The sequence below is a fragment of the Amphiprion ocellaris genome, chromosome 22, assembly GCF_022539595.1.
Source record: "Amphiprion ocellaris isolate individual 3 ecotype Okinawa chromosome 22, ASM2253959v1, whole genome shotgun sequence".
NCBI classification, from domain to species: Eukaryota; Metazoa; Chordata; class Actinopteri; family Pomacentridae; genus Amphiprion; species Amphiprion ocellaris.
The window spans coordinates 16,878,767-16,950,855 of record NC_072787.1 but is presented as its reverse complement, the minus strand read 5'-3'; the positions used below and the strand labels follow the sequence as shown (position 1 = coordinate 16,950,855).

Here is a 72,089-nt window from a genome sequence, read left to right as displayed (position 1 = left end):
ATGACTATAGCTTCCCTGGACACACAGAGTCCTGCAGTATAACCAGCCTGAGGAATTGACACTCCAAGTGTTTCTCCACACTTTTTCTAATGGCATTGTGAGCCCCCCGCCACTGCTGGGATGGAAGGTGTTTAGCACCTCACTGTTTTTACTTTGACAGAGGAGGGACACTAGCACTCCCCTGGCTATATAGGCCTAGACCAGTTCCACTGTTATCATTTCCACTGTGGGCATGCTTCCTCCCATTGAATCACAGGTATTTATGTGGGTGACAGTTTAGCTCGGCTACCTGTGCTAGCTCTGTCAGCCCTGGCTTGGTCTAAAGTTTCAGACAGATACAAATGCTTCTGACAATGGCAAGCCTAGGTGACAGCAAGGTGAAGGGCTCAATCTGTATATGGGCAAATGCCTTACACAGACAATTGTGTGATAGAGAGATAATGGTTGACCATGCACCATTACAGAAATAGAACTGTCCGTGAAGAATGAGACGACAATGAAGGGAACAGTGGAAATGAGAGAGCTCTTGCGTGGTGAATACATACACACTGAAGCCATCGAGTGAGAAGGAGGCGAGAACTGAACGGGTAGTTAGGTCAAGAAATGAAAGAAAATGGAGTCATAGAGGTTAGGCAGAATGACTTTTAAACAATAAAATTGACGACCCTTGTCTGGAGAGGCAAAGTGTGGACGTTGTGAGCCATGACCAAAAAGCTATTGTTGACTAACGTCAACGGAGTGCGTTATCTTTGACCCCTGTGGCTAGAAATGGAAAAAGAGGGTGAAAGGAGGAAGCAAATATGAATTACAGACAAACCTATGGTGGTATGACAATGGAAGGAAAAGAAATGAGTCTTTACACATTCCGAGTCAATTCTCTAAATGATCGCAGTAAGTAAGTATCCTCAGGTAATATATTTGTATTCATAAAGGAAGTGCAACAACATTTTTTTTTCTTTTCTTTATGAGCTGTGCTCTCCATGAAAGAACGGCATTCTGGGAGAAGACAGACTGCAAAGGTCATAATTATTTGCGGTCATGCTGCTCCTCACTTAACAGATGGAGACAACCTGAGTCAACATTTTCAATTAAAAAAGGAGAATACAAACAAACAGAGGGGAAGAGAAAACACACACCCACACATGCACGCAAACACGTACACACAAGCTGGAAAAACGGAAATGACCTTGAGGACCTGATACCTCATTAAAAGTGATGCTCCAAGCCTGCAAACAGGCTAATTAGACAAATCCTGCTCACACTTAGCAGTAGTACACATGGTGGGGGGTGCAAGAGATCGTATTGTGTTTGTGTGTCGGTTAAATGTTGTAAGGAAGCTTGTTTTAGTTCTTAGTGCAAATATCTGAAGTCAATTAGGTCTGTTAAACACAAGGGCAAACTGATACATGAAGCTAACACATGCACATGAACATATGGATGCATTATGTATTGGATATGGATGGATGATGACCTCTCTCACTGAAAAAAGAGCAAATCTAACTCCATATGTTGGAAGAATTCAAATTAAATTAGCATTAAGTGTTTCAAAGTTTTAAAGACTTCTAGTGATACAGGCACAAGACAACTATAAATGTTCAATGTTTACCCCAATAAATAAAACAAATATTTATACAACCTAATTTTTATCTAAAATATGAATAGATTTTTGATTTAACTCTAGTGGTACAGAATACTCTGTTCACTTTGTCCTTTGTGGTTATTCTGAAGAAAAATCCATAGAATAAAATGAATACATTGAAGTGAAAGTGCACTGACTTTACACATCACAGAATGTTTACATGTCATGGGGAGATCCACCAGATTATATGTTTCAAAAGGAAAAATATGTCTGGTTTTGGGGAGGTAGAAAGAGGTGAGCTTACCAGAACTTTATATGCTGCATCTCATCTGTGCTTGAGGCTTGAGACTTGACGCAATTCAGCCACTATTAGCATAATGCACTGGAATCTCTGACCAAAGTATTGACAGAGATCAACTGTTTGGTCTGTTAATTACGGGGTCATGTCATGTCACAGGAATGCAAGGAATAAAAAAAAGTTTTGCCATTTAGAATGACACTCAGCAGATTTCATTCCCTCTAGCTAAATAAGTTTATTAGTTCCATGAGTATCCTGTAAAAAAAAAAGAAGATGTTGATATCAACATCATAGCTACATACAAGACTGAGAGTAAGGCTACATCCACACTAAGGCCAGAGTCCCAACACAGGAGTATCAGGTTGGTTTCCAAAAAACTGAGGACAAATCTAGTGCAGAAACTTCAGAATCGTTTTCTAAACTGATGTTTGGCCCTGGTTATTTGGTAGTGTGAGGGGTTTGCAGATCCTGCCGTAAACCTTTCTAACTGCTTGTACACTTATTGAGTCCGCCCTGATTAATTTCAAACATGATTGAAATTTATCATTATTATCATAAACGCACCCAGATCTGTGGACTATTTATTACAAATGATTTGATGCAAAAATGAATACTGATAATCAAAACTTCACCTCCACTTCTTGCTGAAGAATAGACAAACCGTGTTGACATCTCCCCAACCATTTCCTTTCCAGATTCATTTAGCCTTCATGCTTTAATGAAGCATTATTAGCATTTGAACAAGTTACCACTGTAGTAACCAAAAGAATTAAGCGGCAGAAATTACTTTCTTTAATAGGATGGCTGGGCTCAGCCTCAAACATAGGAGACCTCAAAGTAGTAGAGTCACTGCTCCTGTGCATCAGAAGGAGCTCGCTGAAGTGGTTCATTGCATTTGATTAGGATGCCTCCTGGGCGTCTCCCTCTGGAGATATTTCCAGCCACATTCAACTAGGAGGAAACCCTAGGGTACTCATTGGAGGGATAATGTATCTCATCTGACCTGGGATTGCCTTGGGATCCCCCCAAAGGAGCTGGAAAGCATTGCTGGTAAGTGAAAAGTCTGGAATGATCTGCTTAACTTGCTGCCACCATGACCCAACCCCAAATCAGTGGAAGAAAACAGATGGATGGAAGTTTTTGCACCAAAGTCTTCATTTTGTTTAAATCTGTGTCCCTATAAGGTGGCGGACTGCTTCTTAACTGCTCCCTCTGGCACAATAATGTTAATAATATCTGGTAATGTGTGGTCATTATTTTCAAATCTTGCAGTGTGCAGACCATTCAAGATTCAAGAGGAGAAAGTTTCTCGTTATCTGTGTGGAATCTGATTTCAGCAGTCTTGTTGAAATCACATCTGTTAGGTTTTTAGGACTCCTGTAGTGTGAGCCCAGCCTAATACAATTTCATTTTAAAATGAATAACTTTTGTCATTTTTATGCCTTGCATCAGCGTTCACCCTACTGTGGAATTTGAAGACTGATAAAACGGAGACTTCTGGAAACACTTCTGACACAATTTTTGTTGGAAAACTTCACTGTTTCTGTCATGAGGTTCCTTCCTGAATCATCACACGACCATTTTTTGTAAGAGAACAAAGTCAATGTCTTAACTGTCAGTTAATTAAACGTGGATCACTGTAGGTGTTGCTGACCTTTTGGTCTATTTAAGTAGGTGTTGTACAATTAAGAAACATCTGTTCTTACTTGTTGCCATTGCTGCTCTTCCTCTGTAGTATTTTCCCTGCTTCATGTTGACACTGACACACCAGGTAGAATTATTTTTGTTTTAAAAACATTCAGTGAAAGTTCTGCAAAGTTCTACAACGTTCTAGTGTGTTATCAGTGTAAAGTTTTTTTTTTTTTTAGTACCCAGAACATTCTTTTAGAATGTTAGCTCTAGAAATGCTCTTGAAATGTTTCCCAAATGGTGCACTGAGAACATTGGTTCTTTGTTATTTTGTAACATTGTAGGACCGTTTTATGGAGGAACATTCTCAACAGCAACATCCCCAAAAACACCCTCAGAATATTGCAGACAAAGTGTTCTAACTTTATTATTATATGAAATTACAGGAACATAAAAAAGTCAGTTTTCTAAGGCCTTAGTAACATCCTAAAAATATGTTTTGAAAGTTGGTTCCAGAATGTTGTTCTTTTGTTATCATGTAACGTAATCTGACAACATCCTCCAAACATCCTCTGAAGGTTAAAATGTTTTGTCTTAGTTAACTTTTAACTTCATAAGAACATTATTTGAAACAATGAATATCCCTAAAATGTTCGATTTATTAGAATTTAGGTTATATTAGCCAGTGTTGTGGGGACGTTCCCTGCTTGTTGTGATGCCCAGTGTGTGTGAACGGTCACGAAATAAGCCTTTTCAGGTGTTTTAGTACTCTATGTATAGAGGTTATTTCTGAAACTGAGCTATTTCTTTTAAAATACTGTTTTAAAAGAAATACACTAGTGTTGATGTAGCAGAGAGCTGCATGGAAAACAAATCAAGATTTGACAGTCCACAATTATGACATGGAAATAAAGAAAAAGTACTGGTTTTGAACGATGTATTTTATGTAAGGCTCATGTATAAAAAGAAATATAAGTCTCCATCATGAAACTTTTGTCATATTAGAAAAAATATGGCTTTGTGGACAATGTTGATTCAGATAGTGTTTAAACACACTGAATAAAGCAATGATGTCTCTATATTTTAATTTGACAATGGAAGCGAGCAATCAACTGGATATTTAGTCAGCTTATCATTTTTATACTATAGGTCTAGGATAAATAGTTCTAAAATGGTCAAGACAATTTAAGTTGAAATTTAAAAAAACATATATTAGGTTAATTGTGTAAGATTCATTTAATTTAACTGATTTAAAGATTGTAAAGGGTGACAGTACGTAGTAATGCAGAGGTTTTCAGATATCTCTCTCTTTTTTTTTCATTTTTGTAATTTGGGCTGATCGAACCCTTGAACAGCCAAGACAGACTGCAGAACACTGTCAGCAATAGCAACTTTTTTTCTGATTGACAGCAGCATCCTGGTAAACATCATCTCAAGCTGACAGCCCCAGAGAACTTAGCCGAAATGTGACAGCCATCACAGACCCATATCCAAACATGAAAAGGCTTTGTGTTGAGAAGCCCCTCTACTGAGACAGAAGAGGACATGTTGTTCTCAGTTAGAAACAGGCATTCAGAGAGACTGGAAGAGAGAGAGGGAGAGTGTATGTGTGGGTGTGTATGTGTGTGTCTATACTGCGATAGGACAAGGAGTGCTGATTTAGACATAGCCAACCCAAACACAGATGCCCCGGTCCTTCCTTCCTGTGGGTAACAGAAGGAGACACAATGTGTTCAAGAGGCCAGAGCTGACAAAGGGATTAATCCGATGACAACAAATGCTGCAATCTCTGGCATAAGTCGCAGCAGAAAAATACATATCATATGGTCGCAACAGCACCGACACAGACAAACATGCAGAGTGAGCCAGGAACTTGCAAAAAAAAAAATGAAAGAAATCATGAAAGAAATTAGACAACTCAGTGGCATTCAGCTCTGCAGTAGATGTATGAATATCACGTATTTTAGCCTCAGTAAAAAACCTGCTATGAGACTGAATCTGTGGTTGATTTTTTTTTTTTATTATTGACTTATAGTATCTCCCACTGGTAATCTGTCAATCTCACTATTATCTCTTGCTTTCTCACCATTCTGGCTTTTCACATCTTTCTCCCTATCTCTTCCTGTGTCTGTCTTTTTCCCTTGCACCCTGTCTGAATGTTGTTTCGGGCGCTGATATGAACCTGCGAACATCTGCCGGCGATACAGTGGGAGGAGCGGACCAGAGAGACTGAGATGAGGTTGAGTTCATGTGAACCACCCATGGCGCCGGACTGTTACGGCCATCAGTAAATCTACCATCTCGCTGCTATCAAAGGTTCACTCTCTGCCTCTGAGTCTGCTTGTGTGTGTGTGTGTGTGTGTGTGTGTGTTTTCTCCCTGCATGTCCGCCTCAGCCTGTATGTGTGTGTTTTCTCCTCAAATAACATAATCCCATAAGAGGCGAGAGAGACATTTTTTGAGGATAAGGGGAGAAAAGAGGGAAAAAATGATGGCAGTGAAGAGAGAAAAGGCGATGAGGGGAGAGGAGGGGGGCAGAGTAGAGCAGGGAGAAAAGCATTAGTAGTTCCAGCCAGCTGCCAAATGATGCCCTTGATTGCCTCTCTTCTTGTGCAGAAACAGAAGGTGTGAGGGGTGATTAGGCCTGGGCCCGATCCCTGATGAACAGATGTTAATAACAAAGCCCATGTTCATTGTGGTTAATAGCCAAGCGCGCCAGGGCTGGCTGCTGAGGCTAGGGGAAAATCTGCCTCCATAGCTCTTCTCCTCTCCTCTCCCTTCATGGGAGAGAGATAGGCTCCCTCTACTAATGTTTTGGCTGTACACTAACATAATGAGCATGGTATTTGCAAGAAAAGGTAATGATAATCAGTCACGCGGGCAGAAAAAAAAACACAGCAAATGATGGTGCGTCGCATTCAGGAGATAGAGGAGCTCAGGGTTTATGCTGTTAACTTTTAGTTGATGATAGCCTTTTGATGATATCAGAGATAAAGGCGTCTTAATAAAGCAGGGCTGCATGGCTGAAATCATTGTTGCCTCATTTTTGATCCTATTAGGCTGTTGTCTTCAGGCTGTAATGACAACAACTATAATGCGCCAAGGAATTGTCATAATTCAGTTTCGTCAAAGCCAAAATCATTCAATATAGAGCAACACTCAGCATCTAAAGCAAAATCATCCAGTGCTAATCAATCGGAAATGACATTCTGAATGTAATTTCTCCCCAAAAAAACATAAATATGGGGTTAGGGGTCAAGCTGGAAAGGGTTAACAGTGTGGTGGCACACATGAAAGAAGTGGAAACAGCTCCCACTACATTTCCTTCCGTCTAAAGATTACACAGTTTACTTATAAAACATTCAAACGCATTGAATTATTGAAGCAGAGCAGATGTGGCAAATTGAATACTTTTGCTCTGTTTTTATTGGTGAGGAAAAAAACTTGCTATTCGTCCTAAGTATGCGTCTGCACCAATTCTCTTTTCTCTCTGTGTACTCAGCATGGAGGGAGACTCATCTTGCACTCAAATATCTCCGTGGGGAATGGAAAGATGGCAGAGATGCATGCCGAGGCCACTCCTTTTATCCGGGCCACGGAAAGAGAAACATTGGCTCCGTTGACAGGGAAAATGTGACATTTTCCGCACTGTGATACCTCACATCTTCAAATTGATGCCTTGTCTGAAATAGACAGAAGGAGGTGTAATGAATGTGCTTTGGTGACACAAAGATATGCCACCAGGGCATTGTGGGATTTCAGCTCTGGAGCATTCTGACTGGTGTGCTTTTCAAAGCACAGAGGGCCAGCTGTTTACGCTATTCAAATTAAGAGAGGTTGGAGAAAATTTGTGTCCATCTACTGAAGCGGGGGGATAATAGTTTGGACAAGAGCATCCATTTCTAAAACATCTCTTTATGCTATTTTAGTCAATCAAACAACACTGAAATGTATTGTATGCTGCGTGAATTTCTCTTTTCATAAAGTGGAAACATGGACAAAAGATTAAAGTGATTTCCCTCAGTATTCACGCTGTCATCTCCACATATCGACTGATTCATTTGTGCTTTATGTGAGATCTTTTACTGGTAGGAGACCACGTTACTGTATGTGCGGCTTACAAACAGACTCATAGGAGGTCATGGGAGTGCCGAGCTGACAATCAAGGAACCAGCTGTCACTCATGGCCCCATCACCAGGCGTGCAGCGTTGGATCTTGTGACGGCCGCATGACTACAATGGCACTTTTCTGTTCTTGCTTTTGACGGCTGTGTATCAGCTTGATGGATTGGCGTCATAGACAGTCTTTCATGGAGACCCAAATATCCTCCGTAATCACCCTCGTTGTGGGACATAAAGGCACATAAATGGTTTCTCGTGGGCTCGAGTGGCAGCGAGGACAGCTTTCACTTCAGAAAGTCATATACTGTATGAGCAATATGTATATGAGTGATTCCAGACCTTCTTTGTCTGATGGTGTTACACCTACAGCTTTGTCGAATGAATGAGAATTGCCCCTTCTTTGATACAACTCGTCCCATCATTTTCCAAACTCGTTCAATTTCGTTGACCGGATGCTATTTAACCCTATTCATTTTTTTATGAAAGGAATGTAAGTATTCCTTTCATACTATTGAATTGTGAGTGTTCAGGTCTGTGTCTAGTCTTTTAATAGCTGCTTAATGATTATTCATGATTTATCTTTTCGCCAACAGTATCAGCCATTTATTAAACTGTTTTGGCTAACCATGAAGCCATTATTTTTAGCAATTTTAACCTTTTGTTCATTGCTTTTAGCCTGCTATTTAACCGTATATCCATTAGTTTGAGATTTTCATCTATTTGCTCATTTATTTAACCATATATTCACTTTTTTAGCAATTTAATTATTTGTTCATTGCTTTTAGTTGACTATTAAACCATATATAGATTAGCTTAAGCAACTTAAGCATTTGTTCACTGTTCTTAGGTGACTATTTCACCATATATTTAGATTTTTTTAAATCAATTTTAACTACTTGTTCACTGCTTTTCGCTAACTATTTAACCATATACTCATAAGTTTTTTAGGAATTTAACCATTTGTTCACTGTTTTGGATAACTACTGAAACATGTATATCCTTTCTTACAATTTTAATCAATGGTTTCTCTACTTTTTGTGATTTAACCACATATTTATTAATTTTTAGCAATTATTTTACCATTTCTTACTGATTTTACCTAATGATTTCACCATTTGTCAATTATGTTTAGCAATTGTAACCATTTGTGTACTGGTTTTTACTACATATTTATCCATTTTTTAAATTTCATTTTAACCAATTGGACATTGCTTTTAGCTAACTGTTTAATCATGCATCCCTACTTTTGGCTATTTCCCAATCATTTAGTGAGTTATTTTAACTGTGTAAACTTCTCTACTCCTTGGTCTGCTAGATTTCTCGTACTCTCAGTTGCAACATTTCTAAATTAGATGAGCTGCTCAACAAATCTGCCTCTGTAACCACTGGCAACTACAGATTTAACCCTGGTTGTGAATCATTATATTATTCCTGAGGTTTAATCAAAAACAGCCTCTAATCTCTGATGTTTATCTTATGCCAATATTTCCTCCTACTTACAAGGCTTTGCTGATACCTTATGAAGTGCATTTCTTGTGAAATACATTACTGAGGCAATACAAAAAGACCTATAATGACTATAAGGGGCAATAATACGTACAGATGTGGCACCAGCTGAAATGTCCTGGGGCACAAAAAATAAATCTGAACACTGAAATTTAGTGATTAGCGTTATAATGTATAGTACTGAATGCTGCTATACACCTTTAAAAAGACAGAATTATATAGATGACAGCCCTTGTTCTTCCTTTAAATTGAAAGGAGACAATACTAGTTAAGAGTTATATTCCCAGCGGTATGCTTCCTCTCGCAGGCGTCAAGCACCGCTGTTTAATGTACACTCATGCCCCATCTACCTTCTCTTCCATTATTCCACTCTCCAAACCTCCGTCTCATGCACACTTTCCCCAGGCCCCATGCTGTCCCTCTCTATTTATTGAATACATCTTTTACTCTGCAACATTTTTCCACCTGAGCTGGCAGTTGCAACTTTTATGGGGGTGGTGCACACGGGGCCACGGAGAGAAGAGGACCCTCGTATTTTCATTGCACGCATCATGCTCCAGCGAACGAAGGCCATCTACGCTGAAATGAACTAACAGGGAAGATGACTTAGACTTTACCTTTTTTGTTGTTCTCTTGTTTATATTATTTAAGAAGGAGTGATAGCAGCACTTGGTATTGCCCTCACTTCACTTCATGAAAAAATAACAAGAAGTCAATTGAAGGCCACCAGCTGAGAGGAGACAGAATAGGGATTTAAAAGGGTAAGTAAACAGCAACCTGATCAACAAAACAATCTATTATTCAATGCCATTTTTGGCAAGCTCAGTTTTTACATGGCCCCAATTTATCAGGCAAGTCAAGCAGATAAAACACGTCAAGAAGCTTTCAGTGTGGTGTAAAAAACATCATTGAAGCATCTTTGATGGTGTCATGTCACTTGTAACCATCAGAAACTACTTAATGCCCAACAGAAATGTTTTTAGACTGTTTCCAAAAAGATAATATTAGCTCTTACACTGTCTACATGCACGGTTCGGAGCATCACAGTGTCACCACTTTGCGCATATGCATCTGCACGTCAAAGTGTGTCTACGTTTAAGAAGACAATGTGTAAGTTCTGTCCCATGATGTAACCCTATCAGCCGCAGGTCAAAACAGGACGAGTGCTGATGTGAAATTCACTCCATTAGAGTGAAGCCCGGCTTTGTATTCATGGCAAAAGGCGAGGCTTTCCAGCAGAATTACACCAGCTTTGTGTAAATAATCAAGGGCTGACCTGTGGGGTTAAACCCCGTAATTGAAGTGATACTTCAAAGAGACGACTAGCACCTTCTCTAGGCGGCAAAACGCTGCATGGAGCAAGCAAGGCAGACAGGGGGGGCCGGTTCACACACATGCATAGACACAGACACTCGCACACAGACACACACAGGGCAAGAGAAGGAGGTAATGGGGTGCCCAGATTGGATGACACTGTGGGAGTGCCTATTCTGTCATACAAGTGCTCTCTCTGTCTCTTCCCTCTCTGGTAAACAGATGACTAAAATGCCAAACTGTATCCCTGCCGCCAATGAATAAATGAAATGAACATGTGATGTCTGCACTGTTTCATGTTGGAGGCAAGTGTAACATTATAGCTGTCCAGCGATAATGAGGTGAAAAGGGGAGATGTTTTGAATGTGTTTTCTGGCTAGGTTTCCACTAACATTAACTTTTGAGGAGATTTAGTACATTTATTGTGTTCAGTGTCTGAAAGGGGTCAAAATCTAAAAACGTAAAATGCAAAAATCAAAAAATGCTGCATCAGTTTTCTCTCTCTTGACAGCATTCACTCAGCCATTTCTATTATTCATGAGCCTTTGTTTCCACCAACAAATGGGGTCACATAGGTTGACCTAAGATGCATCCATTTATCATTTTTGACACCAATATCATTTCATTCATATATTCTGATTATCTATTGATTTAAATGGGCTGTAAATTTCTATGTCCCTGTTTTGGCAGCACTGAAATCTCAAAAGTCCAGGAAAACAATAAAAACCTGACTCAGAAATATTCATATTAATGTAATAAACCTTGAACATTGAATCAGTGAGTAATATCCTGTCTACTTGTGTCAATAGCATGGACCCTCAATGATTCAGACAGAATATTATTGACCCAAGGGAGTCCAGAAAAATAAATCTGCAATGTAATAACCCATTAAATGTTGCTCTTCTGATGTGAGTCAAAACCTTTGTAATCCAGAAAAACAACAGAATTGAGAGATAGATCCAAAAAAATGATGTAACATAATAACAAATAAATCTGCCATGTATTAAATATTTCAAAATTTGTAAGGAGGGAAGAAAAAAAAACATCTGATCAGAAAAAATCCCCAGCGACCCGGAAAAATCTAGAGGAATCTACAATGTAAAACATCCTAATGGTGGGTGTTTGCAAATTCCCCGCTTCCTGTTTTGACAGCATCAAAAACCCCTCTAACCCCTAGCCATCCCCATGGCGACAGGAACCACATGCAGCCCCCGATGCTGAGCCATTCGCGCTGAACTAGCCCCGTTCTGCCACAGCACATCGTCACTTTACTGCCGGCGCTCCACGCCAGCGAGCTCAAAGACATTTGCCCCACTGCAATTCAATTAGAGGCTGTAAACAAGTGACAAAGGCAAAGATAGACAGACGGGCAACCACAACTGAAAATTAATCAGTAGGGCGGTGGTGGGTAGGGAACTGTGCTGTCTGTCAGGGCTGCGAGGAGTGACTGGCACTGCTGTAATCACTCATTTACAGTAGTGATCACCGTAGTGCATTGTGGGTGACGGATGCCCACGCTATACAAGTGCACAACCCACTATCTCCCTCATCTCACCCGCCTCCCATCCCACCCACCCCCCAGCCTCACGCACACCTCCAGCAAAGAGTAGCAACCAGCGGAGAGAGGCAGATTGATCCCTGGATTCTGCGTAGCTACGGGCCTCCTTCCCTCATTAATTCTGCTGATTCCACCAGATGGGAAACAAAATATTAATTTTATTCAGCCCTAGGCATGGGCTCTCTGTTAAGGTGTTCACTAAATCACCAGGGTTTCATCAGGATGCTCTGATATTGCAGCTCGGTTGTAAAATTGCTGGGCCGGTGGGTGGGACAAAGGTTCAAATTGTCATAAATGTAATTAATTGTATGGCAAGAATGATTAATTTATCAGAAATGGAGGAGCTGACGTGACTAGCCAAGATGCCTAGCCATGCCTTCAAAGTGGCAGTACATGCTCGTTTGAATTATGCAAATTAATTGACTCTTTCAATGTGGCATAAAATGCTAGTGCAACTACATTGCATGGTACATTAGTCTGTTCATCCAATAAAACTGCATTCTTTACAAGTGAATCCTTGACTCAGAGGGCTCTGGGATACAATTCATTTTCGGCACAGATGTGAGAGTCTGGCAGCATTTGGCAGAAGGTTTCAGGCAGAAAGTGAGGGGAGGATGGAGGAGGCAGGGAGGTGGGGGGAGCTCAGAGAGAGATGTACAGTGGGGATGTATATGTGGATGTTTGGTGTTTGTCTGCTGACCCCACTGAGATCTGCACTGGCATGAAACCCTGCACATTTTGCGATGTAATCTTAGTGGCTTTGGTGTACTTGTGTTTTTTTTTTTTTCTCAGTTTTTTCCCCATCACCCCTTTTGTTTCAGAATGAGATGACAACTTTGTTGGTCACATCTAAAGAACCATGGATCATTGATTTCATTGCAATGTTTCAGCGCTGCCCTCCCACCCGCCGAGCCATAGTGGAAACTGGCAATGACAAGGCATGTGCTCACGCACAATGCACAATACACATACATGCACGCACACACACACACACACACACACACACACGCACAAACAAACACACGCCTAATTATGAGCCCCGCTTTGCCACACAGTCAAACTCCAGTGAAGGATGATGATATCCTAAAAGGCACAAAATTACGGACAAATAAACAATATGAAGATTTTCATTCCAAAATTAAGCATCCACCATGTGAAAACGTGTCATTACGTGCAAAACAATCACCATCAGGGGCACATTTTCAGAACAATAAATCAAGGCTGTGCAGTTTCTTTGCATCATTATTCTTCCTCCTTTCTTGGCCAGATAGTTTCCTTCATCTACCAGCATCTACATCAGCACTAAACCAGGCTTTTTAATCCCTGTTGGCATTTTGCGTAGCCCTCTTGCTTCATGCCCCCTTATGAGATCAAATGACACTACACCTGCCGTTCACTGAGCGGTGAAGAGACGGAGAGAGGGGGAGCGGCGCTACCTTGCCACCTAATGAAAGCTCAGGATACCACTCTCTCACCACTGCCCTCCACTTCCCACTCCTCCTCCACCCCTCCGAAGCCACCTCTTCACCCCTCCAGCCCGCTCTCCCCACCCCCACTTTGATATACATGTGTCAAGGCAAAGTGACAAATAGCACATATTAATTAGGCACTAGGTCGGGCGAGATTGCTGTTATTAACGGTGGAAAGGGGCAAGGTTGGATTTAATTGCCTGTGACATCAAAGTCAAGTGACTGGTATTTCAAGCATCATTTAAAATGTTTGATATTGAGGCCATTGTACTCACATAAAGAACATCTAAAAATATAAAAGGAGACTGATGGGGAGGAAAATACCTACATGCTTTTGCTGCAGCTATCTGGAAGCTAATAACATCTCTCCGCTGATAAATTGACTAGATCCTGATGGAAAGTACATTGTGGTTGCCCCTGACTGACTATCACTCCCTCGCTCCGATTTGCCATATCCTCTCACACTCTTCATTCGCTTTTTATATCACTTGTACACTCGGAGCGGAGGGAAAAAAATATAATTTCAACATCAAGTACAGACGTGGAGAGAGTAAATTTGCCTGGCTGGTTTGGAAAGCAGTTGTAATGGTGTTTTTATTACAGAGTGCATCTGCTAAAAAATAAATGAGAAAAGACAAATGGATAAAGCTATTGTCCTTGTGTTATTACTTTTTGATAGTGTGGTAATGCTAAATAATAGGAGCTTTGGTGCAAAATCTGAAGATGGAAACAAATCCAAGCTTGAACATAAAGGGATTTAAAATGTATTAAATGTGCTGCAGATGCCACTGCATTCACTTTTTTCCCCTGAATGCAACAGAAAAACACAGATTTAGGTGTCGCTGAAATTTTCCATGTTGAGAAAGACTGCTATAATCGGCTGTGTGTCATGATGACTGATTATTTGGGGCCCCTATCAGATTGTAGACAGTGCTTTTAGCTGTTAACTGTTGCCATGGCAATGTCGTTCTCCTGTTGGGCGTTCTGCTAACCCTGAAATTAGTGCCGAGGTGTGGCGCCACCCCAAACTGTGCTCTACTCCTTGGCTGAGCCTGTCCTGATTTGCTGTCCACAGCAACGCAAAAAAAAACCTGTTGAAAAGATAAGCCCCTGACGCTCCCCTGGAAGCAGCTGCTGGCCAAGACGTCCCAGCACTCCAAGCAAGGCAGGTGAAAGTGATAAACAGCATATATACTTCAATAGTCAGAGCCATAACCATCACCCACTGTAGTCCTTTTAAAGGTTTTAGAGCTTTTCTTGGATGTGGGACGGTTCTAGATGCCTCTAACATCTGCATGCCACAGCCATTTCACTTTTACCATCAGGCATGCTCTGTCTGAAACAAGCCCCAATGGGTTCCCTACAGCAGTCCATTCAGACCACTGCTGTCACGCTCCTGTCTACATTAATCTGAAGCCCTGCTCAGAGGAGGGCTTATAAAAAGCTAAAACGTTGGTCATTACAGGACATGGTGGCCATGTTGAAAGCTCCACTTCCTCTTTACCTCATCCCACTTTTGGCGTCTCATTTAGCAAGGTGCAGCAACTTTTATTCTTTCTTTCTTTTTTCGTTGCAATGACTTCATCCCTCTTCATTTTAATGGGCCGTTAATGCTAACATCGTCAGTATCTCCGCTCTGCATGGAAATAACCAAACCCAGTAGATAGAGTGCCATTTCTCGGCACTTGTGCACCGCAATAAGACACACCAGGTGCGCTCCTTCTCAAATTAGGCGATCAACAGGGAGGCAAAACTGGCATCCTGATGATCCCAGGCACCAGCATGGCACATCATTTAGGAAATGGCCTATTATTTTTGTGCAAGCATTAAAAATAATTTACTGTCTTTAAAAGTCTTTGATTTCCCCAAAGACATAAGAAAATGTACAACTACTTGACATAGGTTTATTGTGTGGCACAAAAAAAAAAACATAAACTAAAGAAAACACTGGGGAGGGAAGTTAAAAACACTTCTAGTTATGCGACTTAAGATGGATTTTTGACACTGCATGTGGTGTTAGGTAAGTTTTCAGTGGATGGATTACAGTCAAAACAGTGCAGATTTGATGATACATTTTAAAATAATAACACAGTTTTCAACTTGCCACCTTATGACTATTTGTATAACCAGCCTTGTTTACTTCACCTGCTGCTATCTACCTTCCACATAGTCGCCATCTCATACAGTTAAAGCAGGTGTTCGCTCCATGGATACACTATGTAGTATGAAAGGTCAATTCCTACATTAGTAACGCGCCATATGTTGCATTTATCCACGGCGTCATAGTTTACGCCTTCTTTTTACTCCAAGGGCATCAGAAACTAACCCTGCGAGTGAAACGAAATGAAAAATCCACATCAAAAACATGGAAAATATTCTAATATGTTGCTAAATGTTGGTATTTATATCGAGAATTTTATGTCTAGTTATGTTCAGTACTCATCACTTTTTGTCACAGGTTCTTCCAGTGATGAAATATATCATATACTGACAGACAGACAAAGAGATAGAGCCAGAAACAGCAACAGTGCAGTTATGGGCCACTCTGAGAGGTGAAAAAGGAGAAATCCATATTGATAAGATGCAGCGGTAGGCCTCTGTAGCCCCTTTCCCAAGACAGGCCACAGACTGGAATTATAATGAGTGGGATTAACACCCCCTACCACTGCTGTTTCTAACCCCTCAGCCCCCCTACCCACCCCTCAACACACACACACATACATTTGTTCCCCACAAGCACTTCTACTCCAGGATCTGCCCTGCACGAAGGACAGGAAGCCAAGTGCCAGCGAGGAACATACTGACGTTAATTAACAACATCTGACACAGATGCCACGCTTGTACTCGCTCTAGAGGTGGTCCAGCACATTATTTCATTTTGGTTATTTCCTTTCATTTTTTCCCCTCTTTCCTCCCCCCTTTTCTCTCTCTCTCTATTGCCTGATTCACTTCTTAATCTCCTTGACACGCTGTCCTCTCTTTGCGTTGGAGATGCGAGGGTTGAACTGGCTTTGAATCCAATTAACTTTCCACTTGTCAGGCACTTTTGTTTAATTTTGAATAACCCCCGTCCTCGTAATGGAGAAGCGACGAAATCTCCGAGCAGAGATACACACGGTGAGATTCAATGACATTCACACCTTGCTTTTGCTCTAATCTATTTGCTCTCCCTGATACCCCAAATATTGTGACACCAGACACAACACCGAGGGCCCCCGTGTTGGCGGCCGGTCGCTCGGTGCGCCACCCACAAGCGCGTTCACAAAGAAGAGCCGTTTCACAACACGAGTTAGGAGGCAAAAGTCAAGCTTTCAATCAAAGGTAGTGAAAGAAAAAAGAAAGGGCCGTCAGACGTTTGGTAATTAGTCCAAGCTTCTACTGTGCTGGAGCTGCACCGTGCCAATGTGAAGAGTGCAAGTGACACGTGCTCGATCCCCGTATCTACTCCGCTAATCAGCCGACCTCAAACTAAAATAGATGTGTGACTTGCCAACTTGTCTGCAGACGTGTTGATAAGTGGCACATATGTCAAACCATTATTTGTGATGCAACTCCGGGAGAAAGAGCATTGCCATGTGCATCAGCCGCAGACAGTACAAGAACAAAGAGCAGAGGTGAGGATGGGTAATAATCCCTTGCTGTCTTGAGGGACCGTTCACCCATCAGGGGCCCTGCATGCCTTCCTGGAGAAGAGTCTGAAGAGATGTGGCATTTTCTAAACTGGCCAGACACTTTCTGCCTCCTCTGCTGTTTCTCTTTGGTGGCAAGAATGACCCGGACTCCCTCCTGACCTGCCTCCGGTAATGACCGTCGTACATCATGTCTTAAGTGCTGCAGCGCTCGTTGGCTGATGTCGCTGGCCTGTCCACTGCTCATTTCCATCTGACCCACCGAGTCCTGGACGAGGGCCACGGCAGGGAAATTAAAAATGCATCGTGTGATTCATCTTCCGAATGACTCCCAGCAACAAAAGGAGCACTGAGGATAAGTCATCACAAAGGACCTTGATGGTTATCCTGTCTGTCCAGGTGTCTGCGTGCTGCTTTTCATATGATTTGTTCAACGAGCAAAAAAACGTATTCCTGTCAAATTAGACAAGTCTGCAATTCAGATATGGTCATTACTGACCAAAGGCAGTGCTTTTTTCCCTCTTTATATTTATATATATATAAGCTCCCAGACAACATGTAACAACAGCTTTGAATTTCACTCATCAGTGATCAATAATATCACATTTGCTGACATGTTGACAGTTTTAATTTCTCTTGAGCTGGAGGATAAAACACCTGTCAATATAACCAGAAAGTCCACAACCCAGAAGCTGAAGGGGTGGGGCTGCTCAAACGTTATGCTGCCGCCACCTGCTGGTAAGCAGCTTTTGAAGCCTTTCCTCCCCCCTCCTCCCCCTTTTCTGCCATTCAAACTCACCAACCCCCCCAAGTAACCAAAAAAATAATAAATCTCTCTCTTGCCTCAGCTTCACTCCATCCACAACCTTTTTTTTTTTTTTTTTTTAAATAAATCCCAAAAGCTGGAAATGTGTTTATTTTTTTAGGTTGTTAAAAATATTTCCTTTCACCTTTTAAAAAGCTGCCCACGTATAATTTGAGCAGAAATATGGGGCCTGTGTAATTCTATCATGCGCAAAGGAGGTTCTGGAGGCAGAGGGTGGGGCTGCGGGAATGAAGGTCACATAGACAAATGGTCGCCAGCTTAAACTTGTATAATGTTAATTATAATAAAAGTAAAAACTGTCTCTTTTGCTTAAGAGTCACCAGATGAGGAGGCCGGTGTTCCTGCACAAAGGCCACGTGTTTTCTTACTCCAGCACTCCTGAGGCACATCTTCAGGCCAAGCAACAGACAAAGACACTTCTCAGCCATTTGTCTCAGACGTCTCTGCCACATTACTCTAAACACCGCGTTTTCAATGGAATAAATAAATTCTAGCGCTCTCACTAATGGTCACATCGAACACTGACCACGGGAGGTAAGTCTAACAAAATTAGTATGCAAAAGACCTGCCCTCGCGAGGCCTATAATTTCCTCGCAAATGATTTCAGTATTTGAGGATGAAACGAAAAAAAAAGAAAAAAGAAAGACAATGGCATTTTTTTTCTTCTTTTTTTTTCCTGAGCGTGCATGCGTGTGCAGCCTCCCAATAGAAAACTGCATTTAAATAACTTAACCCCGCGACAGCAGGTGGGATTGGATGAAATAAGGTAAAAATGCAGAGTGGAAAGATCCGACACTCTGCGTCTTTGATATTTAGTTGATGGGCTTTGGCATGACGCCCCGACGGTGTGAGCTGAGGACAAAAACAAGTGCCTCAGAGACCGTCAGCTATAAGAAAAGCCATGCATTTGCTCTTTAGCCTACATTATTGTGCAGCGGGCAGGCTGCTTGCTGCATGCTGTGACATCTTTTTCACGAGTTAACTTAATTAAACGTATATCCGCCTTATATTGTTTTGCCCAGACAGACCTTTGACTTTGAAACATTGGACTCTCAAGGGAAAAAATAACTTTCCACCTCTAATAATAATAATAATAATAATAATAATAATAATAATAATAATAATAATAATAATAATAATAATAATAATAATAATAATAATAATAATAATAACTTTAAGTAACATTAATGCAGTCATTTTGCAGGCCTACCTCTATATTCTTCATGCAATGCAGCATTTATTCAAACCATGAGTCTATGAATGTTAATTGCACCGTTTTCCGAATCATAAATACCAACATAAATCACCGGACTATACAATATTCTGCTCTACTTTTTTTTTTTTTTTTTTTATGTCCCCTACGTGGTCTGCAGGAGTACATCCCCATCACAATAAATCACATCCCTGCAGCTTCCAGGACTGTTGCAGGGACCGAGCCCTGCACCGCACCACTTTCCGCAGCTTAGAGACCATTCCATGGTATTAATTTTAATGTACATAAAAGATGGAGCTGCACTTCCCATGCTCGATGTCTATTCAGTAATCAATTATGATTAAAAATGCACATCGCGTTATATTAAAAAATCCGGCCTGAGCAATTTCTGGGGGAAGTCACTGAAATGAACGATGGCAAAGAAGTTCATTAGAACTGCAATAGAAAAAGAATGATGATGATTATTATTATTATTATTATTATTATTATTATTATTATTATTATTATTATTATTATTATTATTATTATTATTATTATTATTAGATTGCTGAATAAAAATGCTATTTTAGTATTTATGTCAGGAATCACTGCTTGACTATTTGATATAAAAGTTTTTGCAAATAGTCCAGTTATTTAACAAGTGTTAAATGTCTAAAGTGTTAAATGTCTAGACACTAACATTAACAGTATAACATCCTTCTGCAATTTTTGCAAGCTTAAAAAATTACTAATATTATAGTTCAGGTCCAAACTTCTTTTTTTCTTCTTCTTCTCCAGCTCCCTGGATTTTATTTTAAAAATAATATGCATTAAATGAGATTTAAGTAGAGTTTCAATCTTTTAAAATTAATTTGCCCTCATAATTTAATAATGTTTCATAAAATTAGACTCACACTGACAAGAATAGAGAAACAAAAAGAAAATGTAGCCTGCTTTTCCTTCTTAAATACACAGTCAGTGGTTATATTATGTGTCCAATAGTATCAGTTCAAATTTCTGATATTTAAATCACTTATAATAACAAGAAACTACTTTTAAAGGTGTCACCAATACAGCAATTTGGAATCTGAGACAAAACATTTATTATTTCATCCTGATGTGTAAATGTAAAACACTTCAGAGTACAAAGAGAACCATTTCTTCCACCAAACTACATGCAAGTTTTGTCTGTTTTCTGTTTTTCCTGCATTCAGCAGCAGTGAATACAGAAGAGTGGGCGCCTCAGCCCTCCAGTGTACACGTCTCTCTATGCGTCTGTGTCATAACCTCCATCAGGGTTTCATATTTCCCTCTTCCCTCATCTGTCCCAGCATGGAAGCCTTAATATGCATGTCTCCGTACCGACACGCTCTGACTAAATGGCCACATTTGCACATCTTTTTTGCAGCCTATGTCCAATCCCCTCGCTCCGTTAATGTGAGTTAATTTCTTCCTCCAAAATAATACTTTGGCAAATCATTCTTACAAAGTGCTACATCATTTATTGTGAGGACTTCAGTGAACTTCTTTGAAAAATTAATGCCTTTAATTTTGGTTGATGGCAACATCAGTGCAGCTCTGTAAATTGCACTTTAATGAGATTTTGCTACAGGGGATAATCTGCAACTGACAGAAAAAACATCTTGAAAACATCTGTAGACCTATGATTTCACTCTGACGATTCTACCCCCCGTAAATCTCAGAGCTGAGGGATGAGCAGAAAAATGGTCACTTCATAAGTACAACTTTATGATCCGAAGTGTTCAAAGTTAAACTATAAGAAGTAAACTTGGAGTATGTTTTATCACTAGTGTGAGTGGCTAAATAGGGCAGAAAGCAGAGGGGGGACATGAGCTTCCTGTAAGGGGCTTACAGGAACCTGAGGAAAATGAAAATAGTCTTCATTAACAGCTTGTGTCCACTAAAACATGCTTGAATAACCATAACAAACACATCTTCAGGCTTCAGACATCCGATCCAGCTTCCACTCTGAAAAAGTGAAAAAAATTTACCGTCTGATATTGAGATCAAAAGATGGTCTGCTCTGATCAAGAGTAAGAGCAGCCAGCCAACTTTTGCATTTGATGATAAAAGATTTTTTTAAAAAAAGAAACAAATTCCACGCAGATATTTAACATCTGATCATAAAAAATTTAGCACAGCACTTCCACGCTTGCAACCAATCACAACCGAGCCCATCTGAAAGCGCTGTGGGTTCGCCTTCCTTGGAGTGTCTGGACAAAGTCCCATGGCCCAGTAACTCTTCCAAGGAGACAGATTGGACACCGGCCAGCAAAAGTATACAGCAGATCATCTGCAGCCTGAGCTAAGCCAAAGTCCCCCCAAATTAAAGCTGACACATTCAATCTCGTCAACATGGTGTTTTTAATGTGTCTTTCTCACACTGTCACCTGATCTCTTTACAGCACCATGAGACTATGTTAATCTCATCTCTTTTAAAGGCACTTTTCATCCCCCTCTGCTTTCTTTCTGCAGCTTTAACCCCACTGGTCTCCATTCAGCGTAGAGAGGAGTGGCACTGAGAATCAGCAAGGTGAACTGTGAATGTCTCATTACTGTTTTACAGATGTGTCCAAAAATTTCCACCTGGTCTATATTTTCCTCATTCTCTCTTTATTTCCCTGTCTATGTTTTGTCTGCCTCCTGGTTGCTCTTGCTGTCATGGAAACAATATCTTGCCTGAACTAATTACAGAGCAAACAGCAAACTGCAAGGTGGGATGTGGTGAAGAATGCCTGGTCTCTTATTGAATTCAGCACCGGATTGGAGGCAACTGATGAGTCCCACCCTGTTTGATTTGGTCCTGCTTTGTGAAATTCCTGACATTTATTGCCCCATCCTTATTCAATCGGTAAAGAGCTTAATGTTTTCCATGTGCACCCTCACAATTCTTCAGGGGAGGAAGACATGTTTCCAAATGTTTCACGGTGAGAGTTTGTCTCCAGTGAAAGCGGGTCCCTCGCTCAGTGTCCCTGTCTACCTCTGGGAACAAATATCATTACACCTATTGGAGTGTACACCCCGCTTTGGCAATTTGATGAAAGAAAAACGCCCAATTGGAGGTTGAGGAGAGTTGCATTGTTTAAAAAAAACTGCTAAAATGAATGTTTTGTCGAGTGGCAACGTGGTAGAGCGACCATGCCTTCCACTTCGATTTCCACCAACTTATTTTCCCCCAAGAGTGACACAATTAAATCGGCTCCAGTGATTGGTGCCGTGGTCAGTGCCAAGTTGGGATCACGCTCCCAGCACGGTTCTGGGTCTTCCGCGGTTTGAGCAGACAACTCTTGTCTGGTTGGTGGCCGAGCTGCGCTGTCGGGATGGCAGCACCTGTCAGAGCCGGCCCCATCATGCCAGCATCTCACTAGGAGCCCCTGAACCCAAAAGAAATGACGGCCTTGTGCTGCATAAATGTGGCATCTCTCCTCACAGCAAACACTTCAACCAAAGAGCCCGGCCACTGAGAGCACCGTGGAAATACAGCACAGTGTGTGTGTGTGTGTGTGTGTGTGTGTGTGTGTGTGTGTGTGTGTGTGTGTGTGTGTGTGTGTGTGTGTGTGTGTGTGTGATTGTGTTGCTGTGTGAGCTGGTCTTGGTCTCTTGCTCTCCCCTCTCTGTCTCTCTCCATCTCTCGCATGATTTCCCTGACTCGGCCTCCCCAGGGGTTAGTCATCTTGGTCATCAGCTCCACTTGCAGGTCAATTGTAGCAGCAAGTGGTCGGCCAAACAATGCAGAAAGAAAGGGGGAAAAAGAAGAAACACCACCTTGCTCGCATCACCGGTGCATGACAAGATCAGACCGGCAAGCTGGCAATAAACAAGCCAATGAGTGGTGTGAGAGATTTGCTGGAGCACTTAAAATGGATGAGGAGAATGCATTAAAAAATGGAGAAACAGAAACCCGCTATATATATTTGCATCAAGTGTGCCTCTATGAATCTTTGAGTGACTGAGACAGGCTTTTTTTTTTTCTTCTCTCTCGCTGATCTCCAGTAGGGGAAACAGTCCTGCCAGGGCAAATTAACTGGAGAGCCTTTGCACACAGGCCCCATAGACTAATGAAGAGGCCCAGAGGATATTTGCAGGGTCACACAAAGGAGCTGGTACAGATGCTGCTGAATGAAAATTGGGCATTAAGCAGGATGCCATGGGTAGCCTCAAACTACTGCAGGCCTTGCTTCCAGGGGACCATCACGGAAAGAGGATTGCCATACCATTTTTTATGTATTACGTTTAAAAAAAAAAAATGAGATGATTATTCACAGAATATCTGCATGTTTAGCTGAGAAACTGTCATCATTTCTCTTACCCTGCAGACCCACAAAAAGAAAAATTAGCATTTATTCAGGGCCACGGGACTTTTATTGGCTCCATATGCAGGCTGCAAACCCACAGGAAATTTCAATTTGAAGCCACTTAACTTCAGCTCTATTGCAGTCGTCTCCAACAATGGGGCATTTAGGTTTTAAGTATTAAGAGTGTATCCCAGAATGCCAGTGTCAGACACTGTGTACCACTCAAGTGCAGTGGCCACAAGGCATCACTGTGAATGCTGGGATCCATTGATGTTTTAGCACAGTGCTAGTTGGGATTCCAGCTGTTTTCCCAATATGAGATCAAATGAAATTCACACCACTGACCATACATTTTCTCCTAAGTCCCACAACCTATTGTGATTCAGAAGCCTGTGGTGCGATATTACAGCAATTGTTGAGTTACTGCATTTGAAATTTATAAGATTTTAATCCTCTTTTCATTTCTTTTTATATCCACATGTGATCAACACCAGCATCATATGTAGTCATATATCATTGTGGCTACAATATTCTTGGCATTTTTGCCCTTCAGCTTTTATCATGGATACGCTGTATTGAGATATAACTCAGCTGCTCGTCAGATTTTGTGCCCTTGTTTTATTTTTTTCTCAGCTAAAATGAAGCTGCAATTACAGAATCTAACTATCCGTTTACTTGATGAATTCTACTCCGCTGTGTTGTTTGATAAATCAGGAACTACGTCAAAGCTTGCACCACGTACAGTAATTAAAGTGAAAAATACTGTCACAATGTAAATCCTTAATTGGACTCCCAGAGAGATATTGAAAATTTGTCTTTAATAATAGGTGATGACTGGGGACAGAAAAACAAAGCGTGTTGAATGTGTCTTTGGAAGTTTCAATTTATCACAACACAGAAAACAACTAATTTAGCATAGCTCATTCAGGAAGGCACCAGGCTCAGGTAATGTACTTTTAATCATCTTACTTCTCAGTACAACAATAAAACAGAAAGAAGTCTCACACTCTGGGAGCATAATGCTTCTCTGGGTGTTGCAAAATGGTACATTGTAATGGGAAACTATTAATAAGGAGGCCTGTCATCCGTGAACTGTACTCGTGACATTTGCGTTATGTGTTGTGCAGTTAAAAAGCTGCTAAGTTGGGGATGTAAACACTGTAAATGCCTCCACTAAATTGTATGTCAGCCAGCCCATAAACAGTGCGCTTAAATATCTTGGCATGACCTTATTAGCGTGGGTCAATCGAATCATATGTGCGAATTGACCTCGCATTCCACTGCTTGGACAAGTTAGAGCCGTGCACTTGGTAAAACAATCTCACATCAAAGATAAAAGTTTTCTGGTGTTTACTATTCTCTCATTAACAACGCTCCCAGCCATCTGTGAAGTGCCGCAAACACACCTGCTTCACCCTGGGCTTGTAATGGCTTTTCTCAATGTGCATGTGGGTCTCCAACTATCTCAAGGAGAGAGGGCTGTTATAGACCTGTCATTCCAGGATCATCAGCCAGACGCACAGCACCTTGTATTCCACTCGCATAATTATGGATATTGTAAAGCGTTCAAAATGATCAATTTAGCCGGCTCTGTCACCAGAGGAGTTATTAAGCCACTTTGTGTTGATTTCAATGTTCATAATGTGGTGTATTAAAGCACTCCCAACTGTGTGAATTTTAGAGCTCAGTTGCAGAGCATGGACTTGTACAGCTCGAGGCAGGAGATGCAAGTATATTTGTTAGCGGAGTCATTTAGCAAATTTAGCAATATCCATTTGCTTTGGGTTGAGACCAAAACCAACAAAATGTCCAATAACATTACCATGCAGCCACCCGAAATTGTTGCAGTATTCTTTTATTTTTCTGCTAGTCACCTACTCAGTGATTAACCCAGAAAAAAAGTGTAATATCTGAAAAGAGATTCAATATTAACAGTCAATTGTGCAATCTTATTTGGATGTAAAGTTTTGAGTTTCTAACTGTATGCATCCCAGACTCATTTTTAATAAGAACCCCTAATAATCTTTCCACCTTTGAAGTCTCACATTTAAACTGAAATGCCTGACAAAACAAGAAGCAGTGAACCACATCAGGTGCTGAGATGAATGAACTCCAGCAAATGAACTTTGGCAAGACCTTTTTGGATCCTTTGAACTTGCTATAGGGTCTGTTTCTGTTCTGTCAGGGGAGGGTGCAGTGTTGTGGTCACTCTGTGGTATGGTCATCAGGCTTTGGCCCCTTCACTCCTCTCTGCCAATGTATCTGTTTCCAAATGGGACTGAGACAGGCCTTAGATGTACCCTGCTGAGGTCCTCTGAAACCAGAGACCCTTGAAGTGGACGTCTGCCTGTGTCCAGTCTGCTCCCAGGAACCCTTTCAGATCCAAGGACTCCAAATGTGGCGTGCTGCATGAAGACATTTTGGACGCAGCCTGGTCGGTAGGGTACCTCCCTGCCCCCGACACACCACCACCACCACCACCTCTACCATGCTAACCACCAGCAGCTCCTTGCAGACCAGGGAGCAGACCACCCTGGGCTGGTCAGCAACCCCTGCTTACACCTGCCATAAAACTTAAAAGCTACAGTCTCATCCCCCAGCTTTGAAGTGTTCAAAGCATAGCTTAGTGACCTTTGATGCGACTTTGGCTGCAACACATGTTTTGCACCCATGTATAAATGCAGGCCTCTCAGTAGACAAGGCGGGATTGTTTACCTACATGTGCGAAACGTAAGGGCCAATGCATGGCAACCATGCATGGAGCCTCCATTTCCACACGTCAAGTTCCCCGTGGTGGGAAACAGACGAGTCGAACCGGACACTGCTTTGAGCAAACATCTTCAACCACCATGTGTTCAGCATTACTTAAAAACACTTTCTCTGTGCTCTCAGACTGTTCATTAGGCCGCAGGCTTTCAGAGAGACACAGATGCAGCAGTTGGGTCACTTGCGTTTGACATATATCTGACTTATATTGCATATTCAGAGGCGAAAACTACCAAAACACATTTACTTCTGTGCAGTTTCAGATACTAAAATGTGTCCATAGCACCAGATATCAAAAACATTACATGCTTTGACAAGGCAGCAATTGCCTGGTCAGAGTCAGACTCGGTCTTGTGAATTGATTTTTCAGTCTGATATGAACTGTCTCAAATAACCATTTCAGCTATTTTGAAGGACTGTTTATTGACATTCTCATATAAAAGCTTATATTTGGACAGTGTTTTTTCACAATGGTACAATTCCACACTGTAAAAAATAAGGGTTGTTCTTAAAAGTAAAATTGCATTGCAAATGTTACTTAAAGGTATGTTAGAATGATCTGCAATATATATAAATGTCAAAAGCAAAATTATGCTTTGTGAGTTGTATGCCATTACATAATGGAGTCATACAAAAATTGCATTTTATGGGTGTAATTGTTTAGGTGGGACTTATTTGATTGATTTTCGATAGTGTTAAGTAGTTTAATCTATAAGCTTCATAGGCTTATCATGTGGAATTTCCATTGTAAAATTGTATATGTGTAATTTGTGAATATAGCTGTTAAATATATGTAGTGGAGTAAAAAGTAAAGCGTATCCTTCTGACCTGTGGTTTATAAAGTGGCACAGCATGGAAACACTCAAGTTTATACTTAAGTGCAATAATTTAGTAAATGTACTTAGTTACACTGCACCATTGAATTTAACATCTAAAAACTTTTTGTTAAACAGAAAACATTTCATATTTTGCAGTGTCATTTATGTAAAAAGCAAGGAATTTTTGGTATCAGTACTGAACATCAGGTCTTGTATTGGTTTTGTAGCTAAACGAATAATCAAAAAACTGTACACACTGTACAATATTGATATATTTGTATTTTGTTGAGCTATATAATGAGTAGCTTTATACTTCTATACCACTTTAATTGTAATTTTAAATTAACATCTGCACAGGAAAGCCTTTCACTTCACAGATTTATACAATTGTACATTAAATCACATGATAAGCTATGAAATATAATGCAAAAGTATCCAGTTGTGCATAAACTATCAGTAGCTCAACCCTGAATCAGATCTGATGCTAAAATTATCCTCATATGTACATGAAAATGTAGCATAAATCTCTGAAACAACCATGCTGCATAATGTGTTCTTCTGCTTTTACCTTCAAAATGTAATGTAAATTGTACTGGTACTACTAAAGCTCTTCAAGTTGAAAATGAATACTTTCACATTTTTTTGCAATGCTGCTTTCTCTGAACTAAAGAGAGGCACAGCATTTCTCCCTCCACTGTGTATATCATTTCAGGGCTCAATCACAGCAGCACCAGGCTACAATTGCATGTAAATTACGCAAAATAGCATTCTTTACTTCTGTGAAGTGCAGCATGCTTTGTTCCGCTGAGTTCCGTAATATATGGGTGTTGTTTTTTAGAGTCCAAACTAAAGTGTGGTGAGTTATTGGCTGGCATCTTAAACTCGTGCACATTTATGACGCTAATCGTGTTTACTGTGCACATGTCAAGGATTATATTTTACTCTCTGCCTCTTCCACTCTTACATATAGCATGGCACTGCTCACTGTACATTATAAATAGCTGGCTGTTTTACAAGGCATTAAATATTTGACAGAACAGTAAGCTCATAATTACACTAGACCATTGCGGTGTATAAATGTCAAACAAAGCAAGCTGATATATAGCTGGCCATGGGGTTTACATGCTTCACATGCTAGTGTCTGAATGACAAGGCTCAAGATGATGTAATTATAACACAAGAGGCTGTGCACCGTCACAGTATGCACACAGAGCTAAAATAGCATACGCTCAAGTCGGGAATAACCTGGTAGCAAAACATAGGTTCCCTTTTATTTACACACTGTGTGCGAGACCTGCTGTGTGTAGTTTAAGTACACCATCAATGGATCTCAGTAACAGCTTAAATACAGCACATGGAGGAAGCTGAAACATCAGGCACTAGTGCTTTTTCTGATTTTTCTGTCCATATTATTCACCGGGGCCGGACTAATCGGAGAGCTGGCTGGCTGTGCTGATGTCAGTTGTGTCCCTGCTCAGTGGAGCCAGAGGAGCTGGCCTTTTGCTAACTATAGACTGAGAAATCCCGAGCGCATTTCTTTTGGCCTGAGGGCGGCTGTGCGGCCCACACAAATGTTGATGAGGATGAAACGGCCCGACTGTGCGGTGTCTGCTCTGTGACCTATGGAATGTGCCTTCAAAGAGGATTCTCAGGCCGCGTGAATTTCTCAGAGGAATTCAGTCCCATGGCACTATGTTAAAGCAGCTTTTATTCATGTTTTTTTTTCTTTACCCTGCAATTTGTAGCGGGCTCTGACATGGGTAGTGTGATGTGACATGTCATAGTTCTGCTGTTTCCTTCGCATAAGAAAGAAGTTGCTTGAATTCAAAGTTGGTCCACCCAGTGTGTCCCAATCTGAGGCCTGAAATTGTAACTCTCTGGGAAACTTTCACACACATGATGCAGACAGTAACGTAGCCAACACGTAATCCATAATGCCTGGACACCGTGAGCATACAGTACAGCGCATAGGACAGCAATGCCATAACATTAAAACAGTATGAGCCCGAAGCTGTCAAGTGTGGCTGTCAACACCTCTATTTCAGCAGACATGACAGGCCCCTTAAACCTTGATGGGTATAAATCAGGAGGCCATTTTGAAACAACAGGGTCATATTCAATCCTTGTTGAAAGTGTGTGTAGTCCACATAAACCCTGCCAGCATGGGATTCCCCCGAGGGCACACCGGCCTCCCCTTCCCTTCTCTGCCAGGCGACACGTTCAACATCTAATTCTTCTAATTGTTATCCAACAATACTTTGTTGGAGTTCATTAAAATGTGTGGCCTTTAAAGTAATTTCAGCTGTTTTTGGTGAACACTGGGAAATCGCTTTCCTTTTGGGGCATCCATAAACAGAAATTTGAGTTATGAGGGACAAATGAAGGAATGCAGGAAGCATAATCTGTTTTGTATCTTGGTCAGAAATTGTTGTGCGGATTGTAAACAGCAGATTTAAGACTGATATGATTTTCTGTTTAAAATGACAGCAAACAAATGACTATTTCCATTGTTGATTTATCTGCCAATTACTTCATCCATTTATCTCTGAGTTGTTATAAATATCAGATGTCAGAAAGTAGTGAACAATGTCCATCAGTGTTTCCTAAAGCCCAAGATGACGTCCTCAGATGTCTTGTTTTGTCCATAACTCAGTTTACTGTCATATAGGAGGAAAGAAAGCAGAAAATACTCACATTTCCTTTAAAAATTACTCTGAATCATTAATCAATCATTGAAATTGTTGTTGATTAATTTAATAGTTGACAACTAATTGATTATACTCAAAAAATATGTTTGAGTTGAACAACAACAACAAAAAATAACGGAATAGTTTGCATGAGTTTTTGAGTTCAGACAACTGCTAAAATTAAATTCAACCAGCAAACTACATTGTGTTCAAGGAATTATCTTTTGAAGATATATTCGAATGTCAATTTTAAAACTGTGAAATTGTCCAGGTATGTTAAGACAAGGGAGGGAACTTTAAATCCTAAATGCAAGGAGAAACAAAATTAAGCTATAAAGCTAATTTAATGTAGTTATCTCAACTCAAAATTAGTTTTAAATCAACTAATGCAAATATTTCTGTTTAAATTACATACAATATTAAGCTGATGCAATTACTAACATTATTATTTCAGCTCAAGCCTTCAAAATTATGTTTGTAACTTAAAAAGCGTGATCAAATTCAGTAAATCAGATTTTTTTTTAATCTTGCAAAACTGTCTTTAATTATGTGGTGGTCCTGTTGAGAGTGTGGAGAAAAAAAAGCAGAAACCTTCCTCCTCAACTCTTTTCAAAGTTCCCCAACGGCAAGGACACTAACTCATATAAAATATCATATTCTTCATAAAACTAGAGCCTTTATTTCCCCGTGCCAGACTAAACAGGTGAGCCAGTTGTTTTTCCAGCTTATTAAAAGGTGAGTAAACTGACTTTAAGTGGGTTTATCCGTCCACTCCATCCCTAGTTAGTGGAGGAAATCAAGCACAACAACAAAACTTCCGCTCTTTCTCTAAATCTTCCGACCCTCTTTCAGAAATTTCCAGCCCCTTCATTCCTTTCACTCCAATGGGACTCTACGGAGCGCCTTTGTACTCGGCAGATCAGGCTGTGTCCACTACTCCCACTCCTTTCAATGGAGTGTAAGAGGACTGCTAAGGGCTGGAACGACAGTGTTACCCATGCAAGCAGAACATCCCTCTCTTTTTGTGCAGTGGGTTGGTGAGGGGGCAGTGGGAAGGATGCGGTCAGTCTGCTCCGCGATAATAGAGGGCTGGGCAGCTGCCTTTGGCGCAACAAAGGGACTAGTCTCCTGTTAGTCCTGTTTATTTTAGTGATTTTTTTCTATGCCGCCTGCATGTCAGGGTACCTGAAAGGGCGTATGGATCAAATGTGCGTGGGCCTTCCAATTGAGACGTTTCAGCCACCAGCTTCCCGGGTCCTGTCGCGTTTTTATAGGCAGAAGAAAATACAACTGTAGGAAGTTTAACATGACTTTATTTCTGTTCCTGGTGTGCTGCGACTATTATCAAACCACTGAGTGAGAGTTTAGAAAAGGAAAAAAAATCTATTTTAAAAAGAAAATATTAAAGTCATCGACTCTTTCTCCATTAATGTGTGATTACTCAGTTTGGAACGTTTTCTTTTCTTGTTTATATTTAAATTAGGTGACGAAAATAATTAGATATTCCACTTTAAAAGCATGTATATTTGCTGCAAAAGATATAGTTAACCGAGATTTATAAATGCAGAAAATATTCAATCAGCGACTTTCGGTGCAAATAGCTTTTAAGGCTACTTTCTAAGGCTGCTTCCAAAATCTTGCCAACACTAAAAAGTCAACATCGTCTATCTTTTCTGCGCGTAAAAACCCCTCCTCAGCCGAGCCTTTGATCCCTTTGATTTCCCCCCTTTTCCCCCTTACGCCAGATCTGTTCTGCGCAAAAATTTCTTTAGTTTCCCATAGAAACGCGTCCTTTCCGCGAGGATATTGATGTTTTTTTCCTCGCAGGGGTTATGATATGGTGAATCAGAATTTCAAAGCCAGGGACAATGCTCGCATTCATGCTTGTTTTTTCTGTGCGCCTTTGTCGGAGTTTTGTCTCCCCTGTTGAAATCCTCATTTCTCAAATGAATACAAATATTTATTCTGTGTATGTCTGAGCTCCAGTCACTTCGGATGCTTTTCAACTCTTTAAAGTCTTTGTTGGAGCAGCAGGTTGCAACGCCGAGACGCTCCGAATGTGTGGAAAGCAAAAAAAAAAAAAAAGACAGGTTTCCTCCCTGTGCCTCCTCACATTCACGCTCAGATTTGACTTAGCGCTGCTTTTGGGCCACTTTTGGGCGCTCACTTCAGGGCAAAGTTTCTAAATGTAATAGTGAGTATTAATGTGGCAAATTTCTCCCCGATGCGCGCACAAATGCGCACATGGGACTTTGGGATACGTCCTCATAAATACCAATTTAAAAATAATTCCTCTTTACAAAAATAATAAATTGGCTGTCACAGTGTCAAAATGTGATTCCCTTATCTACATTATCACCCTATTGTCACCCCTGTTTTGCAAATATTCCCCTCCAAAGACGAGGATCACAGATGCTTCCCTGAAAGAATACTGAGAAGAAACTGACTTGGCCACAGCTAAAAGCTTCAAATTCCTCCAGTTGTGTTATTAAATCGATACCCAGGCCCTTCTCAGCCTCTCCTCCCTCTTCTTTTCTCCGGGCTGACATGTCTGATAGACCAGGCTTTCTCTCTGCATTGTATCCCTGTCATCATCAACAATGTACATCTTCGGGACACCAATTTTGTTTGCCTTTGATCTGCAGACCGAAAGGAACAAAGTTGTGGAAAGAAGAAGAAGATGCTAGAAAAGGACTTTTTTTCCCTCTCCTGTAGTTCCATTTTGAAACAGCAGAAAGGCATAAAAATTAATTTCAATATTACTTCAAAAGCATTTTGCATGTTAAATAAATATTAAACTACTGCATGAGCAAAGAAATATATCAGTAAAGTTCTGCAGGAGATGCATCTCTGTACAATGAAGTCACTATTAAGTTCAACAACAAGTTATGTCCACTGTTTCCATATCTGTAAGGAGTTATAACAAGCTGCAAAGCCTGTAATTATTGTACAAAGAGCAAAAAAATAGAACGAACATGTTACTGAGAAAGTGTGGAGCTGCAGTAGTAACTCAATTTGCAGGTCTTTTCTGCAGGCTAAACGGTATGAAATTCCATACATTCCCTCTGTGTCCTGAAGGCCGCCAGAGTCTACATTTCATATCTGCCTTAAACATTAATTATGATATTCTGCAGGTCTCGTGAGAGCTTTAACATTTGACACAGTCAAGTGGGTAATCCTTGTTTTCACCCTCTGGTCTTCACCTCTGAGCAACACTAAGGAGATACAGAAGTGAACACTGTAAAGAGAGAAAAAAAAGGGTGCAACAGCTCCTCTTTGGGGAAACACTCCCACTCTGAAATGTGTTTCTTTGGCTGCAGTTGTAAGGAGTGGATGTATTAGTAGCAGTATACTGGTGCCAAAAACATTCCCAGGTAACTGTTTTTGGAGGCGAGAAAATGCAGAAGATGGGATCATTTCATGCATGTGGCACATTTAAGTTCATTAAGATGTAACAGTATTAGATCAAGGGTTGCAAGAAGATACCTTTAAAGTTGAAAAAATGTGGATATTTGTATTTGTATTTTACAGACATTTTCTCCTTGGGTCATTTAATCTGTGAATCCGTGACTGTATATTATCATAAGAACAAGGATTATAAGGGCAAGAATTACATATAATATGAGGAATTACCCATGAAATAAGTAAGCATGCAGCTTTTAAAATCGATCCAGCTGTTCATTTTCCACCCAAAAAATGCCTCAGCTTCATTCTTGTGCACTTCCACCTCCTAGAATCACACAAATACAAAAGCATCACATATGTACTTAACACGATTCATTCCATTATGCAAATGTATGTATGTATGAGAAAAATCCCCCCCCCCCCGCCCCCCCCCGCCCCCCCCTCCGAAAAATGGCACACAGCAGTGCAATCATCATCATATAGACTAATCTAGTGTGGCTTCATGCTAAAGAAAAGGGCTCTTTTTGCTGTCTCTATTCTCCGTGCCATCTCACACGCTGCCACTCATGATAAATGAACACATTCCTGCTCCCCTATAGGCTCCGAGCGACGCCAACCACGTCCCTCTTCCCCTGCCATAAACAGCAGCCGTTTACTGACTGCCGTTAGTATTTTTCTATCGCTCCCAAAGCAACTGTCCCGCAGCTCGCTGAGAGTAACAGGCTGAACGCGGAAAATAAAGATACTGTGAAAACTGACAAGTAGAGTGTTACAACGTGTCAAAAGCCTGTTGGAAGGGAGGGTCAGAGACATTATGCTGTTAGTGGGTGGGTGTTGTTGGGGGAGTGTTTGCGTCAAAATAACTCCTTTAGGGATGCTATACACATTGCTGCGTGCATGAGTTTCTCCCCTTCTTTGGGCTGCTTTTTATTGACCCATATTTTCTGGATCACAGTTGGTTTGCATTGCAGTGCGACCACTGATATTCTAAACATCTGCACGGATTTGGGATGACTGACAAGCCTTGCAAGGACTAAATAAATCAAAGTTGTTGATACATTTTTTTGGTGTGTTTTGCATTAGTAAGCGATTTAAGCAAAAATACGAACATTTACGCTTTTTACGCACGGGATGGGTATTAAAGAAAATCACTGTGCGCCTTTAAAGTGAACATAAACCTTGGAAAAAGACAATCTTAATTCATAAAAATGTGAATGAAGGTAGGTTTTTTTTTGGTATTTTGTTGAATGAAATGGTAAAGCTGACATTTTAAATAGTCAACTTTACGCATGAGACAACACTGACAGAGACCTGGAGGAATCCCACCTCCGAGAGCTCCACTGACCCGTGTGTCCATCCAGCAGAGATGGAGGTAGACCTATGTGGTGACATGAATGGTAACAAGTTTATCCCTCCTGCAGTATGAAGCATGTGCGCACGGACGCGTCACGGGGGTCCTTACATGCGCCCTGAACAGCAGACAGGAGCGAGAAATTAATCACCTTTGGTTACTGGCTTATTCTTACATCTCCAGTGCGATTTTGCGCATTCTTTAAAACGGCTTCGAGTGTTTTTGAGCAACGTGTGCAAGGATTTCTTTTCATTCTGTTCCATTACTGTGCCTTTTTATGTGTGTGTGTGTGTGTGTGTGTGTGTGTGTGTGTGTGTGTGTGTGTGTGTGTGTGTGTGTGTGTGTGTGTGTGTGTGTGTGTGTGTGTGTGTGAGCGCATCACTAAGAGAAAAAAAAACGAAGTTTACAAACACCTACAATCCATTGACGTCCCCTCCACTTTGTCTGACTGCGGAACATCCATCCAGCTCAACAGGACGCGTCACGGCAGCGCATGTCCCCGCACAAAAGACAATTGTGATTTAGACAAACATTGGGGGGAAAACATAAAGGCAAAGGTCAAGTCCTCCTTTCAGTTCAAGTGTGCTCCGATTCACCTACAACACAACGGGGACAAAGAGTTGCAGCTATACCTCCGTCTCCAAAAAAAAAGGAGGGAGGGGGGACGTGATTATCTGCCTTGTGCTAGAAGGATGCTGCTTCCCTACCTGAAAATAATAAAGAGGAACATCTCACAAATCAGCCTCCTCACCAGCACATAAAGGAAGGAGGAAACCTGAATTCCTGAAAGAATAAACTTATTATTATAATTATCTTGGCCGAAAAAAATATCAATTTTCTACAATTTAGGCATTTTTGCTCTTGTTTTTTTTTCTCTCTCTCCCCTTTTTGTATTATTATTGCAAGTTCAATTATTCGTAGAACAGAGGGATTAGAAGAATAAGTAGTGTTAATTGCGCGGCAGGTATAACGAGCAGGTCTAATCCTTCTTCCCCCCTCTTTGTATTGAGTTTTTGTGGGCTTAATGAGTGGCAGGTAGGGCTGCTTCCTGCTTTCTCACATGCTCAAATAGGCCTCTCACTGCTTGCAGTCCTGGACCCTGGCTGTGTACAGGAAACAATTGATTTTGAGCATAAAGTTAATTATGCCTAGAAATTAGACAGCCTTAACGTTGGGTAAGGACTCAGAGGTTGATTTTCTGACAGCTCTTAACACACTCTCACATATCATTCATGCATTTCCTTTTTTTTTTTTTTAACCCTAGACAATAACGTGAGGGAAAACGCCACTTACCTTGCCTGCTTATTTTGGCCTTTATATTCCTTAAAATCAAAATAAATCAGTTAATCATTCTACGTGTAGTCATGTTTTAAAAATCCAGCCTTAATGATGATTTTTGAAGAAATAATAATAATTTAAAAAATCCTTTGGGCTTGGTTCTGCTCTGGTCTGACTAGTTTCCTAGGCTACTCAAATCAGTATATGAAGATAGCTTAAGCTCAAAGAATGTCGCAGTGGTTGGCTTATTATTGAAACCAAGAAAAAAAAGTCTTATTGAAACTTTTTTTCCCCCCTTCTTTTGATGAATTGACTCATGGACAAGGAGGATAAGCCTCGCAGAGCGTCTTCTGAGCTGAAGTAGGAATAATAATACAAGGAGGGAAAAGTGGTGCTTTGGGTTTCTTTGGACAGAATCAAGTGCCCTTAATTCTTCTGGGTGTGTAAGATTCTACAAATTTGGGAAGAAAAATATTAAAGTTATGAGTATTATTGTGCGTAAAAATGAACAGTATCAATAAAGTTTCCACGGACACATAAAGCCTCCCTGACCTCTTCTGAGAGCGACTTTAACGCGTCAAAACTGGAACTGTCTGCCGCTGAAAGGGACTTTTCCCCCCTTTAATTCTATTACCGGACGTGGGCTCGCTTTGTTTCAATACTGTCGTCTCCGAATGATTGACAAAGTAATAAACGCGTCATGCTGCTGCATCTGATTATGCTCGCGGCATTTGCATTGGACATTGAGGGGGAATATGACAACCTTGACACACTGGGGATTTGCTCTGTCAAATAAACACGTCTCCAAGGATGCATATTGTTGCGTTTGACAATACCTCTCCATTCAGTGGGATTTCAAAGTGTTTCAAGTTATCGTTTCTTTTTTCATTTATATATATATATTTTTTGATCAGTTTTTTGGGGGACATGTGGAGCAAAGGTTGGGTTAAAGAAAGAAATAAAATAACAATAATACGATCGAATGAATAAATAAACGCTTGGCCTGAGTGGAAATTAACTCTACACTCACTGTGGCGACACTCTTCCATAATTAATATCTTCCCCTCCTCCTCCTCCTCCTCTTTCTCCCTCCTTTTCTCTTCCTCTGCTTCTTCGTTTTCACAGGTTCAGTCCTCCAAGTGCCTCTTGACGTTGTAGTGGTCACACAAGCTGCGTGCGCACTGCAAAAAAATAAAAAAAATAGCCATTTTAACCAATCGTGCATGACGCAGCGCTTTATTTTTCTTAAAGCAAAGTGGAAAAACATCATCGTGGGATGATTTTTACATCTGGAAAAGTTGTTCCAAAAAATTTTCCTAGCACTAAAAACGCAAATAAAACAAACAAATGCACCTTTTCAAAACTACTTTTAAAGGAAAGTATAATATTTTCAGATGTAAATTCTAAAGGTTTTTGTGCAGTGTGATGATTTACACGCCCAAAATGCTCCTTTTAAAACATAATCTCTGGCATTTAACACTTTTTATACAGGCTATTGGCGTTATAGATGGAGGCCATTATATCCCATGGCGTGCCCACCTACAGCAGGTGATCCTCATGTCGTAACGTGTCAGCGGTGGCCTGACATAAGTATAATAATAGTTAATAGAGCGTGATAGAGAGAATGGTCTTAAACCTAACAAAGATGTGTCAAAAGCAGAAAAAGTCTATGTCTTCATTAGCTCCATCTCCAAGGACCGTCGAACATTTCATTAGTGCGTAATTTATGAATGTTTGACAAATATTAAAGAGTATGTAAATATGAGAGGCATAATGTGTTTCCTGCGGGAGATGGCGAAATGACCCAAAGTCTTCGATACTGCTACAGTGATCACATGCATTAGGTTTCCTTCTCAAACTGTGCATTTGCTTGTCTGTTTAGAACATATTTCCCCGTCTGACGTGTGAAATAGTGCAGATAAACCAATGATTCATAATGCTGGCAGCATTTGCATCTCCTAATACTCGCTGTTATTTTGATATATGATGATATACTGTCGCTTTTATCGAGTGTAGAAACGCACTTTTGCCATTATGGCTTTGGCTCAATCAGTAGGAGGGGATTTTTTTTTGTCCTAAAACGGTCCATTTCCTTGTTTGTGAACCACTTCCAGTGCAGAAGCGCGAAAATGTCTTATTTTGTTTTTATTTTGACCGCACTGGCTATTCTCAACTTCTGGATCCTCCTCAAGCTGGAAAACTTTAAGGTATAAGGCCTCACGGGGCCTTAAAATGTTAAAAAAAAAATTTAATTTATTGTTTTTTATTTTATTTATCGAACACACCTGTTCGCCATTGCTGTTCTGTATTAGTGTCACCAAACACTAGGATCACAGAGGATGATAAATGCAAGAAATCATAATTTACTGTACATGAGATCGATTTATTCGCCAAAGGGCAAGTGCGCAAATTCATTTATGCAGCGTGACGCATGGCTTTCTTTCAGGAATCTGAAGTGTGAGAGTGCTGAACTCTCACGAAAAATATTTAATTGTCTTTAGATTGAAAAAGGGGGAAATTATTTTATTTTTTTAAAGAAAATGAGCCATGCATCTCTGCAAAAATAAAAGAGCAGGAAGCAATCCAGTGCGCCATCAGATTACTGTTTATACTGTGGCAGCTGCGTAAAATACGCACGTCTTCATGTGCACACAAAAACGCCTGAATAGCCTCCAACAATATTTAGATCTATATGTTTGCAGCAACAAGTCCTTTTGCTTATATGAAATTACTCGCACATTAATAACAGAAGTCATCATAGCTCTTGCTAACTAGATAGTCTTGCAGGCTGCGAGATCAAATGAGAGAATGAGATCTCACATCAAAAGAGACCAAATAAGCGGGTCGCTGATTCATTCATGCAGCTGCATTGAGACCAAGGCCAACAGGCGTATCATACACTGAAAGGGAGCTGCTATTCAGAGCGCAGGTGTGAAGTATGTGGCACATTCTGCCATATAATGTGGAGGTTGTTAGAAATCCGTGTTCGGGCCTATAGGGCTACTAGGGGGCTGATTCGCATTGGAGGGAGCCCGCTCATCTATGAAGTAAAATAACTTAGTTTCCTGAAAATCTGTGGATGACGGTAATCCGAAAACCTGGGGAGAGTGTTGGAGGGTAGAGGAGGAGGAGGAGGAGGAGGAGAGGGGCCGGGCTATAAGGTCTTACTGGCACACATTTTTTCTTTCTTTCCTTTCCTTTCAGGTTTCTCCTGGATTGTGACTTATGTGCAGTTTGCCTGCTATATACAAAAGCTACCGCAGGGGTGTAGCCTTAAACCTGCCTTAAACTCTGCTTGCGCACCTTTTTATATGCGGAATACAGTTAATTTGGCTTTAAAGGCTGTCATAAATCTTTATGACGGAAGCTCGTGGTAGCCTATATATCACAGCCACGTGATCGTGTAAATCCCCGCGGAAACTAACCTTGGACGGTATCAGAATAGAATATTCAATATTAATGACAAGCTTTACGCTCGTAGTTAACTTGTGGGTGCGCACGGTTTGCCTTTTGACCTCTGTGCTGCACACTCGATCAAAGTCTAAGGAATAAAGTGGAATGCTCCTTTACGAGGAAGTGACTGTAAACACCCACACTGCATTTACTATATTACTATACATGTTGGAGGTTCATACATCTTGCATGCTTATATTTTATTGCATCTTAAAGCTGTTCCATTTACATTTAACTGAATGAACAAGTTGAACTGAATCCAATAACAGCAGAATAATTTTCCTCTAATTATAACTAGATGAGGACAAAAAATAAAACTCTAAAATGAATTTTAGATGTCAAGAAATTAGATTTCTGTTAATTATATGGCCTCACTTACATGCTCTACTTATCCTGCTCATACTGTACAGAGCTCAGCACATTCTTGTTGCCCTTAAAAATGTTCCGCATCTCATATTTTACTGCACTTTGATTCTTTTGCATTTTGCACTTGTAAAGCATTACATAAATGCATTGTTAGTACTATTTCTATTGTCAGTGCTGCTCATACTGAAAATATTCTAGCAGTCAAGCTGGCCTTAAAACTTTTTTAAATTTTATTTTGTTGTTTTAGCACTTGTAGTCTGTGCAATGACATCTAATCTAATCTAATATTCTTATAATAACATTTAAAGATGACCAAATCTGTAAAGTTGTGATATTTTGAGTGATTTTTGCTAATTACTGTACACAGCCCTACTATCACTGCTTATCCTGTTAATACTGTTCATGCTGCTCTTAAAGCTATTCCACTTACATTTCAAATTGCACTGCACTTTTACGTTGCACTGGGATGTTAAACTGCAGTTCATTGTCTCAACACATGTAATCAATGTACTCAACTTGTGCAATCAGAGTCAAGTTGAACTGAATCAAAAATCAGAGGGGGACAAATTAATGAAGCTGTAAAATGGTGACGTTTTCAGAGATGTTTGCTAATTCAATACCCTTACATGTACTGTTTATACTACTCACACTGTATGTCTTAGCACATACATAATGTCCTAATGACCGTTTCACTTAGACATTTCATTTTGCACGACACTTTTACTGCTTCTTTTGCACTTAGATGCTAAAGTGCACTTCAATGACAATAAAGTAGAATCTAATCTAAAAAAAAAGCCACTGCAATATTCCTATAATATTATTTAGATGAGGACAGAACTGTAAAATGTACTATACAATGCTGCTCATATATAGCACATTCATGCTGCCTTTAGATGTTCCACATTGCACTGCACCTTTCCTCTTTTTTTTGCACTTAGATACTAAACTACACTTTGTTGTCTGTGTACTTTCACTGAAGTATAATCTGATCTAAAAGCAGTAAAATTTCCTGACAACAATATTTAGATGGGTACAGAATGGTAAAACTCTAAAAGGGAGACATTTTTCAAAGATTTTTTTCTAATTATCCAGCCTTAATTACATGCACTGTTTACACTGTAAATATCTTAGCACATTCATGCTGCCCCTGAAGCTATTCCAGTTAGACATTTTGTAATGCACAGCACCTTTTCCTGCTTCTTTTGCACTCGGATGCTAAACATTGTTATCTTACTGCTTGCAAAGACAATAAAGCTGAATGTAATCTAATATAAAAGCAGTGCAATATTTTTATAATAAGACTTCTATGGGGAATAGATAACTGTAAAATGATGATGTTTTGAGGGACTTCTGCTTCACAGAATGTATACAGTCTTATTAACACATGAAAGAATCTATTTATCTGTAATAAAAAGTCAAATGAATCCATTTTATTCTCTGATCAGTGTTTCCTGTCCCATTATAAAAGCTCTGTCCAGCCTCCCTGCTCTGCTCCTTGTGCCTCTGTATTGCACCTGTCTCTCTCTTTATTTGCCACGCCAATTTCGGCCACTTCATTCCTGATAATTATGACCTGGTTGGTGTTGGAGGTGCTGATGGTGGAGCTGGAGCGTGATGGTGGGCGTGGAGGAAAAAGACAAGGGGGTGAGGGGGTGAGGGAGGGAGTGAGGGTGGGTGGGAAGGAGGGTGAGTGAGCCTTTTACTCCAAGACTGCTAATCCCCCTATTAAAGGGGCTTTGTTCAATAATGCCGGACAGTTTCCGGAAGTAGGATTACCTCCTCCATTATTTTACAAAGAAATGATATTTCACACTCAAATAAGCCTCAGGACGCAGGCGAGGTCCTGCAAGAAATGAAATAGATTCTTTTTTTGTTGTTGTTGTTGCTCTTTGGGAAGTTCAAACCTCCTCTTTCTTTTATTTTATTTAATTTAACCTAACGCCATCTATTGTGTCAATTAATGTGAAAATGTCATTTGTGTGTGAAGCTGCGTTGTCGCCACCGGTTTGCTGTGTTGCTCCTTGAGTGGACTTCCATTCCTCCAAGTCTCTCCCTTGTGCGCAAACACACACTCTCTCTCTCTCCCCCCACCACACACACGCACGCAAACACACACCTGTTCTTGATTCTTGACCCTAGAGCTGATATCAGATCAGAGGTTGTCACTCAGCTGAAGGTGGGAAGCCCCCGATGAGTGAACCCAACGGGATCAGTTGTTAAAGATCCTCTCTCGCAGCTCTAAACCGCCTCTGGTATCCAGTGTCTGCACGCCGGGAATTTAATTTTTACAGTAATAAGAAAAACACTCGCGGTATTTTATCTCTGCTGCGCCTTTTACGCACAACACTTCACACTTTAGTCAACGATTCAAGCTGCTTTGCAACCAAACAGATTTCTGACTGAAGACAGGATGTTTATATTTGGTCCAAGTCGTAAATTATTGCGCGTAAAAGGTCACTGAACTATTGTAGCAGCAGACAGCAGAGTCTTGCAGCACTGAGTTTTATTTGTGGTTTCCTAATGAATTCAACGCATTTTTCTTTCATCTGCAGTTACGAACAAATCCAGAGAAAAATGGCTTAAAAAATGTGTTTAACTGACACACGGACCTCGTGTTTTATTACTTTCTAATCAAACAAGCTTTTAAATGTTGCTTATCCTCCACTTTCAGCGCTGAATGGAGCGTGTTTTTACGCGACTCAGTTAGTTCTTGTCCATTTTGACGACTGGAACTAAAAGCTTTAGACGGCCCAATAGAGAGGAGCCCAACAAATCGGTGACAAAAGGCTTTCCGTGTCATCAACGTCGTTCAGACGACCCAGAAGAATCCCTCTGATATTAACTTCCACTTCAAAGACTCTCTCTTTCAATTGAGATCCAACTATCTTCTTCTTGTTGTTTTTTTCTTTCTTTCCTTTTACGCAGAGAGCTGGTGCCAAAAGAGGCATCATCATCTCCTTCTATTTGGTTTGTTTCTTCCACAGAGCATGAACTTAACCAAACTCTGTAAACGTTTTAAGAGCTGTAGCTGCATTGTTTCCACCCACTTCTGCTTTAATCGAGGCCAGAGTAAAACATTTACCCCCTCGGCCAGAAGTTTTCCCAGTACAGCAGCGGTCTTTAGGCTTTTTTCCCCCCCTTCTTTTTTACTTCGCTGCATGTTTTCACTCGTCTTCGGGCGACTTTTACATGTTCCATTTCAATTTACACTCCTAAAACCTCTCTGAAAACGGCGTTAAAGACAAACAATTAATTTGCACGTCTACTATTGAATCGTGCAGTTATCATTAAAAGCAGTCGAGCGCTTATGGGTTCATGCATTTCATCTATAAAAGCATAAAATATGATTATGGTTAAATTTATCCATTGAGCAGTCCGGACTTCTTGCAATGCAAGTCTATTATGGTGTGGGACAACTGCGTTTTAGCGGCTTCTCCTTTGATTGTCGTGAAGTAGGCCTGAAGCAAAAGAATATATTTTTCTTCTTTATACTGCCCTAGTCTGCAGTATAAAGGACATAGATTACCGTTTCCTACCCCATGGGAAGCAAATATTACATTCTTTAGAGCGGGCTTTTGAGTCCACGGACTTGGCCCCATATCATTTGAGTTTGACTTGGCTATTGCTATTGAAATCTTAATTCACCATGAGGATTCACCGTCGTGAAAAAAATGGGTCTTTGTACGAAATGCTCTTTGAAGTCTGGATCCGAATATTGTAGCCTTTCATCAGACTCTGCCCACGTCTGCATCAAGCCACTGCTCAGCTGAGTAAGTAAGATTTAACACAAGTGGAGTACAATTTAAACCGCGAAACACTTTGGAAAAAAAAAACTAGAAATGCCATGTGTGGGACCTTTCGTTAGCTTGTATTTCATTCTCATTTGAAACTTAATGTCGGAGCTGAAGCTGTGCGTAAAAGAAGCAACAGATTTTTGTTTTATGTTGGAATTATTTTTAAGGAGTGCAGACAGAAAGTTAAAAATGTTGCACGTATCCCTTCAAAAAAAGTGATCATTTTCAAGATTATATCCCATTTTCACTTTTGTCATACAAGATTTATTCAAAATACTCACAAATTACAAGGCAATTCGGTACGCATTTTGAGTGCCGCTCGATTTCAGATATTCAAAAAGAAAAAGAAAAAAATATTGACGACAATGATACAAAAAATCACAAAATGCCCACTTTGATAAAACATTTAGAATTTCACGGTCGTATATCAAATACTGCAGACTTATGAAACAGCTGACCCTCTGCACAAATGGGGGGAAGAAGAAGAGGAGGATGTAAACATAAAAACGTTTGTACAAATAACTGCAGTATTCGGTAAGAAACTGCTCGGAGACAGATCCTTACAAAAACTATCAACATCAACACATCGAAACTTACAAAATTTACAAATGTACACTTTTGTTGTTCTAATTGAAACATGCACTTTGGTTCGATAATACAAAAATCCTTCGATATCAGATTGAAAAATAAATAAAAACGTATTGAAGTCGAAACTCGAATTTACAAAATAATCATTTTACACCAACATGCCTAGCCTACGATAATGTACCACATAGTCTAACAGATTTACACGACTCTCTCCACAAGTGGACCAGTGGGCCGTCAGGGCGTGTAGGCACTGAGCCAAACATTTAGAATAACTGAGGTTTGAAAATATATTCTTTTATTGTGCCTGGAAATTCGCACGTCTTTAAGGTTTTGCACGTTTTCCTTACAATGTGGTTAAATGCGTCTCTTGGCTCTGGTTGTCTGTTTGGTGGCTCATCCAAAGAGAAAAATAATAAAAAATGGGGGGACCAGTGGGCCTTCACAGGCATATAGGCACCAAAGCCAAACCATTTTTAATAGTTAAGCTTTTGGAAATGTGTTCTGTCGCTGCTGGCCGGGTTAAAACGCGTCCCTCGGTTCTGGGTTTCTGTACGGTGGCTCGTCTGTGGGGTCGGGTGTGGAGTGCCCGCTGGGTGGTGTTTGGGCGCCGCTGGCACCTGAACTGTGGCACACGTACCATTCACTTAAATTCGCCGGCTGGGAGGCTCCCACCGGCTCCGACATCACCGAGGAGCCTCCTGGCTCTCGGCCCAAGTCTGAGGAGGGGGAGACCAGGGAAGGGGTCGACGACTCGTAGCCCGAACTGGGCGGAGGGGACTTGCAGTGCACCTTCATGTGCTTCCTCAGGGAGCTGGGGTGCGTGTAGGACTTATCGCAGCCTCTCACTTTGCAGTTGTAGGGCTTATCGCTGGTGTGGACGTGGGAGTGTTTTTTTCGGTCGCTGCTGTTGGCGAAGCGTCTGTCGCAGCCGTCAAATTCACATTTGAAGGGCTTCTCACCTGTTAGGAGGGGTGGGGGGGACGATAAAATACAAAGCAGTGAATTAAAGATGCTTTTTTTAAAGTGACGTCTGATAATCACTCTGTGGCACAGTGTTGGATTTATAAAAAAATATGCATTTATTTGGGCACATGCTCCTGTCAAATACACGAATCTAACTTTTGTGTTTATGCACCAAGAATTTGCAGCTGAAAAACACACAAAATTACTACAACGTGTTTCTCTTTTAATCTGGCACAATTACATCTCATTTGATTAGTTTTTTCTCAGCTTCTCAAATCTAATTTAACTTTATTTTTATGTATTTACAGTAAACACATCCCCCTCCTACTTGCACTGTAAAAAAAAAGTTTGCCTACTTTACAGAGCTGCCATGAATCTCAGTCTGGTGTAAACAGGAGGGCTGAACCCCCACTGTCCTGCTTCTATACCTGGCGTCTGCATGCATCAAGGCATACGTCAAAACAGACAAGCTATGAGCACAGACATAGCAGGCCTAAAACCAGCTGAAAAATCCTGATAAATGAAAGCAGTGCCACTGCCAGCCTTTCACCTACTGTGTGGCAACGCAGCCTGTCTGCTGTTTCAATCCTGCAAAATGCATATATGGACTGACTCTAATTTTTGGTGTCTTAATAACAAGTATTTCTACCTGATTATGACAGGGCAAAAAAAAAAGACAATCTGAATAAATTACACGGAAATCATCCATTGCTGATTTTTTTTCTCTCTCTCTCCTCCGATTAAAGCTTTTGAGAATATGTAATTGCCTCTGTCTAATTACACTTGCGGGTTGAATATCAATTTGACCTTCAGCTGTTGGGTTGAGAGAGCCAATCAAGGATATTAGTGTAGTACAAGAAACCGTCGAGGAACGGACCCCAGGGGCAGCCCCAGTCATAACCACACTTTCGGATAGGTTTTAAACATGATACCAAAGACCAGGCCCCTTGGGAGTCAACACACAGAAATAATTTAACAGATTTGTACTTAGGTAATGTGAGCAAATTATATGAATAATACATAGGGGTAGCAGAAATGGAGCAGAGGGGGGAGTGCCATGCAGCCACCGATAAAAAGGAATGCAGTCATTGTATTTAATTTACAAGTCTGACTCGACATTTTGAGGCCTTTTTTTTTTCCTCTTCCTGCTCCATCCACAGCACGTCACTGGGTCACAGAGGCAAGCAGCCATATTGCACCATTACATTTATAGATATATATGAAACAATTGCAGTCAGACAAAAATAAATGCAGTCATCTGTTTGGAAATTGTTTTAGCTGCGTGCACTTGTTGCTTTGGCTAAAAAAAAAAAAAATAAATAAATCCCCAAAACATTATTTCACCAAGTGCAGCATACTGTCATGGAAACTAAAAGTAGCACAAGAATTCACATAAAATTGGAAAATAATAGTAATGTTTTATAGTAGCTATAAATCCAACAAATCTGACCTATAATGTTATTATTCCAGATTAAACTAGAGAAACATGCATGGAAACTGTGTCTGAAAAAAAAGACATAAAAACATCACCACATCATCATCATATCAGTTACTGAATATGAAGATGCACCTTTCCAACTTTGCTGTCAGTCATGTCTAGCATTGCACTATGCTGCTTGGACACGACCTGACGTGGGCCTCAGTCTTTGTGCTGTGGTGTAAACAAGAGGTTGAACCGCCAAACGCCTGAGTGAGCTGCACCATAATCCCCAAAACCAAACCTTTGTGAAACTTGCGAGCACTGATGCAACTCACAACAAACAGGTGGCCAGTAGCTGTTGCGTCCTGACGCATCAGCAGCGCGCAGTGATTTATTGCCATGGGTCATATTCAAATGCGTAAAACCAAATAAAATCCAATTAAACGTATTTTTTTAAGAGCCTGGAAATTATGTAAAACCTCTCTTAACTTGGACCTCGTAGCATGCAAAAGCTGTAGCTGAATTTCAACATGCGACTTGATAATTTTATTGCACATATTTTCGTGCATTTTCAACATTTCTACAATATTTCCGTGGATGGATATATAGCCACTGACCTGTGTGCGTCCTTTTGTGAATCTTTAGATTCTCGGATCTTGCAAACACTTTCCCACAGCCAGGGAATGGGCATGGAAACGGTTTCTCCCCGGTGTGCACTCGAATGTGATTTACAAGTTTGTACTTTGCTTTAAATGGTTTGCCTTCCCTCGGACACTCTTCCCAAAAACATATATGGTTCGCTTGCTCGGGTCCTCCAACGTGCTCTACCGTCACATGCGTTACGAGTTCGTGCATGGTGCTGTAAGTTTTCGAGCAAAGTTTCTTCGGCGAGTGTTCCGGCTCCAGCCACTTGCAGATCAGCTCTTGCTTTATCGGCTGCCTCATGTAGCGGAAAAAAGCACCGGCTCCGTGGTGGTGGTGGTGGTGGTGAGCGCTCAGATTCATGTTCAGATTCAGACCACCGTAGCCATGCAAAGGCGAGGCGGAGAACGGATCAGCCCTGGAGCTTGCCACTTGACTCAAGTGATCAGACCTAACGTACATTTCTCCAGGTAGTCCTAACCTTATTTGTCCATTCAGTGCTTGGCCACCCGGTGATCCGCTAGAAGGCTGCTCGTGATGGAGTCCGGAGAAGAGGGTATGGTTCCCAGCGTCAGGGTGATGACCATAGTGTCCGGGATAGCTACCTGTTGTTGAGACAAACATTCCGTGGTGAGAGGCTGAACCAGCAGTCTGGTCGGTCAGTACGGGCATGGCTTGAGCTGTCAGATCTCTCCGGATGAGGAAATCCCTACCTGCGGATAAAGCCTGGGCCGTGTGAGACATAGAATACGGGACCGATGTCGCCTGAACCGGGCCAAAAGCTCCCGTTTGACTGGAGACCACTTCACTGTGGCCTGCCATATGATGATTGTGGTGGTGGTGATGGTGGTGGGGATAATGATGGGCTGGGCTGATTTTGAGGGCCGCGGAGTGCCCCATGTGTTCTGGCCCGAATGGACTCGGCCCCAGGCGGGGTTCCGCAGTAATCTCCCCAGGGTGCGAGTGAGCCATTGAGTGTGGATGGCTGCTGAACCCCGGGAAGCCTGTCACGCTCTGAGGGGTATGGTGGTGATGATGGTGATGGTGGTGAGCCCCTGCCAAGTCAACTAATCTCAGCGCCGTGTTCCGTTTGGAAAACGTAGGGTCCATCACGGGGCTTCCCAGTGCATCCACGCTCATTACTTCCTAATTTTAGAATAACTTGACAGCAGGCAAAATAATAATGATGATGACAAATATATTTTAATCGCAATGAAAAATAAAGAAAAAAAAACTTTATAAAGTTAAGTCTATCTGCAGACTACATGGAATCCCATTCGGTTGAGAGGCAGCAGCAGGACGCTTTGATACTGAATAGAGATTCATGGTAGGCGCTGCAGCCCGTGGAGCTAAACAATCACCCTGCGCTCTAATTGGTCAGAGCTCTGTGATTGACGTCACCAGTGACAGTTTCCAACGTGAAGAAAAATGTCTTAGTGACAGCAAGCAGCCAGGACGCATGCGCAGTGCCTCGGGCAACGCTTGAGAAAAATAGTTGTTATGCAAAGGTTGTTGTACAATAAAAGTCCCAAAAAGTTGATCCAGATATACAGTCGCCTTTCTTTTGTCGCAGCGAACAAAGGCTGCGCGGCTATGAAATAGCAATTTCCCCACTCTGATTACGCGATTACAAAACAGACTGCCTCGCCAGAGTATACATATTGTCACTATAAAAGTTGTAAGGATCATAAATAATGCAGTGACATCTTCATTTTGCACTAAAACGTACGGAGGACCACTTTACGCACGAATTACGCCTAACTTTACGCACGTAAAATATCCGTATCGGCGGAGAAAAACTTGAGCAAAGGGAAGCTCCATGTGCGAGTTAAAAACGGTCCGGAGTACATACCATCAATATACGCTTTGACAAATGCCCAATATTTACATATCCAGCCGTTTGCCCTTCAGCGCGTAACTACAGCGTTGACTCCGTGCTCTGCCTGGTGGGATCCGTGTGTGTAGTATGTGTGAATAGGGCGAGCTGCGGCCATTGTTCCGAGGGAAAAAAATGTAATGGACGGGACCTGTTGTTATGATCCGGGGTAATTTTGCTTTAGACCCTGGACGGCAGCAGATGAGGGTCACAGGAGGTGGTGTCGTTGCAGACTTAAGTTCAAAATAAACGTGTGTATACTGTAAGTATGAGTTACTCCAATCTTATAGTAGAGGATAAAACTCTAACTTAGTGGTTATATTCTGCTTTTTGTTACTGTTTAAAAGATCGATTTTAATTATTGTGGATCATAAAACGGCGCCGTACCGTTTTATATAACGTCAGCTACTTAGTAATGTTTTATTTTACCTGAGTTTGTCTTTTTAAACCGTCAGCCGATGAACTGGACCGTTTAAAAATGTCTAGTGTGTGTAAATGTTGATTCATGTGTGGATGTTATACTGCACACCGGTTTTTACTATTCAGCACGGTGTTATGTGTAACAACCCTGCATGGCCGAAATTCTAATGATTTTCTTTAAAATATCTCAACTATGGAATTTGGGGTATTTTTTTTGTTTTGTAATTCTTCTACTCAGTTGTTACTTTTTGAGTTATGTGCTGCGTGTATTGCAACTGTGTGGACAATTTATATTTTCTTCGTTTCTTTCACCTTTAGTTTTTTTTTTAAATGTTTGGACTGACTTTAATATTTGTAGTTGCAGACAAAAGAGCAAATTACTGCGTGAAGTGACCTTTAAGAAGGTCACAGCCACATATAGTACTGATCAATTAGATGTCAAGTGCTTTTTAAAGTGTGAGCCTATGTGACAGTGATCATAAGTAATTTGTCAAGGGTGCAAAACCACAGTCCAAATTTAATATCACAGTCGCTCGTCAGTATTTTAACCTCCTCGAATTTTATTATTATTTTCGTTGCTAAGAAATTGATATGAACTTCTGCTTTTTGGTGACAAAATGTGTGATTGATTAAAATGAAACGCATGTCAGGGTTTGGTGTAAAATAACAGGCGACTCCTCATTAGGAGAGCATTTTTGTATGTGGATTTTAAAACTACATTCCTCTGTTATTTCTATGGATTGACTTGTCAATATCTTTGCTGACAGCATCATATCCAGCACGTTAGAAATTGAGTCAATATTTGGAGAGATGACGGATCCAAAAAGATGTTTATTAAATAGCCTTTGCCCATGGGGTTCACGAGGCTCACAGCTGTAGACTTCAGAGGCATCACAGCACCAGCGTAATGCAAAACTTTGAAGTGCTATTTCTGTTCCAAGTTGCGTGCACTCACTCACTCTTAAAGACAAGCGAGCAGGGGAGTTGTATGAGATCCCAAACAAAAAAAAAGAAAGCATAATATTGCAGCGAGGTCTCATAACACATCCCTTTTTGCTGCTTTGGCTTTTCACTGTAAATCCTAAATAGCTCCTGCGCATTAGGATAACACTAATCGGTTATTGGCCTTTTAATTAGGATGCCTCTTTTACGCATTTGGAATTAAATACGATGCATTCATTTGGAGGCACATTAAAAAAAACTTTAGTGCGCTTTCCAAAAGTTACGCACGATTCCTTTTCTTGGCACACAATTTCCACAATTTAGCCTCACTTGTTGCAAGTCTGAGTGTGTGACCTCCAGTTTTGACTCCTCTATTTTTTTCTCTCTCCAGTGTTATGCCTTTTTCTTACCGTTTTCCACCTGTTGAAAAGATCTCTCCAAAATTTTGTAAAGCAGAATAGTGGGGACACCTAACAAAAAAAAAAAAAGAGAAGTCGGATCAAGTTGTAGGTCTACTTGTTAAGTTGAGAACAACAAAACTTCCTCTCTTTCCTTGGTCTCCGAAGACTGACTTGGAGGATGCCTTGTAGAAACTAGTCTAGTAGCCAAGAAGATATTTTAATGGTTCGCATGGCACGTCTGTGCATGTGGCTTTGAACTCTAGCAGCCGGAGGTTCCTGCAGAGAGCGCCGCAAATCCCACTTGATAACTTCGACAACCCACAACGTTTTACACACAGGCTATGCATCACTGGCCTGCATATGAAGAAAAAAATGAGTAAGTTGCACTAGCATAGCCAAACGGTGATGGATACATTAGGCATAGCAGTAGATCCGAGTTAAATACTGCCCTATATATGCAATCAAGTCAACCCCTTTCTGAACGTGGAGGCTGCTGGTGAGCGTGATGTGGAAATCTAAAGCACAGATGTTCCACTGGTGTGAGCTCCAGTGGACGGAGGAACACTTTATCAAAAATGGAGACAGAAAACAGAGCGTGCACAAGAGCCAGAAAACAAAACGTTATTAGAGTTCCTTTTGAAATGAGAAGGATAAGTTGCTAATAAAATGCCTTTAAGAGAGTGAGACTTTATATTAAAGCTCGTTAAATCCATCTCTTCATAACTGACGCACAATATGAGGCTCCCCAATATGGTTTGTTTACTGCCCTGACTCTTTCCCGTGTACGATAAATTAGATAAGTGTCAAATGATTTATTTTTTATCTAATCCAGACAGACACTTTAATTCTGTCTATCTATGCAGATTGATGTATCCGAGTGCTTAATTGTACAAAACGTTACCAATTACACAACAATAGGACGTGCTTGGTAATCTAATGGCCCCAGGTTAACAAAGACAATCATTTGCTTTATAATCTGTCTGCAGAACGTGGCTGCAAAACGTGCTTCCACTTTCTTTCTCTCCACAAGGCCATTTGTTGTCATGTGTCTCCCCACCAACTTTTGTTTTTCTGTTATTCAGCCTTTTAACCAAATTCACAGTTAGCAATCTCACAATATCTGGGATTGATGATGCAAAGAGGCCAATAGAAGTGTGGGCCCTGCACCGTGGATTGTTATTTGGTGAGTGGATGTTATTGGGGGGAAAGGGGCTGCGCCAATGAGCGCGCACCGCCGCGGCCACGTGACTACCCCCCTCCTCTCCCATTCATCAGGGCTGGACTGTGTTGTCTTTTCAATTCATTTATCTGCAGGAATGATTGCGACTATCAGTCTAGAGCTCACCGCCTGACTGAGGAGGTGAAAGTTGCGCCACAGGAAGATAAACCGCAAAAGACAATATTGCATGTATACATGATTTTGCGTGCGCATCGGATGAGCGGTAGAGGGGAATTCCTCGCGTCTTGAGAAGAGAGAGAAAAAAAAGTAAACAGAAAATCGGTGGATTTGAGAGTTTTGCTCAGTCCAGTGAGGTCCAAGAAGACACGAGCGAGAGGGGGGAGGAAGAATATCTGTGCGTGGTTTTTTGATTCCTGCTCTCAGTCGTCTCGGCGAGTCTAGACTGAAGATGCTCTTGGACGCCGGACCGCAGTATCCCACCATAGGAGTCACTACTTTCGGCTCCTCGCGGCATCACTCAACAGGCGAAGTCACAGAGCGAGAAGTGGCGTTGGGGATAAATCCGTTCGCAGATGGGATGGGCGCCTTCAAAATCAACCACAGCTCCCACGATATTGGCTCCGGACAGACGGCGTTTTCCTCCCAGGCGCCCGGTTACGCAGCAGCCGCCTTGGGACACCATCACCACCCGACCCACGTTGGCTCTTACTCCACGGCGGCTTTCAACTCCACCAGGGACTTTCTGTTCAGAAATCGGGGTTTCGGGGATGCCACCGGCGCGCAGCACAGCTTGTTCGCCTCGGGAAGTTTCGCAGGGCCACACGGACACTCAGATGCAGCGGGGCACCTGCTCTTTCCGGGGCTCCACGAGCAGGCGGCGAGCCACGCGTCTTCCAACGTGGTCAACAGCCAGATGCGGCTGGGCTTCTCGGGGGACATGTACGGACGCGCCGAGCAGTACGGCCACGTTACGAGCCCCAGGTCCGACCACTACGCCTCGACCCAGCTGCACGGCTACGGCCCCATGAACATGAATATGGCCGCGCACCACGGCGCAGGGGCCTTCTTTCGGTACATGAGGCAGCCGATCAAGCAAGAGCTCATCTGCAAGTGGATCGAGCCGGAGCAGCTGACGAATCCCAAAAAGTCGTGCAACAAAACTTTCAGCACGATGCACGAGCTGGTGACCCATCTGACGGTGGAGCATGTGGGGGGACCGGAGCAGACCAACCACATTTGCTTCTGGGAGGAGTGTGCCCGAGAAGGGAAGCCGTTCAAAGCCAAATACAAACTTGTGAATCATATCAGAGTACACACCGGAGAAAAGCCCTTTCCGTGCCCGTTCCCCGGCTGTGGCAAAGTATTTGCTCGATCGGAAAATCTAAAAATTCACAAAAGGACTCACACCGGTAAGATCCGCACAAGATTGACCACTTTTTTGGTGTGTGTGCCAGATCAGATCAGTGCTGACTACATTTCTCATCCAAAATATGCATGCGATCCGGGTTATTATCTGTTAGGCAGCTGGAGTTGCTGCACTGACGTGCAGCTGTCGATAAAAAAATATTTCAGTGGCTTGCTATTTTTCGTGAGAAGTGTTATTTCTAATAGAGAATGCAATTTAATTAATTGCATTGCATCAAATTAAAATTATTTACAGCCTAAACAAAGAGAAAATAGTTGTGTGCCAATTAAAAAAAAACACTAAATATTTTGTTCCTAATTCCACATTATTACTAAAGTTACTGAGTAAATCCTTGAACCAAATGATGAGCAAAATGATTCTTTTAAATGCCCTCAGCGCTGAACTCTGTATTTATTGTTGCTTCATTTAGGTGAGAAGCCTTTTAAGTGTGAATTTGAAGGCTGCGACAGGCGATTTGCAAACAGCAGTGACCGCAAGAAACACATGCACGTCCACACGTCGGACAAGCCCTATCTGTGCAAAATGTGCGACAAGTCATACACACATCCCAGCTCCCTCCGAAAACACATGAAGGTAAGATTCTGTTGGGTTTTTTCGCAGCGTTTACATGTCTGCAAAAATTACAAAAACGCACGTTTTGTTGTGAAGCTGTTTTTGCTGCTTTGGGTGTGAATGAAGATGTAAATATTTATACTGTGTGATTTTGCACAGAACAGATTCCAGCTTTTATTTATCCCTCATTTGAATTGACACTTTCTTTTTCTCCCCTCCAACCGACAAATCAGATGAACATCTTAATGAGAATAATCACGTTTTGGGTTTTTCTTTTTGTTTTAGATTTCTGTCAGATTAGGAGTTGTGGTTTGTTTTTGATGGAATTCGTGCGTAAAAGCAACACATACACACATCTGTGCAGCATGATGTGCTCTTTTAAAATATTTTTCTTCTCTTCCTCCTTTTTTTTTTTTTATTCCAGGTCCACGAATCCACCAATCCAGCATCGCAGCCGTCTCCAGCGGCCAGTTCAGGGTACGAGTCGTCCACACCTCCCACCATAGTATCACCGTCCACAGAGAACCAGAGCAGCAGCTCCATATCACCAGCAGCCTCAGCAGTCCACCACACAACCAGCCACAGCACGCTGTCGTCAAATTTCAATGAATGGTACGTGTAAATATTTTTGAAAACGGCAGGAAAGAAAGAGACAGAGAAAGAGTGAGAGAGCGAGAGAGAGAGAAAGCGAAAAAAGACTGCAGAATTTAATAGGAGAAAAAAAAACTGCTTGGAATCAAAGACTCCATAAAGTCAGCCAGTGGACTGAGAAAACACGGGAGGCCCAAACGATCAATTAAAGGCTGTCTTTAATGAAAGAGAATGCATGGACTTAAAAAGGAGGCGAGGACAGCCACCAACTTTTTTTTTCTTCTCCTCTCCCCTCGATATTTCTTTATTTTTACTGAGAGACTTGCTCATAATGAGATCTCAAAAAAAGCATGCTATCTGCGGGTAGAGGCCTGGCAATTGTTTTTTTGTACATAAAGGATTTCACCCAAGTTGGAGGAAGAAAAAAAATGTAATATTTTATTGTGTAAATATCACAGTTTAAGGGAAATTTGTGAAAAATGTGGTCCCTAGATATATGGAAAAATGAGATGGTTTTAAGAATATTGCGATGAATAGACTTCATTGAAAAGAATGTTATAGTTGTGTACCAAATGTGAATTATTCAGTATTACTACAGTCTACACGTCGATCTAACCGACTCTTAGTATTAATGTGCTTTTGTAGCCTATTCAGTGCAAACATTTTCGTCCAAGGTCCAGTTTGAGTAGCACCAGTATCATTGTTGTTATTTAATGTCATGTCGAGAAAATCGTGTAGTGAAAGCCTGAAATTCCGTGTCAATCTGTTTATGTACGTGATAAATATAAAAAAAAAATCTCTTGTCAATTGCTTTGTCTGAAAGGAAGTATTATTACATGTAAGTAGCTCAATTTTCCATATTTATCCGCATGTAAAGGACCGGTAACATGTTAGAAATGATCGGTATTTATGGAGAAATGCGCTCGTATGTAAAATTTAGTTTACAACAAAAAAAATGTTTGGATACATTTCGTACTATATTAAAGGATTAAAAAATACAATAATGCAAATGCGTTGGAGGTTATTGGGTTTTATGTTTCTAATGGCTTCTTTTATACATATATTTAAACTAAAAAGCAGATATTTTTTCTGCATAACAATCAATTTAAATTCGATGAGAGATTGTTGCATAATTTTAACTCTTCACTGTGCATGCTTTTGCAAATGTGTGTGTGTGAGTGTGTGTGTGAGAGAGAGAAGAGAGTGTGTGTGCAATTTAAAGGCTTGTTTTTTAAACGCACTGTCACAACTTTCCTAATAAGTAAATCCACTCTCCCCCTCCTCTTTTTTTTTTGCATCTTCTGTTTATCCAAAATTAACATCCAACACTTTGCCCTCCAGTAATGTGCAAATTAAATCGATTAATCACGGCGGTTGTTCCTTCAGAGCAAACCAGAGGTTTTTTTTCGTGCGTTATTGTGCGTAATTGTTCGAGAATCTAATTTTCCAATCTAATTTATTTTCTTTTTTCTGCGTTTTTTTCTTTTTTCCTTTTTTGCTCGGATTTTCGTAGATTTTAGGCAGCAGAGCTGGAGAGGGGGGACTCACAGTGTTGTTGCCTCTCTCTCACCCCCTGCTCAACCCCCTCCACATCATTGTTCCTGGCTGCAGCTTGCTTGACCGCCCCATTAGGCAGAGATCACATCAGCAGCCGCCACTGATCATGGTTAACACTGCCAGTGCGCAGCGGAGCCACGATCTGTCAGTCTGCAGCTTTGTCAAAAAACTGCTGCACACACACACCCGCAAAAAAACAAACAAAAAAAAAAAAAACATAGGAGCGATTTTAACCTTAAGAAATGTACACATGGCAGCAGAGGAGCAGGAGGAGGCGTGCGTGGAAACGTGCGCGCGCGCCGTTTATATCAGCAAAAAAATATATATAGGAAAAAACCAAAACGACTCCCACCATCTTTGGATGATTTGTCGAAATGTATTGAAATGTATTCATATTTTCTTTTCACGGACTATTAAATTTGGAGATAAATGAAGGATGGTAATAAAATGACTTTTTCGACTCTATTTAACACTATCTATCTGGTTTCCAGTGCAGATGCTTCACTCGTGCACTGCTATGGAAAGGAAAGAAAGGAGAGAGAAAAAAAAATAAGAGCAAGCCGTGTGAATTCGTTTGAGGAAAAGTCACTTTACAGCTTTATAGAAAAATCTTCACATGTAACTGGAAATATAAATAGTTTAAAGCAGATGTGTTAAAACGAGCTCATGTAGTTTCTGGTGGTGCTGATGTTGCACACGTGCATTTTATTTAAATATGTGTCAAATTTACAAATGCACAGATAGGAGTTAAAGCCATCCAAAACCAGTTAAGAAAAAGCTTTAAATTATGAGTCCAGAGCAGCAATAATGATGGAAAAATACTCTGCTAGAATATACTTATTTGGATTATTTGCTTGCTTGAGCTCATATCCTACTTTTATTTTATTCCCCTGCACGTGTTTGTACTAAAATACAACCTTATTTGGCTTAAAAAAAAAAAAAAAACTGCCCTACGCTGCGCCTTTTACGCACCAATACGACTGAATGTAAAGCATGGATTTCAACTATGCCGTTTAATTTTTTTTACGTCATGGTTTTGGTCGCGTTACTTTACACTCAACCTACACACGGTGTCGAAAATAAAATGCTCGTAAAGAGAAGAGTCGACGACAGGCTGCGGCGCGTCTCCTATCACGCAATGGAGCCGATGGTGACACCAGATCAAATAGGAGCGCAGGAAAAGCATCCACTTTAAATGTATTTACGCTCAAGTCTGGAAATGACAAACACTCAGATATCGGAAAAGCGCAGGCGCCAGCATCATGAATATTTATCACCAGCACTTGCGGCCAGTAAACCGAGCCTGACGTTTGTGTTACCAAGGTAGACACTGCTGCAGCTTATCTGCGCATCAAATATCAGGCAGGGATGGTGGCTCAGCCTTTCCATTTTACGCATTTAAAAGTCAAAATCGTCTGTTTTCCTGCAACCAACGTGGATGTTGGGTGCATGGATGGAGGCTATCATGACAAAGGTTGGAATAAAGCAGCAGCAGATTCATTCTCATGTAATTGTGGCTGCATTTTTCTGAGTTATGATTGCTCTTAATGACTCTTTGGACCTGGCTGCCTTCTTTTTTTGCTAGAGCTCCCTCCTTCAGAGTCATCCTGAATATGACTGTCCTTTTGTATATGCAGATAAATGCAACTTTCCCCCCCTAGAACCTGCAGCCACTGGCACGTGGAGCAGGCTATAGTCTGCCATTAGAGGAGAGCTATAATCTGGGCTCCTTGATGGATGAGATGCCCATGCTTTTGCCAGCGCTCTGATCTGCATGCCCAGCTGCCGTCACTCAATGAGGAACTAAACCGATAAGTTAAACATTGGCAGTTAGGTTTAACTATTACGTTTCTGGCAGGGGAGGGACATGTGATCTCTATTTTTAACTGCTCAAAAACTTAAGAGGCGACGCCCCAAGTTGCAAGTCATGAAATAACTTGCAAAAACGGGATTCTGCAGCCTCCATCTGCTCAGCTTAACAGTCAAAAAAGGGTCAAATTCAAGTCAAGGCCACTTTAGTTTATTGGCTTGCAAGACATTTCCAAACGCCTCCAAGAAACCCTGTCTTCTTTGCAGCCATAAAACGATTTCATTGCCAGAGTCTGGGTAATGGAGCAATCCATCCCACAGTGAACATCTAAGTTTGCATACAACGATAATCCAGACGTTGATTTTACAGAAAATGATTTATAATCTCCATGCACAGTAAGTGACTGGACGGAATGTAGAGATACAGTCGGGTATTTAGTTCTTTTTTTTAAGTTCTGAAACGTGACTTTTGGAATTTTAATTCATTACTGGCCTTACATAGAGCCTAGAATAGTGGAAACAGCAATGGGAGAACTGCAATAATGTAGTTATTCTATTTAATTTAAATATGTGATATTATCACACCATAACGCAGGTTTAAATGGGTGTATGCTTAAATCAAAACGTCTACTTCAGCATTAAATTTGATTTGGCTCTCATGCAGATTTATGACTTATTGTTGAAATCTTTATTATTTCCAAAGAACAGATCTCACATGTAGTTTAAGTTGGTCACAGGGCCTCCACACGTGTGATCTTAAAGGTGTACTGCAGTTTTGTATCCGAAACAGAGTTACAAATGTCAAACTGCTGTAAAAAGACGACCCCCCCGTTTTCTAGCCAAAAAAGAAGAAAAACGCAAAATCTCTCTTTCGAAATTTCTGTTTTGCCTATTCGGCGCCTTGGTGCCTGATAATCCAGACCAAAGCTCACACAGGCTACAGCCCACAGCTCGTTTTATTTAACCACATCACTGATTGGGACATTAATCTCCGCTTTGCGCCAAAAGTCCCAGCGCCGGGGTTGGAGAGGGTTCGTTATAGTGAAACATAGGCTCACGGTGACCCCCATTGCATCAGTTGTGATGTCTGACACGCTATTAAGTTTAGACCATGCAGGAGATTTGTGGAGGCGCTGACACGGTGTTGTCGCGTCCCCTTTGACGTGTTGCTAAATGAGGCCACTCCAATTAGCGCTTTGCGGCAGAGTGAAACTGCTGCACACCTCTACAGCCTCCCGGATCAACAAAAAAAAAAAAAAAAAAAAAAAAAAGAAGAGGGAGAAACAAACAGTCCCCCGGCCGATATACCTATTTATTCTGGGAAAAGTCGAGTGCTTTACGCACACAGCTCCAACAATATTTCACAGTTTCAGCTGTTTGTTCAAAGGCACTTCGGCTGTAGTGGCGCAGGAAATAGAACCAACTTCTGCACCAAAATTTAATTTAACCCTTTGACACCCACGCACTAAACTAGTTAAAGGGTCAGTACCCCGTTTTATCCACTAAACGTGTCTCTTAACTCAACATAAAGACAGATTTTACGCACAAAATTAGATGCGCATTATAAGAGCTGTCATTCAAATTAAGACTGATGGCACTTTTTTTTTTTAATCATCTAGTTTTCCTCATGTAACCTTTGTTTACATTTGGGTTTTGTCAGTGAATCTCAAATCAGAACAAAAAAAAGAAGTCTGTCCATATTTAGATTTTATGTGGCTTTAAAAAAAAAAAACAGCCACAACAACAGAAGAGGGGGATACATATGGTGCGTTAATGCACTGTTCAATGGAGAGGTCTTCTCGCTTACAGAGCAGCTTGTCGACATCTGCTTATCTGATGAGTCTGATAATGACTCCTTATTTAGCAATGAGGATGACCAGCCAAAGATAATCACTGACAGACTTCTACTGATCCATTCCACATCAAAATGTTTTCATCAAAGTGCATCATAAGGTGGCCTGGAGGAAAACATGGTTCAGACCAGAACTCCAAGGATTTAATTGTTTTTTGCAACATTAAGCTTGATATGAATGGATGCTTGGGGTCCATCCTGTTGCATGCCTTTCCCCCCTGTAGTTTTCAGACTTTAAAAATAAGTTTATTTAATGTTGTTTCACATGTGGGACATGTGGTGTCTTACTGTGGACACCACTGTAGAAGCCCCTTTTATCACTTTAGCTTTTTATGTGAGCCTGGTGAAAACTTTACAGCAAGCAGATTTTAAAAAATTTATCCAGACTTCTACTTTTCAACGTGATTTTTTTTGCTCTTTAATTCTCTAATCAGTGCACGTGACAGGTTACAGTCTTCAACAAAGAAAGGGGCAGTTGTAGATAGAAATTGCAGTCAGAATTTGACAAAAAAAACCAAAATTAAATTCTTAAATTCCACTGGGAGCCTAATTCAGAAGTTGAGAATTTAAACATCAATCTGCACGCATGAACACCATGTCAGCAAACCTCACTGGTCTCTCTGCACAACCACTTCATTTCTAGGTTGCCTGAAATCTGTTCTGTTTTTCCTGTGGGAGCTGCTGCCCAAACCCTTCAAATATTTCTCAGAGACACGGTGCAATAAATATAAGTTGTTTTGCTTGCCTGGTGTTTTGAGTGCAGATATTTTAAATAAAAATGGATTTCTTCTTTTCACCCCCATGTGTAAATCATTCCAGTAAAAAGAAAAAAAAAAAAAGAAAAAGAAAAAAATATGTGTGCAGTGAAACAAACTGGAAACATAATTTCCCTGGTTAGTTGGCTTGTGCGTGCAGAATCGCTCCTATTTTCAATGCTATGTTAATATCGGTAGCTCTTTCTTTTTTAAAATATATATTTTTTTTTGGTGCTTTGTAATTGTTCTGGCTCACTGTTGTTCAGTTTGATTCTGATAATGGAAGTACATCCATCATTAGAGTCCAGTGCACACTGTGGCTGTATATGTGCGTGTGCATCTGTAGACATTTTCCATTCATTATTATTCAAGCGTTTCTGACATGTATGGCGTGAAACTGCTGCGGTGTCATCAAGCCAAAACCCCTAAACCCTGCAGTAAAAATGGTACGACTCAGAGGAAGCATGCAGGGTGACAGAAGCATATTCTCACTGCACGTTCTCACTGACCTTAAAGACTTGGATCTTGGAGCCATTATGCAGTAGGCATCAACAACACAATGCGGTTTCACAACAAATCAACAGCATCCTGTTGAAAGGCACTGATTGATGCAACACTTCAATCACATTCCACCTCGGCAGCGCGTTCATTTATAATTATACTAGCATCGCAGAAAGAGAGTGATTAAAAGTAAAAGTTGGCAAACAAAACGTGGTGTGTAAGGTATCATCATAACAGCGCGTTTGGCATGGAATTGTTTTTTTTTTCCACCAGCTGCATCAGCAGGACGCAAGTGGGAAATGCAACTTGACTAGTGATGGGAGCCAAGAAAGACCTGGAAGCTAAAAGTGTGTGTGTCTGTGTGGGAGTGTTTCTATGACTGTGCACATACACACCAAGTGTTAAACTCAAGTAGGCAGGATATTAGCCATCTAATGTTGTCAGAGGATGGATTTAGGGGTCGACGCCATCTGTGAGAAGGAATGCAGAGAAAACTGGAAACATGCTACACATTATTGAAACGTATATTGGACGTCGAAACCAAAAAATGAAAAAAATAAAAAACTTAAATGCTGTCTGCAGGAAACTTGAATTTGAGAACTGTGTCTGAGCAAAACCTATAGAAGACTTGGCGTTAAATACCACTTTAAAAAGATGCAAAACAATATTCAGCAAAGTAAGACGTATGAAATCGGCAATCCCCTGATGTACAACGTGTGGTCTGACCTGAGCAGCAGCTGGCTCCTGTAAGTATCTCGCGGTTCGATTTGATGTCTTTGACACTGATACTCCTTGATGTCACAGTTAATTGAGTGATACAATGTGGTTCGGGTGAGAATAGATGAAAATCTGTGATGTAACGGTGTCACATTGCTTGCAGAAACTGCGGTGACCTCTGAGCTCCTTTGACAGGGATGTGAAGAAATGGTGAGAAAGCACTTCAGTGGCAAAATTAAACACAAGCAGGGGTTTGGAAATTTGGATGAACAAAAGGGAGCCATTGGTGTATAATACAAGTTAATACTAACCAATTAGTTATTGACTGATTGATCGACTTGTTCTGTAAAACACCAAAAATAAAGAAAAGCCCCCAAACTAAAGGCTTGCTAACATTCTGATGAATCCATGTATGAATAATCAGAAAAGTAAACCTGTCTTTTTTGTAGCAGTGCAGCTTGGTCACACTTTGCAGCACTGATTACTTAAACGCGTTGGCAGGTAAGAAGATCCATCTATTCTAACTGAGTGATGAACCGTTTGACAGACGCAACTGTGATAATTCAATTTGTCTGCTAACAATAATTTCTAAATAAAATGCTACACATTTTGGACATTACAAGGCGTGTGGATCCCATTAATTCCAATTGCCCGTTGTTCACTCATGGTTTGATTGATAATGATTGGCCCGAATTTGCTTGGTCCAGGTGTTTGCCGTTTATTATTTTCCCACCCCCTCCAATTAATCACTAATTGGTGTTTCCACCTGCAACGGAAATTATACCCACAACTTTGGCCAAAAGCCTCACACTGTATTGCTAAATGGCAGGATTTTTTAAAATAATTGGGTAATAGAAAAGAAAATATCCAAGCCTAAGAGGCATTCGTTGCACCATTTTTGCTCATACAGTGGGACAAGGTTGAGGAGTTAGAAATTTCTTAAAACAACAAAGCTGATTTTAATGATTTCAGTGTCTTGTTGGGGCAAAATGTTTTCTGTGTACATATGGAGGCACTTCATTGTCAGTGAATGCTGTTGAACGAATAAAGACTTTTATTCCCAAAAAAATGCGTCACCATCATTAAGTAGTGTACTGTGTTTGTTTATGATGAATCATTTGGAAATCCTCTCATTAATTTGTTGCCAAAAGTGCTCCGACTCTCTTGAAAGAGGCTTTCTGTGTAATATCTCGGCTGCTTGTGTTGCTTGAACACTCAGTGGAGTTCTGCTTTACTCAAGTAAAAGCACTCCGGCGAAAGGGCAAATAAAATGTTAGCACTCACAAAAGGTCAAGTAGCTCCACTAGATCAAGTTCTGAAAAACAGCAAAGCTTTAAGCGACTAACAACGCCTAAACCTGGCAAAAAATCACAGGAATGCAATTTGGCATTGGCGGTTTATGGCTTACTGGGAACTTGTCAGCAGCTTTTTGCAACCAGAAAGTGAAACTCTGTATGTACTGCAAACATTCCAGATGGATCATCCATAGCAACAGTAATATTTTTGTTTTTTATTGCAGCGATTATGTGTCATATATTAATATTGCATGATGGTTTTCATCCACTGTGAGTGTCTGTTTACTCAAAGCAAAACAAACAGAAGGAATAGTGTTTAAGTGTCATATCTGTCACATGACTTGTCTGCAAGTGCTTGTGTTTTTTTAATGTATGACAGCCCCCCGCCCTGCATCCACACTCAGCTATTTGGTATAAAGCCACGCACAGCAGTGGTTTGTGTCTAATGGACAAGTGTTGATAAGTCCTTAAAAAGAGCATCCAGCTGAACTTCTCGCTAAAGGTTGTTTCCAAACTTATGCGATGGAAGCGTCCATCTGTCATCGCTTCACAGAAAAACTGTGGCCCCCAGAATGATAAATGGCTGCATGTTGCTGCTTATAATGGCGAGTGGCGTGATTGTTTGAAAGCAGCAAATAATTGTAATACTTTTATTCATATGAAATAAAAATGTGCTTCTTAGTTTGTTTGGAGGAAATAATTGGTTTATGCCTAAAACTGCAATCTGTAGTTGAGTCTCACTTTGTCACTGCACGACTGATTTTGTGTTTTGAATGAAGACTTTTTAAAAATGTAAAACACAAACAAAAATATCTGTAAATGTAAATATTTTGAAATTTGCAAAAGCTTTTTTTTTCCTTCTTTAGGTTTTGTGCTACTAATTTCAAGTTGAATAAACAAACCGTTAACTCTTCGTGGATATAAAAATCTCACCTGCCTGCACTTTATTAACAGAATCCAAACCAGTGAAAGCTTCATGAAGTCATAATACCTTGTGATACAAAACTGATGATATAAAATAGAAGAAGACTGAACACAAAACCTACTCAGCCTCCCTTTTTTTTTAACCTCTTTGTACAGGAAGAGATTGAATCAGGATTAGAGACCATAGAAACACATCTTTAAAATAGTGTTAGCATCAAGCACCGGGAGTTAATTATAACCAAAGGGAGTGTGAGGGATTAGTGTTTTGATCCCTCGCCCTGTTAAACAAAATGGTGACGTACTGTAAGGTTTGAACAGTTTATCCCACTGGGTTATAGGTCGATTCTCTGTACGAGAGCACTGCAGCTTTTGTTCTCTGAGCCTTTAAGAGCAGCGAGCACATCACATACCTGCTTACGTGCATCATATATTGAAATAGAGGGGACACAAATGTGCCTTTTTCTTGTAATTCAGCGTCACCTTTCACTTTAATTAAAAAGACAAACTCGTAATATTTTGACACACGCGATAAGATCTATAAATGCAGCAGAGGACCATTTGTTATTATTTGCATGCCTATTTTAGCATGAGCATCCGACATGATTTGTCATTGACTCATAAATAATTTCAAAGTTACATCACTTGGTGGCTTTTCTTTGCTTCTGCTACAACCCAACCATGGCCACGTGCAGAGTTTCAATAAATCACTCATTCCTGACACTTTTGCTGATGGTGTTTAACTAAAATCTCAAACAGCCATTACAAAACTTTTTTTCTTTCTTTCAAACATATGTTTGAGAAAAGCAACATCCACAATTAAATCATTCGACGTACTTCTTAAAAGTGTTTTTTTTTTTTTTTTATCCCCTCCTCCTTTGTCTGCAATTAAGTTCATTCAAGTTGAGGATTGTTGCATGTGCAGATGGTTTGGAGAAGCATCAATCTCTGTCAGCAGTGTAATAATGCAGACATTCCATACTGGGACACTTCATGAGCAGAGGAGGCACATGAGAGGGGGAGTTCCCTAAATCAAATAAAGGCTTGTGTTCTGGCTGAAGTCTGAGAACCAGCACCCCAGTGAGGATGCAGTGGGAATGAAATTATACACAAACCCCCCTGCTTACGCTGTCTGCATTTTTATATATTACAGTTCGCTGTTAAGGTTCATCGAATTAATGTTACATGCAATAAAATCTTTGCAACATGTTTATGAATTTCAGCTTCATTCTAAGCCTGAGCTGGCGTTGCTGTTAGAAAATATTTAATAGTGGTGAGATGATGGAGAAATAAGATTTTATAAGTGAAATAATCATACGAATGCAATGAGAGAAAGGAGTTTCACCAAATCTCGCCCATCTTAGCCTACTTTGGCGCACAAACATTAAGCCCGATTGATACCATTTACCAGGCTTTCTGGCAACTATCTCCTCTATTGATCTTTCATCCATCTGAACATGGATTCCAAAGCCATAAAATGTTGGCAGCACTTCTGATTCGACTCCTTGTACGTCCCTTGACTTCGCGTCCTGGCTTGATGTTGACATCACATGAAGAAAATTCTCGGGGCACACACTGGAATAACACATGGAAAGTACCGGGGGCTGCGGGGAAACATGGGATGGAGAACGATAAGACTGGATGCCCTTCATCTTTCTCTCTGAATACAGGCCTAAGTCAATTTTACTCTCAGCATGAGATTTTCTGCAGCCCAAGTTTTGAGTAAATCCAATCAGCTGTCCGCAGGATTGAGATGTAGTGTGTCAATGATGACAGAGTTGGGGCGAAGATGCAGTCTAGCATTTTTAATAAGACATTGCCTTATAAGCTCATCCCGAAGTAATAATTACCATTTAAAGGGAATTAAGACTTAATGTAAATCAATAAATTATCAAGCAGTTCCTGTTTACTTTTAGTTTAATTCCACATAATTCGCTCCCCTCGGATAAAACTGACTCACAGTTGGTTATAAATTCCCATTGTGTTTATCATTAACATTCCACTATATTGTTAAATCAGATTAGACCAAAGTCTTGGTGATTTCGATACCAAACATTGTAGCCTCAAAGTTGTCCCAGCCCTATTTAATACAATCATGCTGGAAAAAGCGTTGATATTTATGGGCCCTCTGTCATGTTTTGTGTGTGGCGACCAGAGAAATAAGCCCTGAGTTGAGCACGGCATTGCTTGAGTGCTTTGGCATTGCAGCATAGCATGAAATCCCTCAGACTGCCAGGTGCGAGCTCCCAAATTATACTTCCCCCAAATGTGCATCAACAGTTTTGACAGGCGGCGTGTACAGTGCTGTTCTACACTCAACAGCACTGCTGTTCCAAGAAGACAGAGCGCACATACATCACATATGCACGGAGCCCACCCACCCCACACATTTTACTTGATTTTTTTTTCTTCTTCTGTTTTTTTCTTTTTTTTTTTTCTGGGCACCTTCCCATCTCCACCCCTCTCTTTTTCTCCTCTCTCATTTTTTTGATTGGCTTGATTCCATGCTCATTAGCATGTCCCATTATCTTTTGGAATATTCAGGGGAATGTTTCCAGTTGCTGCCATTCCAATTATTTTAATATACAACATGGTTCATGACTTTCAAGTTTCTGGAAGTGCTTCAGCTTTTTGTCAAGGTCCTCGGTCGCACGTGAGGGCTGTAGATTTTTCAAGGGCATCTGCTCCAAGCTGGCCCCGAAGAGAGACAACATGGCAAAGAGGGGGTTGGTGGGGGGGGGGGCTCGGAGCAAGCTGGAATGATCCACCTAGAATTTGTTGAATCAAATCCTTGCACCTGGATATAATTGTCTTGCTGCTGTGCTGGGAGTTGCTACTGCCACATTGAGACCAAATTAGTGGCCCGAAAATGGCGACCTGTCAAGACAAGCCGCCTCACCTGGTACCATATTTTACCAAGACAAAACGTTTTCCTTTCGCATTGCTGGTTAATGATTATTTTGTTTATGGGCTCGGATAAACTGACAACTCGGAATTTCTGAGACGAAGCGCATAAAATCAAGCTGCACAACACCAAACAACCCCAGCAGAGCTTCTCCAAGTGCTAAATGAATCATTTAACATGTGCACCAAATCAAAGGCAAATGGTCCTTTGTGGTATTTAAATCATCTTCCTTTGCCTCGATTTATGTTTTTGCGATTTTTAAAGAAAAGATCAATTGCGCAGTTCGGATAGGCCAACATCTGGTTTGACAGTGAGACAATGCACATGTAGTATCTTTCTGGCTCACCATATGGACGCATGATAAACAAAGGAATGCGCAAACTCACTTATGTGCGACTGCTCTGGGTTGGCGTCGAGTCTCACCGATTGTGTGAAGGGAGCAGAATTACATCTTCTTAACTAAATTATGCAGTTTACAGAGATGGCAAGGATAAAGAATTACAACCATGGGGGGTCTGGACAATAACTACTAACACTGATGAATCTTGTGGAAGATGACACTGGGCCTAAGCATTCTTCTAAGAATATTAATTGAAGACCCGCTATTTATATTCCTGCATAAATTCCAGCTGTATATGAAGTTTATGGTATTCATTTTCAGCCGTGACAAATTAGTATTGCTACGGTGCAAAAAAAAAAGTATCATCTCAGGTTTTTAATTAAATTTTTAACCTTGGAAAGTTTTCCACTATAGAAAATGCATCATTTATTACTGTATAATATGGCTACGCTGCATTTTGAACCATAAGTGGATGAAAGATTACACAGGGCTTTAAATAAAATCAGAGTTTGACTGGTAGTAGTATTCTGTTTTAATGGCATGGACCAAAAGAAGCCTTTTATACTCAGTTTGCATGAATCTTAAATGTAGTATTGCTTTGGCTTGGACCTGGAAAGATCTCAAAACAAAGTGGTCAGAGTATGGTTAGGTGTATAATGGGTTGCTGGGTTAAGTCATATAAGCAATGTGGCGGCTTCGTGGCCTCTGAATGTTTTCAGAGGTAGAAAGAAAAACATCAAAGTCGGGAGTGTTTCCTACTCGGAGAGAGCCTTTTCTTTTCTTTAAATGATACAATATTAAAAGTTGGAATTATCTAACAACTTCGGGTAATTGTTGAAAACAATCTGACCACATGGAGGTTTCTCAGGGTTTGTATTTTTTGCACATGTTCACATTTATCTGGAATGGAAACAAAACCCTTCAAAGCTTTCTGTATTTTACAACTATTTTTACAGTGTCAGAGTCAAAAATCCAAAATCATGAAAATGTTTCAGCCAGTACAAAATCATTATAGCCACCTCATTTGACTTCAGTGCATGCCTTCTAGTTGAGAACATTCCTATAACCATTTATTGTGCCATGAAAACAAGAGTTCTCTGAAATGCACGGGGGGAAAAAAAACTATGCATCCAGTCGCCTCATTTACACACGATAAAAGAGGTTTTCGAGGAAGCAATTGCTAAATCTGGAGTAATCCATCACAGTTTTTCTGTCTGTGCACCTGCATGGTGAGGGTTGTCCTCGGGGGACGGGGGGCTATAGACAGTGTGGTGTGTAGTCTAATGGTTGAATCAGCTGGCAGGTGTGCCCCAGAAGTTTCTCTGCCACCTGCACACTGGGCAGTCCATAAATGGTGTAACTGTTGTATTGCTTAGCTGGACAGAGACGTACACCTGGACCAGGCTGAATTAAATGCTTAATGGGTCTGTCTTCCTCGACTGGAGAAAAAAAAAATCTGTCTTCCATTTTTTTCAAGTCTCACATGGACCTCGATGAAGATGAAATGACGTAAGAAACGAAGTTAAATTAAGTTCATTCGTTATCTCCTAACATTTTTATTAGATTGCTGTATGGGTGACAGTAAAAAGTTGATATGGCTGGAAGAATTTGATGACAAATCTAGATAAGGCCAGTAGAAGTTTGATAGAAAATGCAAATGGCTTCCGACACCAAATTTTCAACGGAAAAAATTAAATTAAGCAATTATGTACAGGAAGTAAGCAGAAATCTCACTAATCACATCACTCTGTATCATTGCTAATGACATGAAACTGGATATCCTGATTGTGATTGGGTTTCTGAAGCATCCCATTTTTGTGTTTGCACATGTAAACATAAAATCCCAATTTCAGAAACCTGGACAACCCCATATTCCACTTTTGAAAAAAAAAAAACTGATTATGCTAGCTTGAGAACTTGGAATGAAACCAGGATTCTGTGGCATGTATACATCTTATTGCAGCTTCAGCCAAGTGACATAACAGAAACACTACCTGCCTGGATGACTTCTTTCAGGCTTGGACTTTATGACATTGCTCCTTTGTCCATGATACCACACCAGAACACACATACAATTTTGTATATGTTAGCAAAACAGTTCTCCCCACAACTGTGGCCACTCTCATCGATAACAGAACTGGTGCTTGTACTGTTGTTTCCCCTACTCTCATGATCAGTTGCACTGTGTCACACATCCGGTAAAAGGACACCCTACTCATACAGGAATCTTTTCTCCATTCTGGGTCACTGAACTCCATCAAAATGACTCTATCACATCAGTCACAGCTGGATATCTTCATCCAGCGCTCCCTTGTTGTATGCAGTCGCAATTCCAGTGACAGCCCTGATACTGGTCAAAGTGGAGTCCACGTTTAATATCGCATGTCACTCTCACCTCCTGTTGCTGGCAATAAGGTGGACAAGCCAAAATATGTAACATGATAGTGGCTCTGAATAGGGGTAAGTCTACTGTAAGCCTAGGTGGCCTCATTTCCAATGGAGACGGTCAATTTATGCTATGCTTTGGCTAACAGTAACAGGAATATCGCATAAATTGCTGGTTTCTAAACATCAGAGTTACTTGCGCAAACAGCCTGCAGTAATCAATAACTGGTATGTTACATTTATCATGTGCACAAGGATATGGAAAAACTAGATCACTCTGTGTGCCATGTAGACACCATATCACATGATCAAAACAAGAAAAAGCTTCATAAACATAATACTGGTGCTCATGTAAACACAATTACCATTACAACAGCAAACCAAAACTGGTGCTGATCTACAGCCTATGTGTTTCTAAAAATCCCCCCTTTTTTGTGCTATCTGACCCTCTCTGCTATCACTTTGCATAACTTTACTGTGAAGAGCAGGAAATGATCAGATCAAATTGCATCACTTGCACATTTTTACACAAATATGGAATTCAATAAGGCATCGAGATAGACGTCATGCTGGTAACTGTGCTACAGCTAAGCTGCGCTTGTTTGCTACCACTGAGATAAAGTTACACTGGAGATTAAGAAGGATATTTTGAATTTACGACTTTTAGTGAAGTAATAATTTATGAGCTTTTTTGTGTATGTGTGTAATTAAATATGGGTAACATGAGGTAATACAGCAGTAAGTCTGGCTAAGTAAAGTTTGCTCACTTGGGTATATTCCTGTACAACTCAGCACTGAGCAGTCAGGGTCATGATCACAGTAGGACTGATCCAATGTGATTTTAAAATGTCTATGCACCTTATTTAGTTTACTACAACTGTTTTCTTACTACCTGTTGAAATCACTTTAAGCCACTGTGCCTTGAAATGTGTAAATACTGTAAATTGACTTTCAATACATTTAGTATTTCTAGAAGTGTTTTGTTTATAGTATTGCAAAGCAAGCTGTTTAGAGTATATACTAACCTTTAATGTTAATCTGGGTACAAACCCACCATTTTTGTCTTTTTGTTGTTGTATGTAAATTGCTGAATACTTGGATTTCCCTCGGGATCAATAAAGTATCTATCTATCTATCTATCTATCTATCTATCCATCCATCTGGTGCATTTTGCAATTTTGGCACAGTGGACACAGTTGGAATTGCAAGCCAAATGATGCCCATTAACTGTGACAGTTACTGAAAAATCAAAAGTTTCACATCCACCTCAAAATTACTCTTTTTAATCATTATTCTGGTATCTGTGCCATTAATTCATGGCATTACATCAAAACTTGACATATAAGATTGTAAAGTTATTTTTGATTTTTTTATACGCCTTTGTTAGTTCAAAGAAAATTGAGAAATAACAGATGCCCTACATGGTGTTCATGTAAAAACCACATAGGGCACCAGGTTTGAATTTGCCAAATAAAAATTAAGATGTGTTGAAGATTACTGAGAATTTTAAAAAAGCAGAAGCCTGAGGAAGAGTGAGGAACTGTCAGCAACCTTCACTAAAATTAACAGAGTACCTTGTAACAGTATCTGCTTCTTTTAATACATCTACATTTCATTCCTTGCACGTTTATCATTAGCGGCGCTTTTCGGCAGAACGATTAAATCAAGCACTCACTAAACAGACTTGATCAAATCTTCATACCGATGTTCAATCTAAAACACTTTAGTATGAAATGAATGTATCGCTTCACAATAGTGTTCATTATCATACCTCCGTACACTTGAATACCAAACATTCAGTATTTACAATAATTACAGTATAATAATTGCAGTAATTACAAAATAAAGGCGACATTATTGTAATTTGGTCTTCATTTTCAACCTAATAGCCTCATCACTAATCTCAAATTCAGCACCGTCAACAGAAACTTGCAAAGTTCGGTGACTAAAACTACTAATCTAGCATTAAGTTAAATTATCTCATCATTATATATTATATTTCTCAATTGTTTGTTTTGATAATGTCATTTCTAATTTTATGAAGCCACTTTTACAAATTGCTTTTAAATACAAGCATTTAAACTCACTCACATTTTGCCACCTGTCTTGTACCAAAATGATGCTTATGAGATATTAATGCTGAATGAATTATTTGGCCTTGTCACAGCAGCGATGTGTGATTTAATAAGAAACAGACAGGCTGGAAAGGCTTTTGGGGCAGATTATTGGCAGCAAGTTTACATAAAAAGATTTGATGTTGATGATATTTCTGTGATGCTATCAGACACAACCACTCCGAGCTGATTTTTGAACTCAATACAAATAGAAACGTAGTTCTGGCTGTCTCGACAGAGCTCCCAAGCCAGTCGCAGCTCCCCAGTGTACTCTTTGCGTGGGCCAACCCCTTCTGCGGCGCATTAGTTTCTAGTTCTTGAGATTTAAACTGTGGCAGCAACACATAGTGTAACAGCTCCCCGGAGAGAACCAGTGATTGCACTCCAGTGCATGAGGTGATATTATGTTTAATGTGTCGGTTTATTCCTTGAGGGGTTCCCAACATCTGGTGTGCTTTTAATTCCTTGAATGCTCCCACTTCCATGTCTTTCACTTCTCCTGAGTGTCATTGGTGTATCGCTAAAACAGAATGGGTCAGTTTTTTACAGTTGTATTTTGCAGTTATCAGTGTGGCTCCCATT

At 40.7% G+C, this 72,089-nt stretch overlaps 2 protein-coding genes across 3 annotated transcripts; one reads left to right on the top strand and one right to left on the bottom strand.

Annotated features, from left to right (window-relative positions):
* Window positions 1-43,596: 43,596 nt before the first annotated feature.
* Window positions 43,597-49,262, bottom strand: zic4 (zic family member 4). Of its 2 annotated transcripts, XM_023286448.3 has the most exons (3): window positions 47,682-49,262; window positions 46,944-47,573; window positions 43,597-44,902 (listed from the first exon to the last, which is right to left on the bottom strand). In XM_023286448.3, exons 1-3 carry the CDS (start codon window positions 48,106-48,108, stop codon window positions 44,463-44,465), a joined length of 1,497 nt encoding a protein of 498 aa, XP_023142216.1. In that variant the 5' UTR covers window positions 48,109-49,262; the 3' UTR covers window positions 43,597-44,462. The 2 variants fall into 2 exon arrangements, with proteins under 2 accessions (XP_023142216.1, XP_023142215.1); XM_023286447.3 differs by having other exon boundaries at window positions 46,944-49,245.
* A 2,214-nt stretch (window positions 49,263-51,476) lies between these two features.
* zic1 (zic family member 1 (odd-paired homolog, Drosophila)) lies at window positions 51,477-55,360 on the top strand. The gene is made up of 3 exons (XM_023286449.3): window positions 51,477-53,196; window positions 53,623-53,786; window positions 54,190-55,360. The coding sequence occupies exons 1-3, from the start codon at window positions 52,236-52,238 to the stop codon at window positions 54,385-54,387; spliced, it is 1,323 nt and encodes a 440-aa protein (XP_023142217.1). The 5' UTR covers window positions 51,477-52,235; the 3' UTR covers window positions 54,388-55,360.
* Window positions 55,361-72,089: the final 16,729 nt, after the last annotated feature.

Excerpts from the sequence above, each read along its gene's own strand:
- zic1 (XM_023286449.3), top strand. The coding sequence starts at position 52,236 with ATGCTCTTGGACGCCGGACCGCAGTATCCCACCATAGGAGTCACTACT. Across the intron at positions 53,197-53,622 it reads TCACAAAAGGACTCACACCG|GTGAGAAGCCTTTTAAGTGT; the intron begins GTAAGATCCGCA and ends TGCTTCATTTAG. Across the intron at positions 53,787-54,189 it reads CCCTCCGAAAACACATGAAG|GTCCACGAATCCACCAATCC; the intron begins GTAAGATTCTGT and ends TTTTTATTCCAG.
- zic4 (XM_023286447.3), bottom strand. The coding sequence starts at position 48,108 with ATGAGCGTGGATGCACTGGGAAGCCCCGTGATGGACCCTACGTTTTCC. Across the intron at positions 44,903-46,943 it reads TCACAAAAGGACGCACACAG|GTGAGAAGCCCTTCAAATGT; the intron begins GTCAGTGGCTAT and ends CCCTCCTAACAG.